Genomic DNA, 67500 nt, shown 5'->3' on the forward strand with positions numbered 1-67500 from the left:
GTTATGAAGAACTCACTTGGAATGAGGAATACGTTAATGAGAAGACAGTAAAGGTTAGAGTAAGCTAGTTGGTCCCGCGAGAATTCCCGACAATTTGTCTTAATTATTAACGTGTAATAAAATAAATACCTAAACAAAACAAATGAACAAGACACAAGGAGATGGGTTTATAACGGGTTTGGGGTCGTTAACGTATTAGTTATATGTCATTGAATATTGATAAAGGTGTAATTAAATTTTATTAATTTTAATTATTAGAAAAAAAAATAAAAGGTTATATTTGTTTATTAAGGAAAAACATTTAAAATATAAATACCGACTTATCTATGAAAACGTTTTAGGTGATAGTTTTAACGAGATTCCATTTAGAAAGATAAGTAACACCTTTATTATTGTTGTTGTTGTTGTTATTATTATTATTATTGTTATTATTATTAAGGTATAAATTGTATTATTAATGTATAAATTGTAAATAAAAATGATTATATTATTATTATTAAGGTATAAATTGTATATAAAAAATGATTATATATATTTATATATACTTAAAATTTATTTTAGAAATATATCGGGGTTCGGTTTGTTTTAACGAATGCAACAAATTATGGATTCATTGTAAATATCATTCTTATATTAATTAAACAAAAACAAACAAAAACATATACCAAAACCGGACCAGGGGAGGGTCGAACCTGCGCCTTGGCCGGGTCAAGTGTTTATCATGATATGCACTGGCCATCTGTGCCAGTGTCTAACTCGTTAATATACACTGAAACAATTAAATTTAACCAATTAATCAAACAAACTGATGTGGCTGTCGTGGTTTACTCAAACAATCAAATTTTAAATACTTAAATACCTATAACAAGTACGGGTAATTAAGGTCGTCTCCATAGGAACTCAAGGAAAATGCTAATTTAATATTACTAAAATAATTATTTAACTAAAGATGGACAAACGATGTCAAGCGGTTTTGAAAAGGTTTAATTATTTAAACTAAAACAATTACTTAAAAGATTTGTAAACAAATTAATGAAAGATATTCATCCTAGGTTCAGGTAATGTATTCTTCAACTTAATCACAGATTCAGCTGACTTGATTGCGCAGTAATTACTAGACCTATTAGTTTGATTATGATGACAAACGATAGTTTAACCGAATTGTTGACATAACTAAACTTAGTCTACCCAATTACCAATTTATGTTATGAAAACCAATTAAATAGCAGTAATCGATGATTACTAGTTCAATGACACAAGAGCCTAACCCTAAGTGTTGAACACAACCAAATAAGTGATGAGACAATTAATAATCAGTAACACAAATTGTTTATACAATCAAAGTAACAATCAAGGAAGATCAAATCATAAACTCAATCAAATCTTAATCCTCAAGTATAATGAATCTGATTAGAAGTTAAAGTACACACACCCTAGCCTAGAATGAACATGGGAACTTAGCCGAGCATCGACATATCGCTTAAAATAATTATCTTGATGAACATACGATCAATGATGGAACCGGAAGCTTCGGGATGATCGAAAGGTGTCCTTGGGAACCTCTTCTGCCTCTAGAAGTCATGATATGACAAATGATGGGGTTAATGAGTTTATAAAGTGATTACCCTAGACTTTTTCGGTTTTAAGGCGATTCGCTTCGCGTGAAGCCTTCATGGGCCTCATCTTCGCATCGCGCGAAAGACAAAATAGTCGGGCAGATTTTCCTCAACTTCGCGTTGCACGAAGTTACCTCTCCAATCCTTCGCGTCACGCGAAGGACAAAATTCACAGCAAAAATCCTTTTCTTTTCTTTAACTGCCTCGTGATGCGTGCATGATATAATGCTATATATATATATATATATATATATATATAAATCCCTTGTATATTAATTTAATGTTTTATTAGTTTTTGTTTGGTTTTTATTAGAATTTGTATATTACTAACATATTTATAAATTATAGGTCCCGGGACTTGTTCATGGTTGAAAAGGGTGAAAAATGAGCTAAAATAAGCCAACCAGGATAACCGGAGGATCTTTTACGAATGTTAAGTTTATGGGCTCGGATTTCCAGAATCTTCTACTAATTTTAAGTTTTGGCCTTGAAAGTCTATATAAACACCTCTAAACTTAACCTTAATCATAACCTGAAAGCCATAGCCGAATTTGGAGTTTCCCGGAGCTTAGGATTGCATATTTTGGTAGGTTTGAAGGCAAGGAATCAGCCGGTGACGTGCTTATTATTCAAGGACGAAGACCACGGGTTTTATCACCTTTAATCTTCCGTTCTTATTTATTTTTGCCATGATTTTCTTTATTATCATTTTGTTTGATTTTATTATGCTAGGCTAAACATTATAGACTGCCTAGGCTTATGATGAGCCTCTATTAATGTTTGATTTTGACTTAGGTTTTATTTATCGTTATGATTTTATGAACTAGTAAAAGGTTTAATTATATTGAGTTGATGCGTATGTGTGCTTGGGTTGTTTAATTAAGTTTTATAATTCCATAGTTGTCTTGATTATTGTTTGTCATTATGATGGTTGCTACTAGGCCATCTACTTTGCGTTTTTGACTATTTTATGATTGATTTCGAATAAGATCATAGGAATAATATTATTTAATCAAATAAACCTAAGTGTGTTGCTAACCTAAATATCTGTAAGGTGATAGGTTATTGATATGATAGATCTTTATTATTTAATCTTCTAGATTTAGTTCTTCGTAAAGAGTCCATCTAGGTTTGATTATTTATTATTGTCTATTGAATCAATTGAATATATTAGACTGTCTTTGATTTCCGCGCTGTAAGATAGGATTTTGTATAAAGGAATTAGTCCATAATTAATTATGATTAGCAATCGTTTTGGATCGGCAATCAATAACCCTAAGTTAATTTAAACGAACAACAAACAAATCATCGAATTCAAGTTCTAGGGTTTATAATTGATTTGGGGAAGAACATACTATGTGTTTATGAATAATTGGTTCCATGTTTTTAATAAACAAACAGACTGGCCTGGTGGTTTGTGCTCTTGTGTGTATGCCGGAACCGGCCTGGGGCGCGGGTTCGAGCCTCCCCAGGCCGGTTTTTTAAGTTTGTTTTATTAAATGCCATTTTAAATGTTGTTCCATTATATATATATATATATATATATATATATATATATATATATATATATATATATATAGGGTTAGTTTCATTTGAGTACTCAAAAAAAGTAAAGAACTTTTAAGAACTCTTAAAAACCAAATATTTTTTTAACTTTTTTTTATATATTAACATTATTTGAGACTTGTTTTATCATATTTATAAAAAAAAAATGATTACATATATAAATCATAAGTTATACATGTGTAAAATTTATGTGATAAAAATTTACATATTTGTATAAAAAACATAGATATGCGTAAAAAACTAATTTTCATAATTGTAATCGTAAATATAGATGTCAAAACTGATAAAACTACACTTAAATAACATCAACATACAAAATTTTTTATAAAAGTCGTTAATTATTAAGAGTTCCTTCAAGTTCTTAAATAATTTAAGAGTTCTCAAATGATACTAATCCTATATATATATATAACAATAGTTAAATGCTATTTTAATAAACCGAACCTACGTTTTGTCTTTTTTCTTGGAACTTTTATTCGTCTATGAATCTTTATATATATATATATATATATATATATATATATATATAATAAGCATATAATAAAACATTAAGGAACTAATGTTTTTAACACACGTTTAATAAACCGAAATCTTTCCCTTCTTTCAATAAGAACCTCTCGTTTAACTTTTCATTAACATATACATATATATATATACATATTATAATATCTATTTATTATTATAAAAACCTAATGAAAATAATAATAATAATAATAATACTAACAATCTTATCTTACTATACTAATAAATAAAAACCATCTAATGCCACATGTCCTTCTCTAGCTCCTTTTAATCTTATGTGACAACTTTCTAATCCCTCAAATTGCCATGTGTCATTTAATTCTAAATTAAAAAATTAAACCTTTGGGTTCTCCATATTTAATTAAGATTAACATTAACATCTATATATAAACTCTCATTTCAAAACCTTATTTATGTGTGCTTCTAAATCCAAAATCTAATATGATTTGAAAACATTGATCAGACACAGAACAATAGTAAATTTGACATTATTAAATAATCACGTTTACTTCATTTACCTCTTAATAAGGATTGACACTTATATCTTAATATATTTTTCATGAGAATTTTGGCTTATTCAATTTTCTGTGGATGACTTAAACAAAATATTAGATCATTTTGTTAAATTAAATCAGTTAAGCAAAGAATTACAAATTTATGTATGACAAGAATCTCTACATATTATAAACTGTTACTATACTAATAAACAAAAACCATCTAATGCCACATGCTCTTCTCTAGCTTCTTTCAATCTTATGACAACTTTCTAATCCCTCAAATTGTCATGCGTCATTTAATTCCAAATTGAAAAATTAAACCTTTGGGTTCTCCATATTTAATTAATATTAACATTAAAATTAACATCTGTATATAAACTCTCATTTAAACATTGATCAGAATGAGATTGATCAGGTGCAGAACAATAGTAAATTTGACATTATTAAAGAATCACGTTTACTTCCTTTACCTTTTAATAAGGATTGACACTTATTTCTTAATAGATTTTTCATGGGAATTTTTGGCTTATTCAATCTTCTGCGGATGACTTAAACAAAATGTTAGATCATTTTGTTAAATTAAATAAGTTAAGCAAAGAATTATAAATTTATGTATGACAAGAATCTCTACATATTATAAAAGATCTTATTATTTATATGCCTTTGTAATGCAGATTTTGAATAATATAAAGAATTAAGCTTTTAATGTACATTTTGCATAACATAAAAAACTAAATCTCTTTTTACATGTGCATTCTACTAAAATCGAGTCACTCACATAATAGTCTTACTTATATATGTTATGCATTGGCTTAGTACTGCAAAATCTAAAGCTACTTTAAAAGAATACAAACATCCATTTTTCTACAAATTGATAATATGGGAAGTGGCATTTTTTGCCGTTCACTCACGTGATAGCCTTACTTATATATGTTAAGCAGTAGTTTAGTAAAACAAAATCTAGGCTACTTTAGGAGAATGTTAACATCCATGTTTCTATAAATTGATAATATGGGAAGTGGCATTTTTTATCGTAACTTTGCACCTTGAATTGAAGCATTACCAAAAATATGTTATTTGTAATTTTATGTATTAATTATAAACATTTATAATTATTTATGATATATTTTGTATTTATTTTTTTGTTAGTTTTGTTCTATTATCACTCCGTGTAATACACGTGATCTAACCTAGTAATAAATATAATGCTTTAAAACCCTAAAGGACTCCAAATCTTCCAAACCGATTAAATCACAATAATGACGTCGAAACTAATAATATCCCATCAAATCTTGAATCGTTATTAATCATTTTCCTCATTTATTAATACCATCGTTAACAATTAGGGCATTTTTGTTGACGTATCACGAAGGCTTGCAACGTGTCCATCCTCACATTTTAATATTATCTCATCCTCATTAATCCATTCGATAAAGTTAGTAATTCACATCCCCCTTTTTACCGTTTTATATTTTGAGGGCATTATGCGTTCATAAGTTAATCATTTTTCACTACAATTCCACTATTTGCGTTAATGATATTGCTCAATTAGTTATACGTGCAAATGTGACTATGTGTTTATTTTATGTTTTGGTGGTTGGTATCTCATCCTCATCCTCATTAGTATGATCATACGCTGTCGGAGTAGCTTGTTATCCGTGGGATTCGAGTAAAAAGACTTTTATGTTATTGTTATGTTATTGTTGTGCTAGTTGTAGTATTTCATATTTACGCAAGTAATTGTCATTTTTAATATTATATGTATTCAAAAACCGTGATTACTTGCTCAACTTTATGTTGACAAACTATGTATTTTCACTGTTGGTGCATGTTTTGTAACAGATGATCTTTTGTGTTTGTTAGAATTGAGAGCAACGGTCAAAGGGGAGTCTGTTGGTGCATTTTGTGACCGTCGCTATGCAATTATGATCAGCGGAAACGAAAAACGAAGTTAGAACAACTTCTGCCATAGGCGAAGTTAGGACAACTTCGCCTACAGGCCCAAGCCCAAGCCCGCGAAGTTGTTTCGATATATATATACGTGTCTTGTTTAGGTTTGTGGATCCAGAAAAGTTAGAGTGTGTTTTGTGTAGTTCAATTGTCTAGAGAGAAACCGAGAGGGAGAGTCGTGTGGTACGGCCCGAGGAAGAGCTCACCTCGGGTCGGCCGTGTTTCTGTTTATGTTCGGTATGTAACGTGGTTTTGATTATTATAAAAGATCTGCAGATGTGTTTATCCCATTCGTGTGTTTGTTCGTGTGTTTGTATGTGTGTAATCGTGTTCTTCGTCTTCTACACCATTAAACGAGTCTAGGAGGATTCCGCACTCCTAGACCTCGTGCGGATCTCGTATCGATCGGCGACGCCCCGGGGGGACCTACATGTATCATAACAAACCTGAAAGAAACTGACCGAGTTCTCAAAGACTCGCGGCCTTATTCAAAGCCCATGACCGAAAACTCTCGGGTTTTACCAATGCGTAAGTTTACCGACCGACACCCCCTCCCCCAAAATGGTCACTGGTCCACCTCAATTTTTGTATTTTTTTTCTTTTCGTTTTTTAGTTCTGGTATTGTAACGCAAGTAATCAAAACCTTAATTCGTGTTAAGTTACCGCCTCAATACTCGGGACCGACAACGTTTGGGTTTTACCACCGTTCGGGTTTGCCAACCAAATAAACATCGTCTTTAATATTTTGTTTCTTATATGTTAATGTTTTCATATATTAATTTGACAAATTAATTTTTTAGGTTTTAACGCTCAAATTTTACCAATGATGTCTATATCATGACGAACGCAGCCGATGCTGACCGAATTTGTGTCGACTCATCGTTATACCGCTCGAGTTTACCAACTTCCGTGTTTCATTTATAGGGATATTGCCAATTGTTCCAGCGCAACACGCCGGCTAGAAAAACTAGTTTGTATATAATAAACCTATTATTGAACACTTCGTAATTATATATTTTATACTAAGATAGAACCCGTGTGATACACGGTGGCTAAAAAGTAAAATAAAAATGTTAAATTTATTAGAGCATCTCCACCGGTGTGGGTGTGGAGGTTTTTGTTGACATGAAATGGTGCAAACAAAAGTTTACGGGTGGAGACAAATGTTTGTGGAGGTTTTTGTTTGCATTCTCAAACGGTTGAGAAGTTGGTTTGTACTGGCCCCACCACAACCACTACACACAAATCATATATATATATAGGAGTGAGATCTAGTAAAAACTCCTCTTAAAGAGAAAACTTAAAAACTCCTAAAAACAATTTTTAACTTTTTTTAAAAATTTTTTTGAGGTTTCTTTTTTTTCCATTATTCTTATATGTTGTTATTGGTTCAAAAAAAAACTTGTCAGTAATCTCGTCGTTGTAGTGCACATGTGAAATAGTGTGCATTGCATATATGCAAAAGTGTTTGTATTGCATAGAATACAACACTATTGCACATATTTGATACACACAATTGTATATATGCAATATAAGATTAATAAGCTCATCGAATACACATTAGTACGTATAACATTAACGCACATGTGCACTACATTGACTTTTATTTTATTATTAATTTTTTTCCATATAATACAACACTACCACACATATACAATACACAAATATTGAATATATGCAATTAAACACTATTAAACTTAAAAATACATAGTAATACACATGTGTAATACAACGGTATCGCACAGTAATACGTATGTGCATTACAGATGATTATTTTTTTAATTTTTTTCGAGCAAAGGGTAAGAAAATATAAGAATAATGGCTAAAACAGAAATTTGAAATTTTTTTTTATTTTTAATTAAAAATAATTCTTTAGGAGTTTTTAAGTTTTCTCTCTAAAGATAGGTTTTCTCTTAATCCTCTCCCTATATATATATAGGGAGAGGATCAAGAGAAAACTCACATTTAGAGAAAAAACTTAAAAACTCTTAAAAACTCCTAAATAATTATTTTTAATTAAAAATAAAAAAATATTTTCAAAATTCTGTTTAAGCCATTATTCTTATATTTTCTTACCCTTTGCTCGAAAAAAATAAAAAAAAATCCGCTGTAATGCACATACGTATTACTGTGCGATACCGTTGTATTACACATGTGTATTACTATGTATTTTTGAGTTTAATAGTGTTTTATTGCATATATTCAATATTTGTGTATTGTATATGTGTAGTGGTGTTGTATTAGATGGAAAAAAATAATAATAAAATAAAAGTCGATGTGGTGCACATGTGCGTTAATGTTGTATTACACATACGTACTAATGTGTATTCGATGTGTGTATTAGTCTTATATTGCATATATACAATAGTGTGTATCAAATATGTGCAATAGTGTTGTATTCTATGCAATGCAAACACTTTTGCATATATGCAATGCACACTATTACACATGCGCATTATACCGACGAGGTTACCGACATGTTTTTTTTTTCTGAACCAATAACAACATATAAGAATAATGGAAAAAAAAAAGAAACTTCAAAAATTTTTTTTTTAAAGTTAAAAATAGTTTTATAGGAGTTTTTAGGAATTTTTAAGTTTTCTCTTTAAAAGGAGTTTTCACTAGATCCCACCTCTCTCTCTCTCTCTCTCTCTATATATATATATATATATATATATATATATATATAGGGTAAGGTTAAAATGAAAACCCATTTGAGTTGTGAAAACCAGCGAAAACCCTATGTAACATCGTTTTTTTTTTGTTACATGTAATATATGTTGTAACATTTAATACAAAACATCGAAACATCAAAAAAAAATGTTTTGCTATTTTTTTACTAATTTTTATATATGTTTTTAAGAGAGAGAAAAAGTTATATTTATATTTACATTTTTTATTCACTTTAATTATAGACCACAAGATTTAAACATTAATTAAAAACATGTGATTGAGAATGGGTTTCTAGAGTTTTCACAACTCAAGTGGGTTTTCATTTTATACTTAGCCTATATATATAATATATACACACACACATATATATATATATATATATATTATATTTTAATGGGGTTTAGATTGGTTTAGGGTGGAGGAAAAGTGGAGTTTTTTTGTGAAAAGTTTAGAATATGATTTGGTGATGAGGTGGAGGATTGAATTGGTTTATGGGTGTGCATGCTCTTAATATACATATTAACATATAGGGAGAGGATCAAAAGAAAACTTATCTTTAGAGAGAAAACTTAAAAACTCCTAAAGAATTATTTTTAATTAAAAATAAAAAAATATTTTTAAATTTCTGTTTTTGCCATTATTCTTATATTTTCTTACCCTTTGCTCAAAAAAAACAAAAAAAACAAAAAAAAACCCGCTGTAATGCACATACGTATTACTGTGCGATACCGTTGTATTACACATGTGTATTACTATGTATTTTTGAGTTTAATATTGTTTAATTGCATATATTCAATATTTGTGAATTGTATATGTGTAGTAGTGTTGTATTATATAGAAACAACTGACCTGAGGCATACGTACAATTGTGTACTATGCTCAAGAACTGACAATATACAATTCTAATATATCGGATTTCATCTATATGGTTTAAAACAAAAGGCCAAGGCTAACACGACTTGTAATGTGAGTTTAACAATTGAAAGGGAAAAGACACAAATTTGGCACCTAAGGGATAATGTAGGGTAGGGAGTATTGTTTTATTTTATTTTATTTTTTTATGAAAAGGCTATTATTACATGTGGGTTTCTACAGTCCTATTTCTTCATACAGGTGGTGATATTAAGATCTTGACATGCATATGACAAACAAGTTCTAGATATCATGAACATACTGGTTATACTCTTTATAGCACTCATATGACATGCGTGTGTGTATATATATATATTATATGTGTATTATATATAAGGCAAATCTCACACACGCACGGAAGAAAATAGGCTGCCGATGTGAAACATGTGTACCCGTTCCCATGACTCGACATCCCCATCCAAACGGTCTATTTTTATTTTCCCTTTTGAAAAATATTTGATGAGAATGCTTTCGAGAAGCTTAAAAACTGACCATGACCAAAGACCTTTAACTTGGCATTAATAACAGTAATTAACAATTTACAATTTCGGCTTTTGCGTACATTCAAGCTACTATAAGGCAATAAAAAATTTTAATTTTCCCCCCATCCCCACATTGGAGGTTAACATTGTCCTCAGTGCTAAAATTTTAGCTTTTTAAAAGGACATTAGCGAGGACAGGGTTAAAATTTACTGATTATTAATTTTAAAACCGGGTCTTATGTGATGGTCAAAACAAACTATACAATAATACAATTACACTTTTAGCACATAAACTAGAATGACAAAACAAAGCATGAAACAATATCACCTGATATTTAGCAGCGCAGTTCCATAGTTGGCTTGGGATGATCTGTCTTCTCCAAAGACTTGAATTAATCTACAAATATTAAAAATGTATAGAAGCAAGGTTCTCACAAATATTATACTTTAGCTCTTTTAAGAATTTTGCAAATTTCTTTTGTTCAATTGAAAATAATAATAATAAAAATCAATTACCAAGCCAAAAATTTGGTTTCATATTTGAGTTTTGTTAGACAAGTACACATATTAAAAAACCTAACTCACTTTCGTAGGAATCACGATTGCATTTAGCATATGCAACAACCCCCGGTAGCCCGGGTGGACGAGTATGGTCTCATGGAGGTTTATAGTAAACTACACCTACAAAGTTTTAAATACAACATAATATACACGTACCTGAATACAAGGCCGGGTTGCCTCCCGGTTAGAGCTAAATTTTTGTTAAGGTCTTCAGCCAGACCATACCTGATGTGCCGTTCATGGTGGTCTCGTGGGGTGCTTGCCTCCTTCCGCTCCTAAACTTGTTCCTTTCTCGTTATTAGTTTTTCCCCAGACCAGATCATAAAATTTACAAGTTTCTCTGTAATAATCGTACTCCAACAATTTCTTGGCCTTTTTTCTTCTACTCCTTCTTGACTTCTTCTTTACTTTCTTTTCCTTTAACCTGTCAATCATAAAACATTCTTTCTTTTCTGTTTGATTCTCCTTCTCAGGAGATCCACAATTGTCAATTTTAAGATTAGATAAATTAGAAAACACATTTAAACTCATTTTTCTTTCCCCAAACCTCATTCTAACCGTTCCCTCAACACAATTAATAATAGCCTTTGTTGTAGCTAAGAACGGTCTACCTAGAATAACAGTCGGTTGTGTATTTTTTACGCAATCAAGCACGAGGAAATCCACAGGATAATAGAATTCACCAACTTTTACAATCACATCCTTTACAATCCCCCTAGGATACGTAGGAGTTTGATCAGCCAACACCACTGTGGTTTTAACTTTTTGTAGTGGCCAAAACTCATACTGATCATACAAACTCCCTGGTAAAATACTCACACAAGCTCCAAGATCCAACAAAGCTCTTTCTAATTTAATATCACCTATTTGTATTGAAATAATAGGTGTTCCTGGATCTTGAAGTTTCGGGGGAAGGGTACCCATCAAAACGGTGTTCACACTAGCAGTTAAATCAAGTTGTTTAGGAAACTTGTGACGTCTTTTGTGGGTACTTAACTCTTCTAAACACTCAACATGATCAAGATTCTCTTTAATTTGTTCAAGCAACGGTTTATTTATTTTCACTTTTTCAAAACTCTCCCACCTTTCACCCTTAGGTGGTTCCTGTTTACTTAAATTTTTCGGTGTAAGTAAAGCTAATGGAAATGAAACTTTCACATTCAAATTACTACTTTCAGCAAACTTGTTATTTGAATTGTTTTTAGATTTTGTAAGGCTTTTAATTTCCTGATCATGTTCACCCTCACACTGAGACTCAGTTATATCATTCACCACACCCTCAACACATTGTGATGAATAAGTTTCAACAAATGAAATTTCAAAAAGAGGATGAGTTTACCTCATTTATGCAGACACTAGTCGTGTTAGAGGATTTGTGAGCTGGACATATGTGAGTATCACTACAAAGCTTACCTTGATCTCTTCTGATGATTGCCACTTCTTCAGTTAATTGTGTAACCTGTTGTGACAATGCCTTGATTTCCTAATCTCTCATCTCGTTACCTTTCTGAATATCCATCATTAACTCAATAATTGTATCCAATTTTTCATTGATGGGGTTATCATCCAACCCATGCTGACACTCTTGCCAATTTCGTGGAATTGCTGGACAATCTTGATAGTGATACGGGCCTTTACAATAACAAAAATCACCATCATTGCTCATGGTGACAATAGCGTGCTCGGGTTTCTAGATTTTCTGTTAAAAATAACCTGCAAAAAGAACTAAAATACCCGAGGTAAAATGGAACAAAAATAAACAAAACACAACAAGAAAAATCTTTTTGTATTTTTGATTTTTTTAATTATTATTTTTCATTTTTTTAGAAAGCTCAAACAAACGATATGACACTAAGCGCACCAGCTCCCCGGCAGCAGCGCCATTTTGATGACCGTCGTTTTAGTCATGCAAAAACCTAATTAAACTATATAGATAGAGTAAGTAGGGTATCGTATCCACGAGGAGCATGTGGTCAGTATTACAAAGTGTATTTGATTTTTAATATAAATATTTAACTAACTAAGGTGGACAAACGATGTCAAGCGAAAATTAGAAGATTGGTTTTAAAAACAATTTAAAGAGAATGCAACCTCCTTTGGGTTTCAGGTTCTAGGTTTCACACAAAACTTGTTTGATTAACTAGACACATGGTGTTGGAAAGTAGTTAAAGTAGCTATTGAGATAGGCTTTTGTCATCAACCTAATACAATTCAATTACACAGTCTACTAGTATCAAGTCAACCCCCTTTAGTCACCCAACCCGCTTCTAGGTTTTGTCATCAACCGAACGTGGTTGTAAAGAAAGAACTCAAAACACCAACAAACTGTTTAATTAACTAATACTTCAATTTGTTAAATGTTTGTCATCACATAAACAAATCCAATCCATAAATAAAACTAAGTTAAATGTTTGACCTAAACGAACCATTCACCCAGAGTAGATCACGAGTGAACTAGCCTTGCATCTAACGAACCTTTTCTTCTTGATTCCTGTGCGTGGCAGCCAAGGGCTGCTGCCTTTCTCCCCTCTGCCCTACTGCCGTTCACCAAAAAAAAAATCTCCTAAATATGATGACAATCCCTCTTTTATTTGCCCTTTAACCGACTTTTCATGGCCCACGCACGTAATGTGATGAAAGGCCCGTTTTAATTGTTTGGTTCCTTTTGTTCTTTTGCGTGAGTCGGCGTGACATTAACAACCTGGCCATCATCAGATAAGTATCATTTGTTGTAGTCCACTTGATTTTTCTTTATCCCAATTCAAAGCCAATTACGTTGCATGACTTATAATTCATCACTTGTGATCCTCTTCCAATACCAAATTGATGTTTTATCCAACTTTTATCTCAAGAATTAATTCTTGAGTCCACTAGTAAAAACAATATCACAAAGTAATCATTTTTTATTTTCTTAATGTCTAGCATCCACACATTTAGCAATTAAATCACACGTTAATTGTTTTAGCTCTTTAATATGTTTTAACCAACAATTTATAAAAAATAATAAAAGTAAGTTGTTGCACACATAAATTGGGTAAAAAACATTTAATTAGATATAATAAGCATGCGCAAATCAATCACTCATCAACAATATTTGTAATTTTATTTATATCTTTAAACTCCATTTCAAAATTAGTAATTTCACTTTGTTTTACTTTCAACTTTGATCATGAAACACATAACTTACCATGCTTTAAAACAATTTGTGTCGAAAACAAACCAACTATCAACAGTGATTGGTCTTAACTTTTACTAATCTTCATTGCAAAACAAACATAAGGTGAAAATTTTCCTTTTTGAATTTTAAAATTAATTATTTTATCTAAATTAACATGATGAATCGTTACTTATAAAAACGTAAAAATAGCTAATGCGATATATTTATATAAAAACTAAACAATATATTTATGTTGATATTAAATTTTTTAAATCAAAAAAAATATTATTAAAAACAAAAGTTAAATAAAAAACTGTTAATAAGAAAGAAAGATGCATTTAATAAGAGTTTTTAAACCAGGAAATAATTATTAAAAAGAGAAAATAATATATTAAAAAGAAAAATGAATAAAATATAAACTATTAGTAAGAAACAGAAATATATTTAATATGAGAGAGAGATGGGAAAATTTTGTAAGGATCACTCATGTGTAATGGCATATGGCATTAAGAAACCCGTGTAAAACACAGGTTATAATAAATAAATTTATTTAAATATTAGCACAATGTGAAATACAAAAAATATGTTTAAAAGATATAAAGATACAATATATTATAATATAAATTACACATTACACAACATGGAAATAAAAGGTTGCTGAAAATTAGTAAATCTTTAAATATTTTTGTATACAATATTTGTAATTTTATTTAAATCTTTAAACTCCATTTCAAAATTAGTAGTTTCACTTTGTTTTGCTTTCAACTTTGATCATGAAACACATAACTTACCATGCGTTAAAACAATTTGTGTCGAAAACAAACCAACTATCAACAGTGATTGGTCTTAACTTTTATTAATCTTCATTGCAAAACAAAGATAAGGTGAAAATTTTCCTTTTTAAATTTTGAAATTAATTATTTTATCTAAATTAACATGATGAATCGTTACTTATAAAAATGTAAAAATAGCTAATGCGATATATTTATATAAAACTAAACAATATATTTATGTTGATATTAAATTTTTTAAATCAAAAAATAATTATTAAAAAGAAAAGTTAAATATAAAACTATTAATAAAAAAGAAAGATGCATTTAATAAGAGAGAGGTAGAAAAATTTGTAAGAAAGCATTTTATGTGATGCCATGTGGAATTGATAAACCTTTATTTATTATATAATAATATAGATATAGATTATAAGGTCTTGATTCTCCCTATACATGAGTATTAAATAGTTTTTGTCATGTATGTATTACTCCCTTTTGACATTATTTATAGCTAATAATTTCAAAATTAATATAATCAAAATATAATAAATGCGTACAATGTATTGAAAATTAAATTGGTTATCGAGTGAATCTAGTAGGTAAGACAAATTGCTTTTTCATTGTTTCATTAGTTTGCTCAAATTCACTTGCTCATAAGCTCCATATCATTTTCAAAACACTATAAAGAAAGCAAGTCATTTTGTGTCGTATGAAAATCATGTCACGACACATTTAACACGAATGCTCAAATGAAACACATCTTTAACCACAAGAATATGTTCAATAAGTTGGTCACATGCAACAACACAAAACATTTTCCGTGACTCACTTAACACGGTTAATAAATAGCAAAACATACTCAACACAATGAAATAAAAGTTAAAACTTATAATCCATAAAATCCTTAACAAACCATGTTAACTGGTTAGGAGAGAGAATTTCAATTAATATATTTAAGTAACTATATAATTATAAATCTACATCACTTTGATAAACATGTCTTAAACAAGTTTGTCAACTTATTAGCGTACTTAATATGATCATTAAACACATTATTTGTGTCATGTGTCTGACAGCTTAAACCCGTTTATACACGCTTTTAATCATGTCATTAAAGCATCGCTTTTGTCCCAACGGTTTGCTCAGTTTTGCCATTTTCATCTTAAAAGTTTTTTTAGCACTTTACTCATAGGTTCATTTCCTTGCCATTTTGGTCCAATCACTAACTCCGTTAGTGTAGTTATGCTAAGTGAGCATAAAATCACATGTATACCTTCAAAAATATAGTTTTTAATTATTAATACTATCAATAATATATTAATATCATTCGAATCGATCAATGTAGACATTGGGTCTCAATCGGATTAGGGATTTAATAGCAGTTGACAGATTAGTGGCTAAAAGTTAGCGGAGCTTGATTTGGTATGATTCGGGTTGTACGATGAACCTGTTCAAAAGGCCCAAATCTGGAATGGCACTGGTGACGCGTCGTAGAGGTGCAAGAATCTGATGATGATGGCTGGCCGTGGTTTGATGCTTGAGAATGGGTTGAAGCTTAGTGGTGTAATGCCTGAAAAATGGAGTGGGGTGTCGGAAAGCTTGAGAGAGAGAGAGAGAGAGATTTGTTTTATTTATATTTCTTTTACTCGTTTATATTTTGTTTAGATATATGATTGTATGACATGCGTTAAGAAGTCGCACAAAAGTTTAGAAAACACTAAAATGTCTTTCAAGTTAACAGAAGTAACTAACGAAGTTAGTAAAATTGGACCAAATGAACCAGAAATGAAACCACGAGAACAAAAACTTAAGAAACAAAAACCTTTTTAATAGAGAAAATTGCTATTTGCGTCCTTGTGGTTTTAGGGCGGAGACACAATGAGTCCCCGAAAATTTTTTTGAACTAGTTGAGTCCCTATGGTTTCAGAAACGAACAATTTGAGTCCCTATGGTTTCAGAAATAAACAATTTGAGTCTCTATGGTTTCAGTAAAATAAAAATATACCCTGAAAGTTAAGTAACGGCAGAGACTCAAATGGTTCACTTTTGAAACCACAGGGACTCAACCTGTTCAAAAAATTTGCAGAGACTCATTGTGTCACCGCTTTTTTAAGTCACAAAATAATTCTTCTCCTTTTAATAAAAATGACACAACCACGACGCCATGTAAACATAAAATGACGTTTAATTAAAATTTATAATCCTAACCTATTTAATGATCTAAAAGTTAACTTTTATACATACATACTTGTGTTGTGTTCCGTTGGTTCCCATCCGTTATTACCCAATGAACGGTTGAGTACGTGACTTCCCAACTGTAATCGAATTTTTCCCCAAATTCTCAAATAATAAAGATTCAGCTTTTTATTGGTTAATAAACATTAAAGCAGAATCTACACTACTACTAAAGTTTCGATCTTTATTATTATTATTATCATTAGGGTTTTATCCAATTCACGTCTGTATTGAGATCCAATTCGATTCATTAACACATTAGGGTTCTTTCAGCTTTCCCCCAATTACATTTATCCTGGTTCAATTTCTTCTTTGCATGAGTTTCCTTTTTAGGGTTTGGTGTAAATTTTGCTAAATTAGGGTTTGAAGAAGACAAATTGAGCTGGGTTAGAGTTTTGTTATCGGTCTTGTTGTTGTAATTTAGACTTTAGGGGTTGTGAAAGCTGTTTGATCTTGCTGGGTATTGGGGATTTAGCTTTATTTGATCGGAAGTGGGGAATGGATTACGCCCGGGAAAGCTGTGGTGCTGGCGCCGGTAAAGGTTTAACTCCCGCCAGGTTCGTGTGGCCGTACGGTGGGAGAAGTGTCTATTTAAGTGGCTCTTTTACAGGGTAAGATTTTAATTTAGGAGCTGGTTATGTCTGTTTCGAAAGTTGCACGCCAGTTGTTCGATGAATTGTCTGAACGAATACGTTTAATTGATGGTGTGTGTATTTTGTGAAGGTGGTCTGAGCATTGGCCGATGACACCCGTTGAGGGATGCCCGACTGTGTTTCAGACTATTTGCAGCTTGCCACCTGGTTACCATCAGGTTGTTTTTTTTTTAATTTTATTTTAATATCGTGTTGTTCCTTAATAAACTTTATGTTCATTTAATTGATGTTAACTTATTGTTTTCGTTTTGCAGTATAAGTTTATAGTTGATGGTGAATGGCGACACGATGAGCACCAGCCTTTTGTAACTGGTAATTATGGTATTGTGAATACTGTCCTTTTAAACCGGGAGCCAGATAATAATCCTGCGGTCTTGAGTTCGCATACGACTTCTGGTTCGAGTATGGATGTTGACAACGAGACATTTCAACGAGTGGTAGAACGCCTATCATGTTATTTTTTCTAATTAGCCGCCGCAGTTGACAATTTCTACCTTTTAATTGTAGGTAAGGGTTTCAGATAATACATTACACGACCCGTTGCCTAAGATATCAGAAGCTGACCTGGAGGCATCCCGTCACAGGATTTCTGCTTTTTTGTCTACACATTTGGCATATGAGCTGCTTCCTGAGTCTGGCAAGGTCTGATGTGATTATTAATCTTTTGATAAATTAATTAACTTGAATTTATGTTTTTTTTATATATATTTTTTGACTGTCTTGTTCTCAGGTTATTGCCTTAGATGTTGATTTACCTGTAAAGCAAGCATTTCATATCCTTTATGAGCAGGTATTTCTAATATAACTAATTCCTTTATGGGAAATACATTCGATTAATGTTGTTATAGTTATCAAAACAAACCACTAACCTAAGTATGCTGTTATACTATGATATTAGCCCTAATAGTTATCTTATGTTAATTTTCTTGTGTGTTTTATAATATTATTCTCTTATACATATGGTTTCTAAAGCTGTGTACTTTTTAGGGAATTTCTACGGCTCCTCTTTGGGACTTTAGCAAGGTTCAGTTTGTTGGTGTTTTAAGTGCATTGGATTTTATTTTAATCATGCGGGAGGTAAGTTCTATGCAAATCCAGTTTAACAGCGTTAAGATTACTGTAGTTGGATATTTTCCAATTAAAAATATTTAAAAAGGAAAAAGGTCAAGAAAATTAACCAAAGATCACAAATTATGACAAATTTTGCACATTTAGGAATGAAAGTTCAGATTTTTATAAATTTATAGGGAAAATTACCAAGAAAGCAACCAACTTGGGTCTCCTATATTTGTACAATTTGAACATTTTGCTTCTAATTTTGTCAAAGTTGAACTTCACTTCTATTGGTGATAGAAAATTTAGTTGGACCTTTTTTGGTTAGAAATATTTAGAAGGCATATTGTTCAGAAAGGTAACGAAAAACCCCAAATTTGTCAATGCGGGACCCTCTATTTTCTCTCTCATAATCAGGTGTGCAAATTCTTTTTTATTTTTTTTTGCAAATATAGGAGTGAAAGTTCAGTTTTTGATAATTGAAGGCAAAATTGCCAATAAAGGCTTCCTACATTTGTGAAAGTTGAACATTGAACTCCTAAGTTTTTCAAAAACTGAACTTTCACTCTAAATTTGTCAAAATTGATACTTCACTGCTATTGATGAGAGAGAATTTCTTGTTTCTCACATCATCAAATTTAGGATCTTTGGTTACCTTTTTTTTGGCATTTTTTTGTATCTAGAATAACTGTGGTGCATGAATTGTAAAGGGTGATTAAAGAGTTAATAATGCACGGTGTAAAAATACATTATTTATAGCATTTCTTGCTTTAAAATGACTGATTGTTACTTAACTCCTTTGCAGCTTGGTAAGCATGGGTCAAATTTAACAGAAGAAGAACTTGAGGGTCATACTATATCTGCTTGGAAACAAACAAAGCTATATTTGACTAGTCAAAGCATTGATCATGGTAAAATGCTTTCTAAACGTCTAGTGCAGGTGAGTAACTAATTTCAATATCTAAAAAGTGCTCTAAATGACTATTTAGTATTTTGTAACAAGTGTCTGTATCAACTATCAATTGTGTTTGTTCAGGCTGGACCAGATGAAAATTTGAAAGATGTCACGTTAAAGATTCTGCAGAATCGAATAGCCACGGTTCCAGTCACTCATTCTACCTCAGATGATGGTTCATATCCACAACTATTATATCTTGCTTCGCTTTCCGAAGTTCTAAAACGTAAGGTTTTGGTTATTATTATTGTTATTTAAAAAAATTATATTTTTCATTACTCTACTATACTAATTGCGTCTTTTTGTTATTAAACCAGTTGTTTGCAGATACTTTAGACATTCTGCAAGTTCGTTGCCCATATTGCAACTGCCAATTTGTTCCCTTCCATTAGGTACATGGGTTCCAAAAATTGGCGAACCAAATAGGCAACCGCTGGCAATGTTAAGACCGAACTCTTCTCTTAGTGCAGCCTTAAATTTATTTGTGCAAGGTTTGTCTTATGGCAAAAGTTCTACAATCTTTATAGAAGTGTAACCGTGCACGGTTCTTCATATTCATCACTTTCATTTGCAGCTGAAGTTAGCTCAATTCCCATTGTTGATGACAATGACTCGTTATTGGATGTATACTCTCGAAGGTATATATATATCTTTATGTGTTTTTTATATTTACTTGCATCGTCCTATTATGTTTAACATAGTTTCTTTCTTATTATATTTTGGTTTATCTTTGACAGTGATATAACTGCATTGGCAAAAGACAAAATTTATACTCACATTAACCTTGAAGAAATGACTATTCATCAGGTAATTGTTCAAAAGGGGGTTGCGGCGCAGCTTGTTGCCCGTTTGCCTGCCACTTTATTGTAATCGTTTTATAGTAAATTATATAAAACTTCGATTATTTATATTGTTATTTGATCAGTTAACCGTTTAATCTTAGGTTAAGTAGTATTTAGGGTATGATATGTAAACTATAGGTGGTAATTTCAACAGTTTATTTACTATGAATTGGCTATTTGGGTTATTTTTATCTTAACGGGTCAGACTGGTAATATTAAATAAAGAGTAGTTACACAAATGGTCACTGTGGTATGCCCTTATTGCAGTTTTGGGCCCTAACTTTCAGCAATTACTGGTAAAAATACTAAAAAGTAAAACCAATGGTCCCTGGATTGGACGGGCGTTAACTTTTCTGTCAATTTTTATAGGAATGACAAAAGTACCCTTATATTAATAACAAAAAACAGAAATATTTAATGTTATTAGGCCCACCTATATATAAAAACAAAATAAAGTATACTTAAAAAGAGTGTGACCTGCCATCCACCCACTTTTAATGTTTTAATTATTTTACTATTAAAGGGTATTTTGGAAATTTCACACACACTTAATAGAACAACTTAAAGCCCATTCACTCTAAGGATCATTGGTGTTACGTTTTGGTAAACTATTGGTTTAAACCTGTAATTCTTAAAGTCAGGGACTAAAACTGCAATATAGGCATACCACAAGGACCAACCGTGCAATTAGTTCTTAAATAAGCTATTAAAGATAGGTAACGGGCCAAATGGTTTTAACAGGTCAATGCTTATAACTTCACAAACCACCTGAAGTTGTATTTTCATATATAGTTGAAATAACATAACTTTTGTAGTAATAGTTTTTGACATGCTATGCAACATAAAAAAGTAAAAACATTGGACAGTAGGTTTTGGATTGTCCCAAACCGTAGCAAAATTATCACCTCTTACGACTCCACTTGTTTCAGTATTAATTTGTTTTTTTATTTTTATTAACAAACTCTCTATGTGATGTTTCTTGTAAAATCAGGCTTTGCAGCTGGGACAAGAACCGCTTTCTTACGGGTCAGCAGGTCAAAGATGCCACATGTGTCTACGCTCTGATTCTCTGCATAAAGTCATGGAAAGATTGGCAAAACCAGGTACTTGCTCACCTTTTACACGCGTGACCCATTTCAAGATTATAATAACCAAAATTGACCGTTTGTAAGTTAATGGGTCAACTCCAATACTATATAAAGGCGTTAACTATTTGACTTGATATGTGTTTTGGGTCAGGGGTAAGACGGGCTGTGATTGTGGAGGCTGGAAGCAAGCAGGTTGAAGGCATAATTTCTGTAGGTGACATATTCAGGTTCCTGCTTAGCTAATCGATTTATAATTTTTTATAATTCTTTCAAGCTTACAACTGCAATTTGGCCTTATGTTTTGATAAAGTCTCGCAAGAGCAAAAGGCATGTAAATCCCAATTGTATTTTCTTTGTTTATGATTGTGACTCAACTGGACTTGCCTTTGTACTCCGCCACTTTGTAGAATGCAGTTTTACTGGCGACTATGGTTTTTATAGACAATTAGCAAAAGTAACTTATGGAATGGTGGGCTGTGTTGAGATTGCTGGTTTTGGTTCCTTTGTAAAATACATTAGCAAATAGCAAGTGTTTTATGAGTGATTTGAGGGATCAAAGTCAATTACATGTTCTTCAATGTATCACGTGACATCCAAAAGTTTTAGTGTAGTATTGAAAATGTTTCATCATTTAGTAAAGGGAAATAGTTTAACTAAGGGGGAATTTATTATAAAAGATAAATATATTGTAATTGTGAAATCTTGGATTGTGATGATTTAGGTTGAGTAAATAGAGATTTTCCAAACATATACAAATCTTCTTTTGGACCACATGCTTCAATGATATTAAGCACACAAACATGTCCAAAAACTGATCATTTTTAAATTCTTTAGTGGTAAATGAGATAATCACCAAACGCATGTACCTGGTATAGTCTCATTCATTCACAAACGATAAGTAATGACCTGATTGGCTAAGAATTCTCTACTAAAGCAACAAATTAAAACACTAATAATGGAAGTTGTAGAGTACTGATCTACCGCTAACACACAGTGATAAATTGATTAGTAGCTATAGATACAGTGGCAAAGAAAGAAAAGGAAGCACTAATCCTTGTGCTAGTGTGCCTATGCAATGGGCAAGAAAAAGAAGTACTAACCTTAACCCTTTCTTGGTTTGAAGTTTTCTTCGGTCGAAACCTAAAACCAAAACAAATTCAAAGGTGGCCAAATCGTACTAAGAACATAGTTCGAATATGTTTGGTGTGGTTTCCGACTGAAAACCTGATTTTAACACAAAAATCCAACACATCAACATGCAATTATGGGTGGCTAGGAGGGAAACACGCTTGTGTGGACCTCACGGGGTGTCCCCTCCTGTTAGGTTTAGGGACACTGGGTTCGTGACAAGTTAGGCTGCGTTGAGGCCGACATCATGTAAGGTTGCTAAACACGAGGAAGATTGTTTAGAGAATCAACACATGCACATCCCTTTTGCTTTTGACACATTTGTTTTCTTAGCCCCGGAGGCCATGAAAAACGTTCAACGGGTCGTGCATATTGGCTCGTAAGAACCAAAACCATGTACTGGATTTAAAAATTTCAAAGTATCCACACAATAACATGACAAAAAACTTAAACCACTAAAGAATTGGAAGCTGCAAAAGGTTTTCAATTCAATTTTGTGTTGACAATTTCAGATCAAAGGAAGGCGGGGTTTGAATTCATCACTCAACTCAAATGGATGTCCCAAAAGATCAAATGTCTACTCTGCTCGATTCTGGCCTCTATAACTCTGCCCAAATGCTCGTAACCATCTTCCCCTAATTCAATTCATTCATTTTACTCATTATTATTCAATTCAACTAGACCTAATTTATTTCATTCTGATTAGGGTTGTTTTCTTGCTTCTTCCTCTTCTGTCACCAATGACTCCAACCCCTATCTCAAGGCTGAAAATCTGGTAACCTTTTTTTTTTTTTTCTATATTAGTGATTATTTGTTATCTTTTTAGATACCCTTTAAGCTAAAATTTGATTTTGTTTTGAAATTGCTAGTTTTGGATTTACTTTTTTTCAAGAATGATGTAAAGGTTGGTTTTGTTTCAGGCACTCTATGGTGATTCTTTGCTTCAAAATAAGGAGTATAGAAGAGCTATTGTAAGTTTCTTTACATGACATATTGGATCTTCAAAGTTTATGTATGCAAATTTTGTGCTTCTTTCTTTTGAGTTTAATTAAACAAGTTATAATGAATTTTTATTTTTTGTTTCATTTAATTTTTCTAGCATGTGTACAAGCAAGCATTACAGTGTCACAAGATCGTTCCTAAAGTAAACGCAACACTTAGAAGCTCGTTATCCTCATCAAACAGGTCTTCTTCCCCAAATTCTTTCAATGCATCTGCAATAAATGAAAACGAGGTAGTATGTCATATTCAAAATTGCAACCTGTCATTTATTTATGCAATTATATTAACCAATTGTTTTATTACAACTCTTTTCTTGTTTACAAATCAGGTGAAGTTTAAAATTGCAACGTGTCACTGTGCCATAAACGAGAATAGAGCCGCTCTTGCTGAGGTTTGAATAATATTCTTTTTCTATAAAATTACTGTACGTTACTTATTTTTGTCATAAACCTTAAGTTATATAATCCTGCAGATGGAATCTATTCCAAGCAAATCAAGAAACTTGCAGATGAATCTATTAATGGGAAAGCTCTATCGATGGTCTAAACATAACCGCCCTGCTGTTGCTTGTTACAAAGAGTGCCTGAGGTATGCCGATAATAATAACTCATTTTTTCAGTGGTAAACTTGGTTAGTTTATCAGTTATTTTCACACAATTCTGTTATTACTTAATGTGTTGATTTTTTTTTCAGACATTGCCCATATATCATTGAGGCAATTACAGCGTTGGCTGAGTTAGGTATTCCAGCCAAAGATATCTTTTCATTGCTTCCACAGGTTTGTTGAAGTCATCTTCATGTAGTTTAACTGTAGCAGTCTTTGTTGGTTATTTAATATATTGTAACTAACTTTGTGCTCAAATTTGTTGTTTCAGACACCTAATAGAAGTGGCAGGCCTCCTTTTGATCAATTTGATTCCAGTCGTTGCTTGCACGTGAGTTACTGATATATTATTATATTTGATTTATTGGTACTTTTATAACTTTTACTAATTGTTATTATGTTTTAATTATTTTATTGCAGCGGTATGTCGAGGCTCAATGCTGCATTGCATCAAATGATTATAAAGGTTAGTCATTTTACTCACTAATACATTTTGATTTTGTTTTGGAATGTTAATGCATTGATCCTTTTACTTATATTCAATAATATATTAACATCATTAGTATCAATATGTCCTCAGGTGGCCTAGAACTCTTCTCAGAGCTTCTTCAGCGTTTTCCTAATAATGTTCACATACTGCTCGAAATGGCAAAGGTCAGAAATATTCTTTCTAAACTGTTATCCAATATTTAAAAATATTTTGTGAGTAGCCAAGTTAATATGTGATAAAAACATTAAAGGTGGAAGCCATTATTGGGAAAAAAGATGAAGCCATTATGAACTTTGAGAAGGTAAAACTAATAAACAACTACTGCTAGTTAATATATATTTAAATATGTGACATCTTGAAACTCTGACTCATTTTGTGTTTTATAATTATAGGTTCGGTCGCTTGATCCTTATGTGGTCACATATATGGATGAATATGCTATGCTTTTAAAGCTAAAATCTGATCCCCTAAAGTTAAACAAATTAGTGCATGATTTGTTGACCATTGATCCCGCCAGACCCGAAGTGTTTGTGGCTTTGGCTATTATGTGTGAAAGGAAAGATGAGCGTGCCGCCCTATCTAATGCTGAAAGAGTATGATTATTATTTATTACTGAAATAATATAATTTTTGTAATCATATCTAACATTCTCTATTACCAGAGTATTCGAATTGATGAGAGACATATAACTGGACACATAGTGAAGGTACTGCTTAAAACAAAATTACAACTTTAAGTTGATAGTTTTATTATAATCAGTTCAACATATATGTCAAATCTGATGCTTTTAAACTTGTAGGGTAACTTGTTTCTATCAATGAATCAACCAGAAGCAGCTGTGGGTGCCTTCAGGTGTGCTCAGGAATTGAAACCTGATCTTCGTTCTTACCAAGGTTAGTTTACTATTGAAACTGACAATACGTATATATGTGCTGTGTGTATGCATTAGAATTAGGGTTTGGAGCAATTTCATACATACCCTTACAAACATTGAAAATATCATATATACCCAATCAAAACTAAAAAAATATCATATATACCCAACTTTAACCCTTATGAAGGGGATATGCGATATTGCTTGGATATTTTCAATGTTTGTACTTTGTAGGGTCATAGTTATCAAAGGTGCTAGGCACACTCAAGGCGCTTAGGCCTCTCCTATGGCCTAGGTGCCGTGGGCAAAAAAGCAAGGGCCTGAGAAAATAAAGCTCACTTAATAAAAAAGATGAAAATATATAATGTATTCCAAAACTTGAACAACTTAGTTCAAATACCAAACATTATCCAATACCACAAGTTCAAAACTTGAAAACCAAAAGTTCAAAAAGTAATAACTATTAAAGGTCCAAACTCCAAAAGTTCAATAAGTAACAAATAGTAAGGGTTCAATCTGGATGAGATTAATTATTTGGATGAACTGCTTTAATCGGCGGTATCGTGGAAGGTTATATAGAGTAGAAGATGCATACTTATGCATTAAATAAACTAAAAAATGATTTAATCTGTATTTAGTGCACCTGCGCCCGAGAAGCTGAGCCATCGCCTAGTAGAAGGAGCGCATTTATTGCGCGTTGCATGAATGTTGCGCCTAGGCGCATGAAACACTCGCTTTTTAATAACTATCTTTTATTTGTGTTTGGCGCATGGACCCGAGTTAGGTTTATCTAGGATTTGTTTCTGTTTTATTTCCTGTATATATTGAGGGTTCCCCATCCACTAAAAATAGGTTTGTAGAGTGTAGACTGTAGTAAGTGAACCAAATGTCAGTTAACCGTTCAGCGGGAAGTTCATTTATTTAATCAATGAACGGAGACGAACAAACTTTTTGTTTATTTAGTTAAACGAACGGACATGAACACAAGTCTTGTCCGTTCATTTATGTTTGTGAACGTTCATATTAGCGATATCTTGTATATATCTTATTATTTTGTCAATATTTGGTATTAAATGTCAATATTAACCAAATATAGAATAGGCTCTCTTGTAAGCTATTTATATCGTTGAGATTATTGAATAAACGTATGTATTCCAAGACCACAACGATTGTATGCAGAATTATACCCTTGCTGAAACTGTAGAAAGGAAGAGGAGTAGAGGTAGACCGAAACTGACTTGGGATGATTTGATAGAATTAAACCTCTCTGAGGACATGGTCCAGGATAGGAGTTTGTGGAGACGTAGAATTAAGGTTAAGGACTTTTAGGAGGGTATTTTGTGGTCTTAGCTTTGTCTAGGGGCCTAGATCTTACTATAGCGTAGGTTACTGCATGTGTTATTGCTCATCTCTTTTTTATGTATATATGTTACATACGTTTTATTTTACCCTTTTTACTTTCCTTTGATTATTGGCAGCTTCATATATATATATATAGGGTTTGGATCAAATACAAATTAAATTAAAGTGCTAACTGTGAGAATCAAGTAGTGTAATTATATATACAACATAGTGTAATTATAGTGTAGTGTAATTACAGCATAGTGTAATTACACTACGATGTACTTACATAATTACACTACTTGTATATATAATTACACTACTTGATTCTTGCAGTTAGCACGTTAATTTAATCTGTATGTAAATCCCCCCCCCATATATATATATAGATAGATAGATAGATAGATAGATAGATAGATAGATAGATAGATATAGATATAGTTTTGTTTGTTTGCTTTGTTTGGCGTGGAGCCGAGGGTCTCTCTGGAAGCAGCGTCTCTATCCATTGATAGAGGTAAGGCTTGTTTACATCCCACCCTTGACCCTCCTCAGACCCTACGAGTAGCTTTGCTATGGGTGGGATTTACTCGGTATGGTGGTTGTTGCTACAGTTCATTTATGTTCGTTAATTTATGTTTTGTTAAGTTTGTGCGTTTGTGTATTCATTTAAATTGTTAGGCCCATTGCATTTTAGTCTAGTTGTATTAACTTTTTAGGCCCAACAGATTGATATTACACTTGTAACTTGTTTTTGCTCAGTTAAGTTCGTTTATGTTCATTTATTATGTTCGTGCGTTTATGCTTGCGAGCCATTTGCTTAGATTATTAACCTGACTGACATGAACACATTACTTTTCTTAATTAACGAACCCAAACAAAAAAACCGTGTTTGTTTAACTGTTCGTGTTTGTTCGGTTAAAGTTAAAGAACAAGCACGAACATGCCCGTTTGTGTTCATTTGGTTCGTTTACAGGCCTAACTGTAATTACACGACTCAGTTAAATTTAGTCCATTACATTTACAGAAACAAGACTAGAATTTTATGATTATGACTCGTTTAATTCAGGATTGGTTCGGTCTTATTTGGCACTTTCAAAGACAAAAGAAGCATTATATGCTGCACGTGAGGCAATGAAGGCCATGCCTCAATCTGCAAAGGCTTTAACACTCGTGGGAGACGTTTACGCTAGTAATTCTAGTGGCAGAGAAAAGGTATTACATTACTTCAAATGAAAATTTTGAGAAAGTTTAACAAGTTAACCATTGACCTAATGTTGACCTAAACAGGCGAAGAAGTTTTATGAGTCTGCCCTTCGTCTAGAACCCGGTTACCTTGGGGCTGCATTAGCATTGGCTGAGTTACATGTGATGGAAGGTAGAAGCTATGAAGCAGTTGCCCTGCTTGAACGATACCTTAAAGATTGGGCCAACGACTCGCTTCATGTGAAACTGGCTCAGGTTTTTGCTGCCACAAATATGATGCAGGATTCACTCTCACATTATCAGGCCGCTTTAAGGTTGTTAAATGTTAATCATCATATGTTTAGTTTTGTACTATTTTATATAATGCTTATCATGTTGTTGTATGCGTTTATGGTTCAGGATTAATCCTCTAAATGAAGCTGCAAAGAAAGGGCTTGAAAGATTGGAGAAGCAAATGAAGGTTTGTTTGTTTTAAAACATATTATTTAAGTTTATGTATCGACCCGGCCCGAACCGACTAACTTGCCTATTAATTGGTTTAGGGAGTTGACCCGGATGCTCCAGAAGAAGAGGAGGAAAACGATGGCGATGATGGTGACGGCGACCCTGAAGACGCAGAGCTTTTATAATTGGTGAAAGGTAATGCTTATTATCTTTAGATGAATGTTTGGCACAGAAGTTGGTCAAAACAGGTCAACCGTTGAATATTAGCCTGCTCGTGTAGGTCTTGTAAAAACTTATCTTGATATGAAGTTTGACAGTTGTTTAACAATAGTTTGAATATCGGGTGCTTGTGAGGTTGAACAGTTGTAAGCTTGTAAAGTAAGTTCCATATTCAAACAGTACTCGAAATTTCATTGAATTTTAATTAAGTTTTTGGATTTCTGAACTGGGTTAGCATTTGAACCAACTTTTGAATTTGGTTTTCGAATTCAATGTCTATAGAATTTTTTATCTATCTATAAAAGCACACATTTATTTAATACTTTTTTTTTCTCTCTTCATTTCAAATGTGAATAACCTGAAAACTGACCCGACGAATCCCTGTTTACTAGCTTATGAACAAGTCTTCGGAACCAGTTTATTTCCACTTATATATTTTTCTCTATAATACAAGCCAAAAGCAGAATACAATAATTCAATACCATAAATCTAAAGAAAAAAAGTTTACAACAATAATAATTTATTAATATGATGCAAATGGTGGATAGAAGCTCAAGCCTGTGTTTTATGAGGAATGAGCTTAACTGGAAGCCCATGAACTGGCCTTGGAAGTGGGTCAATGACCACTTTCTCATCAGGAATCAGCCTCTCCCAGCTGTATCTAGTGATTATGTTGTGCATAAACACTAGTATTTCGGCCCGTGCATACTCGTTTCCAGGGCACATACGCGCTCCGCCACCAAACGGCACAAACGTGTACGGTGCGGGTCCCGCTCCTTCAAATCTCGAGGGGTCAAACTTCTCGGGATGTGGGAAGAATTCGTGGTTTCGTTGAGTGTAATGTGGAAGGTAATGTAGCTTCCATCCTTTTGGGATTGTGAATCCACCATATGTGAAATCGGTTTTTGCGACACGGAACGTGCCAACGGTTGGCGGACGCATCCTTAGCACTTCACACGCGACGTTCCATGTGTACTTCATCTTGCGTAGGTCGTCCCAGTTCAATAGTTCACCAGATGGTTTCGCCTTTGCTATCTCGGTTTGCTCTTTTTGTTTTGACACAATAACAATGATACACTTAGTTGGTTGACGGAGATGATTTGTAACATAATGATGTTATGTTGGTTTTACCTTTTAGGACCTCTTGGTAGACATCTGGGTAGTCGACAAGCATCATCATAATGAAGACAACCGTTGTGTTAATGGTGTCGTAACCACCGATTAGCAAGCCTAGTAAGTCACTCGACATGTCACCATCGGTTGTCGGGGCATTCTTCGTCTCCTGATTTCGTTTATCAACCTCGATGATCATGTGAGAGAGCAAATTCTGCGACGGGTCAGCAGTTCCATCAGCAAGATCTTTCCTCCTTTGCGCGATAATGCCACTAATAACTTCGCGAATTCTTTTCGACGCTTTGACTCCACGGTTAAACCTTGTACCTGGGATGTTGATTGGGACCGATATGATTCCACCGGCTGCCTCCACGAACGGGACCGCAAGCTTCTCCAACTCTGTCGCATCACGCACTCCCAGTAGCAACTTTACTGCCAACGCGAACGTGTATTTTGCGACGAATGGGCAAACCTCAACCTGGGTCACTAAAACCTTATACTGACTGAAGTAGTTAAAATACCAAAATATTTAATGTGTTTCATGGGATAATGACTAGATGTGGGTAAAGATGGAATTTACCATCGGCGTTTACTGACAGATAGGATTTGACCGTCGATGATACTCGTTTGTTTGAAGTGTAACTGTAATGCAAAGAAGTGACTGAAACACAAGACGACTAACCTGATGGCGTCCGGTCCAGTAATCCTCCAAATGCTGTCGCAACTCGGAATCCATATCGGCAATATAATTCTTAACAGCATGAGCTCTCAAGAACGGCGGTAACAGCTGGCGGACCTTGGCGGATTCCTCAGTAACCGACTTGTTGCTGGACTTCTTGATAATACTCTCGACGGAACTCGGCCACCATACTTGAACAAGCTTTGTTTTCATTAGAGAACAAGAACTTATTGCCTTCTGGACCACACAAGAAGGCCATTTTCTCACCAAGAATTGATGTTTTAAACACATCCCCGAAGAGTGTTCTTCTTTGCATTGCGAACCTCTCGTTGGTGCCGCTACGGAGCCTTTTGAAGTAATCGATGCTTTCACCGATGATCGGCCAGCCGTAGCTTCCAGGGATGGTTGATTTTTGGGTGAAAACATGGTGCAAAATGAAGATGGTGATGATGGGCAAAAGTGTTGAAGAAATTAGCAGGAGGGTGTCCATTGTTGATGAATATTATTATGTGTTTGTGAGTGTATATATATGTGTGAAGAAGGTTGACGTTATGGGGAAGAAGACAGGTTCTAGTATTAAGAAAAGAAAGGACAATAATAAGAATAATAATACTAAGCCAATCAAGCACAGGCATTTGGACTAATTCTGTGTTCTCTCCGCATGTTATAATTCGATCCCGATTTGTGTTATTTTGGGTGGATATCGACAATGAAGAATTTGAATTAGGCCTTGTGAGGTTGTTGGTTCGGATCCTGAGCTCACCTGAGTTTTCGTCCCACTGTGTGTTACGCTAGAGAGTTCTGCTCTTGTGGTGTCACAACGACTGTTAAGTGGCAGCCGGTGGTATGGTTTCCTGGGGAAACGCCCAAGCCAAACTTTGAAGTCAGTGCGGGGTTCGGTTAAGACAACGGGGCACAATGAGGCAACAGGGTTCCAATTGAAGAGTACGGTGGTATAAATACAAAAAGAAAGTCACCCCCGTTCTAAAAATGCACCACCTTTATAATCATCCTGGTTTGCTTTAAACTTCTTTACGAGTAATAGAATAACAACGATATCATTATTTATTTATAGATTATTCTAGAGTTATGAGACAATCCTTACCAAAAGTATTATGTAATTATTTATACACATTGATTGTAATGAAAGGAGGGATTGTTACATTCTTACATGGTATCACAAGTCCAGGCTCAACCCTAGCAGCCGTCCTTCTTCCAGCTGCCTCTTCCACCCATCAATCCTCCATAATCTCCATCACTGTTCTTCATATTATTTCTTGTTCCCTCTCATGGATAACTCCGCTTGTTCAATGGGAAACGGCATTCTCGGTCCACGGCCCAACCAAGCTCAATCATGTTGCATACGCGCCGACAGATATTGAACAAGTATTATACACTATGTCTCTACACCCGCCCGAGACCCCGTGGTATATGGATAGCGGCGCAACCACTCATATGACCAATAACTCGGGTAACTTCCAATCTTTCTTTAATAATAGCATTTTACAAAATATTATCGTTGGCAATGACACGACTGTCCCGGTAACCGGGTATGGCCATCAAACTCTACCCTCACCAAAAAAATATTAAATAATGTACTTTATGCACCAAAAGTGATCAAAAACCTTATATCTGCCCATCAGCTTGTAACTGACAATTGGATTTCTATAGAATTTGACCAATTTGGTTTTCTTGTAAAAATTACAAGACTCGGATCCCAATCCTCCGGTGCAATAGCAGCCGTGATCTTTACCCAATTATGCCATCCCTCATCTCCGGGCTGAAATTACCATCCACTTTTGCTGCTATCTCTCAAGAACTTTGGCACCACTGTCTTAGTCACTCGGGCCAAAATTTATTACGTTCACTTAAACGTTCTAGTTCTATTAATTATGGCACTTTGAACAAAGCTATTTGTTCTTCTTATGTGTTTGGAAAAAGTACTCGTTTACTATTTGTTGAATCTAATACTTATACATCTTTTCCATTTGATATTATTCATAGCGATGCGTTGCACGTTTTGAGTAGCGGCGGTCATCGATACTATATATTATTCTTGGATGATCACACAAATTTTCTATGGACGTACCCATTGGCTAGGAAATCTCAAGTTTACTTAGTTTTTTTATTTTGCACATTTTACAAACTGATTGAAACACAATTCGAGCGTAAAATTAAAACCTTACAATGTGATAACAATACGGAATACGTTAATAACTCATTTCAACAATTTTGCGCTCCTACTGGCATGCTATTTCGCCTCTCATGTCTACATACGTCATCCCAAAAAGGCAAAGCAGAACAAAAAATTCGTTCGATAAATAATATCATCCGGTACACTTCTTGCCCACGCTTCTTTTCCTCCCCACTTATGGCATTACGCACTTGACATGGCCACCTATATTCTCAACATTCTACCAAGCAAAATCCTAAACTTCTCCAACCCCACTTCTCTATAACCGTTTCCCACTTTATGACCATCTTTGAGTATTAGGATGTCTATGCTACCCATTATTACCCTCCACCGCTGTTAATAAACTAGCCCAACGCTTCATCCCATGTGTCTTTCTTGGCTACCCCTCCAATCACCGAGGGTATAAATGTCTAAATATCAAAACAAATCAGATCATTATCTCACGGCACGTCGTCTTCGACGAACCGTATTCCCGTTCGCTCAAAACACCACACCCCGCCATCTTATGATTTTTTTATCAAGCCCCTCTCACCCTCTCTTGTGGTCATTGCCGATCCATCCCCTCGCCTCGGTATTCCCGCACCGTTAGCCCAACCCATCTCGTCCTCCCCACACTTACCCCCTCATCACCGTCCAACAACTCTAACTCACCCTCACATGCAATACTTGATTCTCCTACATCTCCCATATTAAACACACAACAAACACACACCCATGCCCACTGTTACCCCGACCAACCTGCCATCTCCCTCCTCACCACATTAGAAACATCACCCACCTCGGCTCCCCCCTCGCCACCACACCCGCACGCATCTGCGTACCCATGGTATGGATGGCATCTCCAAACCAAAGCGTTTCTTCAACCTCCACTCTTCCACCATCATACCTATTCCTAAAAACCCAATCCATGTTTTATCCGTACCGGAATGGTCAAACGCCCTGGCTAATGAATTTAATGCTCTTATTAAAAATGAGACTTGGGAATTGGTGCCTCGCCAACCGAATATGAATATTATACGTAGCATTTGGTTATTTAAACATAAAGTACATTCGGATGGCACTTTGGAACGATATAAGGCACGATTGGTGTGTGATGGTCAGTTACCACAAATGGGTGTGGACTGTGGGGAAACGTTTAGTCCAGTGGTAAAACCCGACACGATCCAAACCGTGTTGTCTATTGCACATTCTAAATCATGGGCGATACACAAACTAGACGTCAGAAATGCCTTTTTACATGGAAAACTTCATGAAACCGTTTATATGTATCAACCGGTGGGTTTTCGTGATAAGCGGTTTCCCAATCATGTATGCTCGTTAAAGAAGTCTCTATACGGTCTTAAGCAGGCTCCACGTGCGTGGTACCAACGGTTTACCAATTATGTTCTCTCCTTGGGTTTTATGCAAGTCGGTGCAATACCTCGTTGTTCATTTTTCAAAGAGATAATCAAACTGTTTACTTGCTACTTTATGTCGATGGCATACTTCTTATCACATCTAGTGATGTAATTCGACAACGCCTAATGGGTTGCCTTGCTACCGAGTTCGCCATGAAAGACCTCGGACCGTTAAGTTATTTTTTAGGAATATCGGTCAAACGAACGGATGATACAATGTTTTTGTCTCAGAAGATATATGTGAAAGACATAATCAAATGGGCCGGTATGGAATCTTGCAAACCGGTAGTCACTCCGGCTTGCGATTTGATGAATCATCCCTTTAGAATCAAGAAACTGTTTCATAGATGTGTTAATGAATTCTTCTCCATTATCATATTGTGGGTTTGAATATTAGTCTTAAATTGGGTTTGGATCATGGTGTAAAGCATAGTGAACTTATGAAAGACTTAGTGTTTGGTATGCAGGAATGACAATAGGAATGGAATGATTCATTACGTGGGAATGAAAAAAGCGGTGTTTGGTTGCTCAATGGAATGGAATCATCCATTACACATGGAATCCTATTCCATCAAAATCATTCCTTCCCACCCCCCTCTTTTTTTTCATTCCATTCCTCCTTCACCCTACTTTCTCAACAACACTACCACCTAACAACCACCACCACCACCACCATTGGCGCCACCACCGACTCCGCTGACACCACCACCACCGCCGCCACCATCGCCACCACCATTTTCGTCGCCGAAGCTACCACCGTCGCCATTGAAGGGTTTTTTTTGGGTTAAAAAGTATTTTGAGATATGAGTGTTTTTATTATTTCTATTTCATTTCTACAATTTTTTTTGGATAACAAACAATAAAATTAATAATTGATTTCATTCCTATAGGTTAATCAAACAAGACAAAGGAATGGTAATGATCAATTTCATTCCCTTATCCATTCCATTCCTTCTCCTATTCCATTCCCCCTTCATTCCATTACCTTCAACCAAACATACCCTTATGATTTGTGTTTCAACAGGTATACCCATGTCATACGAGTACAATCCTCCACAAATAATAAGAAAAATCGAAAGTCTCACCCCCCCTCTTTAACTTTAGTCGGACCATAAATGCTATGCTTTTCGAGTAAACCTAAAAACTACCAAGAATAAGAAGAAGACCAGACAAGTTTTTGGAACAATTTTCTCATTAAATTTCTCAATGCAAATACAAGCTTAAATAGAAAAAGGGAAAAGTTACAACCTATCCTACAAGCACTTTATTTTAGAAACAATAAAGGAAAACGTGACCTACTCTACATGCATGCATGCATAAAGTAAAAAAAAAAAGCGATTAACTATCCACTACTTCATGTTTGACTACTTGCAGCTTTATCCACTACTTCATGTTTGACTACTTGCAGCTTTCCCACGTTCAAGTTTGTTTGGGTTTTTGGTTTGGGCCGGATCTTACGCTACTGTATTCTGCTGGGCTTGTTGTGCTTGTTGGGTCGGGTCCAAGACTGTATCAATACCCTCCCCGTGGGAAATGACCTTGTCCTCAAGATCGGCAATAGTAATACCGGATGGAGCGGCAGGGAGTGTTGGTTTGTTTGTTTGCAAAGTAACAGTGCGATCCTTGTGACAGAAGGTGAGCGATGGGATCGAAAAATTAGCGGTGATGGGGCCTAAGGAACGAAGCCAATCAAAACCCAAAATTAGTTCATCTCCCTTAAAGGCCAAAGGAAATAGTAGAATGTGAACGAAAATCTTGTCTAGTGTAACTGGGACATTGAGACATAAACCTTGACATTGGATAGGCTTACAATTTCCGATGAGAACCGGAATGGTGGTGTGGGCTGAACGCCTAGTTGCAATAACGAGGCGACATAGGGCTGAATGAGGTTGTGAGTGCTACCTGAATCAACGAGAATGCTAACAAGGTGATTGTTGATGAACCTGGTGAGGCGTAACAACGTTGTAGCCAAACCTAAAAAATGTGATGCGGTTAAGCTGAGGAAGCGGGGGAATGTCGTGTTACCTTCGAGCAAGGGAAGCCGAATAAAGGGTGGTATATCAACGAAATTATCGACGATAAGTAGAAACTGAGGCGGGTTGCATCGGTTACTAGTTGCGTACTTTTCGGGACAACGGAAACACAAGCCCACTGTGTGACACTATTGTAGTTGTTTTGGCGTCAAACGAGTAGTGGATAAGGTGGTTGTAGTAGCGGCTGGTGTAGTTAATAGTAGTGGATTATTTGACAACGAGGGTGTAGGGGTGGTAATCATAGTAGGTGGAGATGGCTTAGAAGTTTTGGATAGGTAAAAGGTGTTGGGTTTAGAGGGTTGCAGGTGTACTTCATCCTCCAAAAGTCTGTCAAGTCGTCATGCATCGTGCAGTGTGGTGGGCTTAAGGATTGCCAATTCAGATCGGATGTCCGATTTAAGGCCCGAAATAAAGCAATTAAGGAGTTTGCTGGGATAAACCAGTGGTTCAGTTACTGATTTTCTCAAATTGAGTTTGGTATTTGGCAACCGAAGATGTTTGCTAAAGCTTAAAAAGGGTAGCTTCGTGGTTCTCATAAGCCGAAGGACAAAAACGGAGTTCAACTTGTCGTTTAAAATATGTCCAAGTACCTACAATATCGTTATTAGCTCGATTTTGGTACCATGAAATTGCATCACAGATAAAGTGGAAGGCCGTGAGGGACACACGTTCGCCCGGTGGAATGTTCTAATACGTGAAGTAACTGTCAGCTTGAAAGATCTAACCGAGAGGGTTGGGTCATCCAAAGAGAGGTAGGTTGATTTTAGGTTGGCGTGGGTGTTGGTTTGTGTGATTTGCCGGCGGTGATCGAGGACCTGTGGGTGGTGTGTTGTTGACCAACAGTGGAGTCTTGTCGTGAAAATGACCGGAGAGTTGGGTGATGTGGTTAACTAAGCGGCCGATGTTTTCTACTTGAGAATCAAGTTTGGTGTTAAGGTTTTCGGTGGAGTTGATGAGGGCAGCTGTTGGGTTTTATATTTTAACCGAGCATCTTATCATTACTCGTTTATAATAAACATTAATGCAAGACAAAAAGATAACAATTAACAAGTAATTGAAGATGTGTTCGGGTAAATTATTCTGTTTTATATTATTTGTTTGATCTTATTCAAGAAGAGGACGGAGTAAAAACCAAGACACAAGACTAGTATAAATAGATTATTTATGTCATTTGTTTAAGTTATTTCTATGTATTGAGAGTTTGCCCCCAGGGATGAGCTCTCATTGGGTGGCCGAGCGTTTATGATTATGTATGTATGTATGAGTGTTATTCATGAAAATCATTCGGTTAATGAAATCATACTACTACATCCATCTATTTATGTTTCGATTATAATTATTCGTCCTATTATTGATTATTAATCGAATCGCACTCTCCACACCCGTCCATAGATCTTTCAAGAGTGAATACATGTAGATTGATCCTAGATCCGAGCTCGTTTATCACCCATTTCGACACGCAACCGTACTAAGGCTCGGACCTTATAATTGGTATCAAAGCCTATAGACCTTTTCTAGGCTTGGTTTTATATCAAATTCAAGAAATCATGTTTTTGAAGATGGGTTAGTGTGCTGCATTTGCTGGTCATTGAAAATCTTGATGAACACCTTCTTCGTGTTCATCGGGTTGAAACTAGAAAGGATTGGGATAGAGATCAGGAATTTTGATTTATCTCCAAGTATTAGTTCTCGGTCTTTTCGGGTTCTCTGTGACAAATAGTTCTCGGCCATCATCAGTTCTCAGTCAATAAATTTCTCGGCAACTACAGGTTCTTGGTAACTACAAGTTCTCGGTTGTAACACCTCGGCTAAAGTGGAAATGCCCGAGTGTGACGTACAGATTGTTCAAAACACATGTGGCACTATTCAGTGACAATATTATTATTAAGTCATTAATACATCAAGTACGCAAGTTTATACAAGAAATACACGAAAAATAAATACAACAAAGCAATTTGTCCATTTGTTGGATAACCTAAGTCTAGTGTCTTCTCCAAGTATTATCCTCTAATAATTGTACCTGTATCATGTATATAAAATAAACGGTCAACTACAAGTAGTTGGTGAGAATCACACAGTTTTGAAATACATACATAAAAATCATACAATTCTATGAACCGTGTAATCAACGCAAGTAAAGTCCTTTCCAATTGGTAACAACCAACGTACTCGGGATATCGCATAACGCACGCAAGGTCCTTTCCAGTTGAGGCTGATCAACGTACTCGGATAGCACAACGCACATAAGGTCCTTTCCAGTTGGGGAAAACCATCGTACTCGGATAGCACAACGCACATAAGCAAATAAACACACAAGTCCATAATGCGAATTGTAGTTTGAATAAAGCATAATAAGTAAAACGTTTGAATAGGATATAGATGCTACCCCCAAAATGTAAAAACGTTAAAAAAAGAGGGCGTGAGAAACTCACCTTGAAATTGAAGATGAACACTGCAATGAAAACCAAAAGCATGATAACAAAACCGAAGCGGTCAAACGTGTGTTAAAGAAATCCGAAATGATTGAACTTCTCGAACTATAATTAAAACAAAAGCAAAGTAACTATCGGGATTGAAAAAGTAAAAAATATTATGTTAACGGAGTTAAGCATTATTTAATGTAACTTTTATTATTTTATGGCATTTTTATATTATAATAATATTTTTTAAGCTTTAACGGGTTTTAACGATTTAAATTATTTTAATAATATTTTATTAAAAACTTAACGCTAATGAGAATTATGATATTTGCGAATCATGGATTTTAACGATAGTTTTATCTCGAAAAAAATGATTATGTTAACAATTTATAAAAAGGTAACGAGCTATAGTTAACGAAATGGAAAAATAAAATAATTTTATCGGGTTTAATGAAGGTGAACGCTAGTTTTTAGGTGAAAAATGTTAAACTTAAATTTATAAATAATTTATTTATGTTAAAATGATTTTATTTGATTTAAAATAATTTATTTGGCTTATTTAATAATAAAGACGACTTAAAAGAATTCGGTTCATTTTCGGTCGGACCCGAACTCAACTTTAGATTGGGTTCGTTTACGACATGGTAAAAAGTATTATATTTTAGAGAGTGAGATGAAAAGAATTAGTTTTAGATGTTGGATAAATAAAATAACTAAACCGAACCGAATAAATACATAAGCGAGTCAAGATCGTTTTTGATGAACTAACACTAATGTTAAATAAATAATATAACGTTAAGTTCTAAACGACCCGAACAAGCAGAAACTACAAACATACCCGAAACAAGAACTTAGATAATAAAAGAAGAAATCTTGATCTTTACGGTTTGACTTCATAAATCAAAGTAGGTGAGAATCACCAAAATGAGAGAATAACAAGAATCTTTTGTAAATTGAGTTGTGAGGAAATGAGAAGGAATGGAGCTCTATTTATAAGTGAAGTGAGCTATAGTTGTTTCAATTGTATTAAATTGGTCAAAATACTTAATAGGTCATGAATGGCATTCAAAGCTTGTAATTGGTCATAAAATTAAATTGTAATCTACAAATTATATTCAAATACATTTATTATCACCATAAAGAATTTTTGACCAAACTTTTAATGTAGTAGGAATACATTTTTCTTCATCTTTTAAAACTAACTAAATAAAAAAATGTGACATAATTAAATAAAAAAAATGTACTTTAGTTATGCATAAGTAATGTTATCTATGCGACATTGGAATAAAGAAAAATAATGAGTATTAAAAAATTTTGTTTATACACACACACACACACACACACACATATAGGGGTGGGATCAAGAGAAAACTTATTTTTTAGAGAGAAAACTTAAAATCTCCTAAAGAATTATTTTTAATTAAAAATAAACAAATATTTCAAAATCCTGTTTTTGCCATTATTCTTATATTTTCTTGCCTTTCACTCGAATAGTAAAAACAATAAAAAAATTAAAAAAAAAATCAGCTGTAATGCACATACGTATTATTGTACGATACCATTGTATTACACATGTGCATTACTATGTATTTTTAAGTTTAATAGTGTTTAATTGCATATATTCAATATTTGTGTATTGTATATGTGTAGTAGTGTTGTTATTATATGGAAAAAAATAATAATAAAATAAAAGTCGATGTAGTGTACATGTGCGTTAATGTTGTATTACATATACGTACTAAGGTGTATTCGGTGTGCGTATTAGTTTTATATTGCATATACAATAGTGTGTATCAAATATGTGCAATAGTGTTGTATTCTATGCAATATAACACTTTTGCATATATGCAATGCACACTATTACATATGTGCACTACACCGACGAGATTACCGACAAGTTTTTTTTTTTTTTTGAATCAATAATAACATATAAGAATAATGGAAAAAAGAAACTTCAAAAAAAATTTAAGAAAAAGTTAAAAATAGTTTTCAAGAGTTTTTAAGTTTTCTCTTTAAAAGGAGTTTTCACTTGATCCCACCCCTATATATATATATATATATATATATATATATATATATATAAGGATTAAGCTCATTTCAGAAGTGTTTCTTATTATGAGAAGTGCGAGAAATGAATTCGACCAATCACATATTTTCCTTTTACTTTATCATTTATTTGGCAAGGGTGTTATAGTAAAAGATCATGTGTTTTTTCATATTTGGTAGGTCATAATTTATGGAGAAGTTACAATTTTTTTAATATTTTTTAATATATAGTTAAATCAACCAATGTTGAATTCTTGATTTTTTTAGTCAAATTCAATGTTGTCGATTAATCCATATTATTTTTTTTATTCTCCTAATTTAAATTTCAGATATTTGTCCAGATAATAGCTCCAAAATTCAATAGCGTTGATAATTACAAAGAGTACTTAAATGAACCCACATAGTACATAAATGAACCTACACCTGAATATTAATGCACACACACAATTAGAAATACCACCGACCAAGTATATATACGAACGTACGCAGTACATAAATGAACCTATATATGATAAAAAAAATTACACATACACAGTACATAAATGAACCTACATGTGATAAAAATTTATACATACACAATTTGAAATACCATACACAGTACATATACGAACCTAGACCGTACATATACGAACTTACACAGTACATAGTACATAAATGACTTTACACATGATAAAAATTAGACATACACAATTAAAATACCACCTACACAGTACATATATGAAACTACATATTACAAAATAAACTTTTTTTTATTACATTAAACAACAATATATGGATCTTACATAAATTTTTATATCACAAACACTATATGTGTATGTATCATACACACACTATATATATATATGGATCCTACACAAATTTTTACATCACAAACACTGTACGTGTATGCAATATGCAAGCTAGTCTGAAAAAAAAACACTAAAAAAACAAGAAAAAAGACTATCATAATAATAGATGAAATAAAAGAAAATTAAATAAATCACAAATGAATTGAATTCAATTAATTATCAATCAATGAAAATTAAAGGTTAAAGCTTTTAACAAGGAACATTGAGAGTTATACTCTTCTTTTATTTTAATTGTGTTAAACAAGTTACAAAATTACCCTTTTAAATTAAAATAATCATTATAATAAATTCTTATTAATTGAACAAATGCCACTTTCGTTAATGGCCATTGATTAGTAACATCAATGGTTGAAATCGACTTCTTGCACTTCTCGCTATAATATCACTTCTCGCAAGATCCACAAATCCATTTATATATATATATATATTAGTAATGGTTAATACATTTAAATTACTTTAAGAAAAGCTATTACATACGGAATAAGTAAAATATGATTTTATTTATAACTAAATGAATCACATCGGTTAATAAAACGGATCAGTTTTCAAAATATATTTACTCTTCAGTCCTTTAACTTTGAGGTGCGGTCCATATGAAATAGAATTTATATAACTTGGATATTTTTATATTTTACCCGCATAGTTTGCAAATTGTTTTAACTTTAAAATGTCAACTTTCGTTAATTGCACAAAATGAATTGAAAGCGACAAATGATAACCGTAAATCCTCAGAATTCAATACGAATAGAAAATGAGCGTATGATAAACGACGAACAAGAATACATTAAAATGACAAACCGGGTCGGTTTAACGAATGCAAATGCAAATTTAAATTATAGTAAAATAAAAATTAACGAACGTTACATCAAACGAAACTTGAGGATGTTATATATATATATATAGGATCAGGATCATGTGAGAACTTTTTGGGAATTGAGAACTATGAGAACCATTTTGGACCACAAAAAACCCAAAAATAAAAAAAATCATAAAACAAAAAAAAACACAAAAATAAAAAAAGTAAAAAAACCGAAGTTCTTATTTATCATCCCGGTTTCTTAAAAAAACGTAAAAAAAAAATTCTCGGTTTATCTAAATTATACATATATGTATAATATGTACATATATGTACACACATGTTTTTTTCCTATACGCATATATATAATTTAAGGTAAATGATAATGTACATATGTGTACATTACGTAAGTAGAGATTAAATGAAAGTATACATATGTGTATAGGTATAATACGAATTAAAAAGAAAAAAAATGTTTTTTAATATACATATATGTATAATATGTACACACATGTTTTTTCCTATACACATATGTATAATTTAAGGTAAATGATAATGTACATATGTGTACATTACATAACTAGAGATTAAATAAAAATATACATATGTATATAGGTATAATACGAATTAAAAAGAAAAAAAATTTAGGTTTTTTTTATGAAACCGGAATGAAATATAAGAATTTTGGATTTTTTACTTTTAAAAAATTTTTGTTTTAGAATTTTTTAAATATTTTTTTAGAGGTTTTTTTAGTGGTCTAAAATGATTCTCAAAGTTCTCAATTTGCCAATGGTTCTCTTAGGATCCTTACCCTCTCTTTCTCTCTCTCTATATATATATATATTGTAACATCCTAAAATTTTAATGTTGAATAAAGAAAGTTATGTTTAGTGATTTCGCGTTATTGATTAATTAATATCGTGTAAGGAGCGGATCATGGACTTAGATTAATTGAGATGGGTTAAATGAGAATGGGCCTTAGGTCCATGGGCTTAAGGGATATAAATATCCCCTAAACCCTAAAACATCACTCATTCCATCTTATTCTCTAACACTCCAAAACACACCCACACCACACACACCGCCGGCGGCCGAGGGAGAGGAACGAGCGTGATCCGAGAGAGAGTGAGCGATTAGTTGTGATTAAACAAGTTAAACGAGATCCAAACAAGCACAAAAAGGTATGATTCTTGATCTTTGAAGTTTAAAGATACAAGCTTTATAGTGTTTATACGACCGAAAACGGTTGGGGAGCGTAGTGGGTGATGTCGAACCATAACAAGGGTGTTAAAATCGCCAAAAATGCTTGATAGAAACCAAACAGCGGCTGAACTGGGCAACTTCGCCTTCAAAGCGATATCTTCGCCTTCAAAGCGATAACTTCGCCTAAGGCCAAGTTCGCCTAATTGATAACTTCTCTTACGGCCAAGTTCGCCTAACTGGTAACTTCGCCTGAGGCCAAGTTCGCCTAATTGATAACTTCTCTTACGACCAAGTTCGCCTAACTGGTAACTTCGCCTGAGGCCAAGTTCGCCTAATTGATACTTCGCTCACGGCCAAGTTCGCCTAACTGATAACTTCGCCTAAAGCTAAGTTCGCTTAATGTTTAACTTCGCTTAAAGCTAAGTTCGCCTGAGGTTTAACTTCGCCTAAAGCCAAGTTCGTTTAGAAAATAAATTAAAAATCTAATGAAAAATGTGTTAAGACGGTTAATGGAAATAAAATTTTTCCAAGCTGACCTGGCAGCTCGACCCCAGCCAGGGGCTCTGCCCCTTGGACCCTGCTAGGGGCTGCCGCCCCTAGACCCCGCTGCCAGGGGCGCTGCCCCCGGACCCCCGTTCGTTGTGGGTCATATAAAGATAGAAATACAATATGAGAAGTGATAGTTAATTGATACGTATACTTGTTATACAGTCAGCCGTGCACAACTAAAGAAAGGGATTACGATTAACGGTGAACGTAACCGTGTTCAGGTGAGTTCTAGCCCCATTTATGTGTCATGCTTTCGGGGCTGTGTGCATACTCGATATGTTTGTTAATACGCTTATCCTAAGAGATAAGTGTATGCCTTATGTGAATGATGTGATATGTATGAATGATTGCTTGATGGTACGTGAACGATCTTCGGATATTGCACGTACTGTCAGGTTGTAACGCTATGTATAAGGTAAGTATGATATGTATGCTTATGTGTATGAACGTAATAAAGTTAATAAAAGAAGGAAATGATGGTTGTATGGTTGTATGGTTACGAAAAGGGTACCGATCCCTAATAATACTCGAGGTATGATGTATGGTTGTATGGTAACGAAGAGGGAATCGAACCCTACTAATATTCGAGAACTAGGGAACCGAACCCTACTAATATTCGAGGAAAGAGGGACCAGACCCTTATAATATCTGTGATGTTAGGGACCAGACCCTTATAATATCTGTGATGTTAGGGACCAGACCCTTATAATATCTGTGATGTTAGGGACCAGACCCTTATAATATCTGTGATGTAAGGGACCAGACCCTTATAATATCTGTGATGTTAGGGACCAGACCCTTATAATATCTGTGATGTTAGGGACCAGACCCTTATAATATCTGTGATGTTAGGGACCAGACCCTTATAATATCTGTGAGGTTATAGGGCGAAAGGCTCTTTAAAACGTAGGATTATGTATGTAAAGAAAATATGAATGAAAGTATGAAAGTATGAATGAAAGAATTTAAGTTTATGTGTATTGTATAGTGTATGATTAACTAGAACTCACTCAGCGTAGCTGACTTTTAGTATGCACGCAGGTGAGTAGGATGAGGCAGCTCGCTTGAGGAGACACGTGGCACTGAATAAGAGGCTGGCATAGAAAGACTCAAGACGTTTAAGTTTAATGTTTCGTTTATTTTGAAAGACAAAATGATGTTTTAAGACAAGACGTGCTTTGTTATGAAATGTTTTATGAAAGTTTTTAAATTCCGCGAATGTTTAATTAACTCTGATATTTAGAACTGCGTTTATGAGTAAATCCAACACGAAAGTAGGGTTACCGGTGACGGGGCCTTACATATATATATATATATATATATATATATATATATATATATATATATATATATATATATATATATATATATATATATATATATATATATAAACAAAACCGAAAATTCGAAATGGGTTGGGTTTTCGGGTTTGAAAAGTAACGAATGTTACATTGGTCACTGGAGTTATCGGTAACAGCAGGTTCTCAGTACAAGGTTTTTAATGACACACAGTTTTCGGTGAAAGTGATGGTGTTCGAATCATTAAAGGAGTTCTTGGTGAAACTCTGGTTCTCGGTTTTAGTCCTCTTCTGCTACAATGGAGTCAAAGGACAACAGTGTCTCCACCAATGTTCATCAAGAGTTTGACTCTATAATGGGAACCACGACTTGAATTCCTTGTTTGTTAAGTACTGAGGGTTATGATGAGTGGAAGTTTATATTTTAAAAATACATGAGAATGAAGGACTCCAAGGTTTGGAGGAGCATTCTAAGAGGTCCAACCATCATCACCTATGAGTTGGACGAAAAAGAGAAAATTATGGCTCCTAAACCAGTTGAAAAGTTCACTGATGCTAATTTTGAGAAGGTTGACGATGATGATGATGAGAGAGCCTTATCTACTCTTACTCTAGCCATGGATGTTGACATGGCTCTAGGTTTTAGGGAAATTAAATCAGCTAAGGCTCTGTGGGAGGCTCTCATTGACGTGTTTGAAGGAAATGCAGACATGTAGCTGATGTGCTAAAAGTAGTCAAATAAAAACACGCTAATCTAGACATTAAGTAATAAATTCTAGACTCTTAAGTTAACTAAAACTACTAACCGGCAAGTGAACCGATCGACTCTAGTACAGCTAAGTAAGTCCGGATATCGAACCCACAGGACTCTTTAAAATACGTCAACTAGCTAATTAGACTCAACTAATACTGACATGACTATTTGTTTGTTTAAAGGGGGGGTTTTTATTTAAAATACTAATTTAAGACTAATTAAAGAAAAAAAGTAAAATAAACGAAAATACGAGTTTGAGTAAATAAGATGATGATTAGATAACTACCTAGGCTAGAATCCCCTAAATTTCAATTATGAATTAACCCGGAAAATATTAAGTTATGGACTGGGATCGTAAACTAGACACTTAAGAGAAAACCCGAACAGGACCCCGACCCTTCTCAAGAGACACCTATGAGTTTATAATAAGTTTTAACGCACACCAGTATTAAAAATCAGGTTTCCTTACAGTCACCTAATTATTTATGACTTAGTTCCTTTATACGAAATCCTACCTTACAGCGCGGAAATCAAAGGCAGTTTAATATATTTAATTGATTCAATAGACAATAATTAAATAATCAAACCTAGACGGACTCCTTACGAAAAACTAAATCTAGCAAGATCAAATAATAAAGATCTATCAATAACCTAGCACCCTACAGCTATTTAGGTTAGCAGTATATTTAGGTTTATTTAATTAAATAATATTATTCCTATGATCTTATTCGAAATCAATCATAAAATAGTCAAAAACACAAAGTAGATGACCTAATAGCAACCTATCATAGTGACAAACAATAATAAAGACAACTATGGAATAATAAAACTCAACAAACAACTCTAAACACACATATGCATCAATTTAATATAATTAAATCTTTTAACTAGTTCATAAAACCATAACGATAAATAAAACCCAAATCAAAACACAACGTTAAAATAGGTTCAAGCCTAGGCAGTGTATAATGTTTAGCCTAACATCATAAAATAAAACAAAACAATAATAAAGGAATTCATGGCGGAAAACAAAACAAATGAAAGATTAAAGGTGATAAAACCCGGGGTCTTCGTTCTTGATCGATAAGCACGCCACCATATGACTCCAAGCCTTCAAACCCTCTAAAATATCACATATTGAGCTCCCAAATTTGTCCAAGTTGGCTAGGGTATTCAGGTTATGATTAGGGTTAAGTTTATGGGTGTTTATATAGATGTTCAAGGCCCATAAACTTAAAATTAGTAGAAGATTCTGAAAATCTAAGCAGCCCATAGGCTACGCTAATCTAGATACTAAGTAATAAATTCTAGACTCTTAACTTAACTAAAACTACTAACCGGCAAGTGAACCGATCGACTCTAGAAAATCTAAGTATGTCCGGATATCGAACCCACATGACTATTTAAAAGACGTCAACTAGCTAATTAGACTCAACTAATACTGACACAACTATTTGTTTGTTTAAAGGGGGGTTTTTATTTAAAATACTAATTTAAGACTAATTAAAGAAAACACGTAAAATAAACGAAAATACGAGTTTGAGTAAATAAGATGATGATGAAATAACTACCTAGGCTAGCATCCCTTAAATTTCAATTATGAATTAACCCGAAAAATATTAAGTTATGGACTGGGATCGTAAACTAGACACTTAAGAGAAAACCCGAACTGGACCCCTCACCATTCTCAAGAGACATCTATGAGTTTCTAATAAGTTTTAACGCACACCGGTATTAAAAATCAAGTTTACTTATGGTCACCTAATTTTTAATGAGTTAGTTCCTTTATACGAAATCCTACCTTACAGCGCGGAAATCAAAGGCAGTTTAATATATTTAATTGATTCAATATACAATAATTAAATAATCAAACCTAGACGGACTCCTTACGAAGAACTAAATCTAGCAAGATCAAATAATAAAGATCTATCAATAACCTAGCACCTTACAGCTATTTAGGTTAGCAGTACATTTAGGTTTATTTAATTAAATAATATTATTCCTATGATCTTATTCGAAATCAATCATAAAATAGTCAAAAACACAAAGTAGATGACCTAATAGCAACCTATCATAGTGACAAACAATAATCATGGAAACTATGAAATAATAAAACGCAACAAACAACCCTAAACATACATATGCATCAATTTAATATAATTAAACCTTTTAACTAGTTCATAAAACCATAACGATAAATAAAACCCAAACCAAAACATAACGTTAAAATAGGTTCATCATAAGCCTAGGAAGTCTATAGTGTTTAGCCTAACATAATAAAACAAAACAAAACAATAATAAAGGAATTCATGCGGAAAACAAAACAAATGAAAGATTAAAGGTGATAAAACCCGGGGTCTTCGTTCTTGATCGATAAGCACGCCACCATATGACTCCAAGCCTTCAAAGCCTCTAAAATATCACATATTGAGCTCCCAAATTTGTCCAAGTTGGCTAGGGTATTCAGGTTATGATTAGGGTTAAGTTTATGGGTGTTTATATAGACTTTCAAGGCCCATAAACTTAAAATTAGTAGAAGATTCTGGAAATCTAAGCAGCCCATAGGCTACGCTAATCTAGACACTAAGTAATAAATTCTAGACTTTTAACTTAACTAAAACCACTAACCGGCAAGTGAAACGATCGACTCTAGTACAACTAAGTAAGTCCGGATATCGAACCCACAAGACTCTTTAAAATACGTCAACTAGCTAATTAGACTCAACTAATACTGACATGACTATTTGTTTGTTTAAAGGGGGGTTTTTATTTAAAATACTAATTTAAGACTAATTAAAGAAAACAAGTAAAATAAACGAAAATACGAGTTTGAGTAAATAAGATGATGATAAGATAACTACCTAGGCTAGAATCTCCTAAATTTCAATTATGAATTAACCTAGAAAATATTAAGTTATGGACTGGGATCTTAAACTAGACACTTAAGAGAAAACCAGAGCAGGACCCCTAACCCTTCTCAAGAGACACCTATGAGTTTATAATAAGTTTTAACGCACACCAGTATTAAAAATCAAGTTTTCTTACAGTCACCTAATTATTTATGACTTAGTTCCTTTATACGAAATCTTACCTTATAGGGCGGAAATCAAAGGCAGTTTAATATATTTAATTGATTCAATAGACAATAATTAAATAATCAAACCTAGACGGACTCCTTACGAAGAACTAAATCTAGCAAGATCAAATAATAAAGATCTATCAATAACCTAGCACCTTACAGCTATTTAGGTTAGCATTATATTTAGGTTTATTTAATTAAATAATATTATTCCTATGATCTTATTCGAAATCAATCATAAAATAGTCAAAAACACAAAGTAGATAACCTAATAGCAACCTATCATAGTGACAAACAATATTAAAGGCAACTATTGAATAATGAAACTCAACAAACAACCCTAAACACACATATGCATCAATTTAATATAATTAAATCTTTTAACTAGTTCGTAAAACCATAACGATAAATAAAACCCGAATCAAAACACAACGTCAAAATAGGTTCATCATAACCCTAGGCAGTCTATAATGTTTAGCCTAACATCATAAAATAAAACAAAACAATAATAAAGGAATTCATGGCAGAAAACAAAACAAATGAAAGATTAAATGTGATAAAACCCGGAGTCTTCGTTCTTAATCTATAAGCATGCCACCATATGATTCCAAGCCTTCAAACTCTCCAAAATTTCACCTCTTAAGCTCCCAAATTCGTCCAAGTTGGCTAGGGTATTCAGGTTATGATTAGGGTTAAGTTTATGGGTGTTTATATAGACGTTCAAGGCCCATAAACTTAAAGTTAGTAGAAGATTCTGGAAATCTAAGCAGCCCATAGGATTAATGTTTTCACTTGTTTTTTGCCCTCTTTAACCACGAACTTGTCTTGGGACCTAGATTATTCAAATATGTTAGTAATATACAAATACTTACAAAAACCAAACATCAACTAATAAAATATTATAAAAAATATACAAGGGATTTATGTATATTAAGCATTATATCAGTAGCCAAGGAAGAAGGATTTGCCGCGTCAGGAGTTCAATATGTTTAATCACATTCCGGGTGAATCTCTTCATCACAACTCCAAAGGTTCACCAAGCTTGTAACACGAATGAGATCGGCCAAAATTGAGTTAACTCTCTTGGAAGTTAACAAGAAGCTCCTGAATTCACTTCCTCAAAGCTGGGATATGCATGTTGCTGTAATTAAGAAGATTAAGGATCTGGATAGGATGACCATAAATGAGAAGAAAATTGTGATTAATGCCTGCGAAATGAATAACAAGCAGCGTGCAATTAATCATGCTAGCTCCTACAATATTTCGGGGTTGAATTCTTCAAACAAATATGCCTTTTCAGCTCAAGATGGGTTTACTATGTTCAGATCCACATTGAACCAATCTACTGCCCCAGTTTATCACTCAAGTACACCTTCCAAAGCCTCTCCAAGGAGCACGGTTGCTACCTTATCAAGCTCCAATGTCAAGTCTGCTCCTTAGATTCCTACCATTTATAAGGAAGCCGAGGAAAACATTGCCTTAATAACAGATTTTATGAACTACTATAACGCCTTTCTTGTCGGTGATATTGTTCCACCGGTTATGTTTGCTGAACTGGATTAGATCCATCTTTAAGACGTCTAATAAATGGACATCTCATGGAAAATGGCTATGTTGGTCTTTAGGGCTAAGAACTTCACAAAGAAGACGAGCAGAAACAACTGGGCATTCACAAATGACAAGAAAGTGGGGTTTGATAAGGGAAAACTTAGGTGCTATAATTGCCATGAGCCAGGCCACTTTGCTCGTGAATGCACCAACCCAGCTAAGGAACCTAATAATGAGAGGGCACTGATTCCAGTTCGATAGACAGGAGCAGCTGGGTATAGCACTGAGAAAGCTATGGTGGCTCGACAGTTTGGATGGGAGGAGCATATAAAAGCATTGAAATCAGGAGAAGAGCTGGCTAACTTGGCTCAATCCAACTATCTATTACCTCTCAGTCTCTAGATAGGTAGAGTATAAAGCTCAAACAAATCACCAATAAATGCTCCTATCGATTACAACGTCTAGAAAAACCATAAAATAATCATGAACTCATAGTAAACGACCTAAACATGCATCTATAACTGAAAGATATTCAACATAGCGCATGTGAAACAAAGATTAATAATAAATTAAAACTAAATGTGCATACACATCAAATCAATTGTAAAAAGATTCTTTACTTTAGTATTAACCCAACAATAAAATCCAAAAACCAATAAATAACCATTGATTCAGTAAGCATTCATCAAAAACCCGGTAGCTAATGGATTTAGCCAACAATCATACTAAAAAACAAATCAAAACAAATAAGTTCATTAATTGAATTCATAAAGATAATATTAAATTCAAACCGAAACAATGATGTTTGGTTGAGTAGATGTTGGGCATGTACACTCTCAAGTGGAATTAACACGTGCTTCCTCTTCTTTTTCTCCTTACGGCTGCCCTCTCTTGGTGTCAAAACCCCTTGTTGATATTTTCTTTTCTTGTGCGTAGGGTATTTCTCCAAATTAGCCGCAAAGGTTGGCGACTCCTCCCAACAATCCTCCTATTCCATCTGACTTGTGGCTCAAGTACTTTTTCTTTTTTTTTTAATAATAGTGTCATGCGCCTTGACTAATTCAACTTCGATGCCAGTAAGTTAAAAAGTTTGGCCCATGGGCTTTGTTGATTCCAATTAATATCCTTTAAGTTCTTGTAGGCTTTTTGATGTTTTCTTTTTCTATTTAATTAATCGTGACCATGCTCACAATCTGATTTAATACAAAATATCAATACATTAATAAATTCTCCTTACATCAAACTAGCTCACATCAAAGTTGAAATATTTTAATATAAAACATCATCATACGTCTAAACTAGATGTTAAACTTTTATTATCAATTTTAAGTTAAAATAATAAACTGTAGGAAGTAGTTATAATATTTATATTTAGTTTAGCCCATATCATAAGGTTGCATTTATCCTGATGCTAAAACTAAAATAGCCAAATTAACCACTGAACTAGACGCGTCAAAACTGGAAACTGCCAAAATAAATGCTAAATTTCAGAAAACTGACTTTAATTTTAAGAAATTTGAAGTATCTAGTGCAGTGGTTGAGAACATAATTAAGCATAAACTTAAATACAAAGACAATAAGGGCATGGGTCTTGGGTTTAATCAGGTTCCTCCTCCATTCAATATTAATTACTCTTCTTTTCCCATAACTAAAAATGATGTGAAGAGGGAACAACATTTACAGTATGGTAAGGGAGCAAAAAATGAGGCTGTGGGAAAAGGCTCACTCAAACCCATTAAGCCTATTTTTGGTCAAAAGGGTGATACTAATGCTTCTACTTCACGTGCAAATGAAGTAACAGTCGAAGATTTGTCAGAGGATGAGGAAGATTTATGTGTTTTTAATAATTCTAAACTTAAGACTGATTCATTTTCTGGTCGTGTTAAAACTGATGTTTGTGTGGGCTCTGTTTTTTAAGAGTGAAAACTGTGTACTTGAATCTTCTAGTTTTTCTATTGATAACTTGGTAAATTTTGATGCTGCTAAACCAACTAAAATTGGTAAATATAAGGTACCAAAGATTGAGAAAGAAGGTACTTGTTGTACTTGCTCTTGTCGTAATGATACTAAAACTGAAAAGGTTAACGGGAAATCCACAAGTCCCCACAAATTATCAAGACCAGGAGTTGACCATAATTTCTTTCGTGTTAAGAGACAAACGTGTTATAATTGTGGAATTCCTGATCACATAGCCAGAAATTGTCCCTATCGTCCATATGTTCCCTATTATGGGCGTGAATAAAGGAATATGCCTAGGTACGGGTTTAAAAAACAATTTAATAGAACACATGCCAAGGAAAATTCCTCAAGAGGTGACTGAAATGCCCGAAAATTTGCAAGTCAGGAGCTTAATCGAAATAAGTAAGTTGTGGCAAATAAACCTGACAAAAGGCAAGATTCGGTCCAAAAACAGAATACTCGTTTGAAATTGGCCAAGAGACCGAAATTTAAATCTATATCAGCTCCCAAGGCCGAAGTCAACCAACCTACTAGTGCTAGTCACAAAGTTATTAAATCCGACTACAGATGGTTGCCCAAATATGCCAAGGAGTAGCTATCTAAAGTTCCTTATGAAATATTTGATAACAGGGAAGGTATGACATGACAAAAAGTGTCATGTGTAGATAAGTCAGGTTTACCTAGTGTCATAATGGGCTAGGTACCTTAAACTAACTAATCCTACATATTATGCAGGTACAACTATGGAGGAATATCATTAGACTTTGGTATGTTGATAGTGGTTGTTCCAGGCACATGACATGAGACATCTCTTAATTACATGACATTCAAACAATTAATGGAGGGTATGTGTCCTTTGCGGAGGAGAAAGAGGAAAATCACTCAGAAGGGTACTGTAAGTAATGGCGTTTTACAGTTTGATAACGTTAATTATGTTCCTGAGTTGAAACACAGTTTATTAAATGTTTCTCAGATTTGTGATAAAGGCTGTTCAACACACTTCACTAATAAAGAATGCCTTATCTTAAAGCCGGGCATTGTCATACCCGACGAATGGATTCTTGTTCGATCACAAAGAAAAGATAATGCATACGCGATTTTATAACTGTTAAGAAATGTGTTGCTTGTGCACAAGGAAAACATCACCGTAAATCTCATATGAAACTGATTAACACTATTGATTATTTGCTTTAACTATTTCACATGGACTTATTTGCTTTAATTACTGATGATTACTCACGTTACACTTGGGTTTTCTTTTTTTCCAATAAGAGTGAGACTGCAGAGCTTATTAAAAGGTTCATAGTGTTGATGGAAAACCAGACAAATTTGAGAGTACAGGGTTATTTTTGTAATTTTGCAATTGATTTCAAGGGTATTTTGGTACATTTCGCTGCCGATTTGTACTGAGTTTAAACAGGTGTAACTGCTGATATGAATGTTGCAGGGGTAAAATGGTCTAGTTGTAATTGCTACACTATTTAGCAAAATAGTTACTGATATATGATAAATTCAGGGGGTATTTTGGTAAAAGCTAAAGATGTACAAGTGTTTCAAAACAACTGCATCAAATATTCAAAAATGAACGGTTATTGTAGAGGCATATTGGTAATTATTTGCTGAAAAGAGGTTATGATTCCGAAATTATGTTTTGATGCAGCAAAGTTACGTTTTTAAGCCTCGAGTACATGCTTATCCCAAGTAGTTATTTGTTCACGAGCACTTAGAAACAAATAGAAATATTTCTAAGTGTAAGTGTTCATGAAGGTTCTTTCATGTTTACTCACGAGTACTTGCAACATTGGTCACGAGTAGTTAAAATGTTGAAAATTTTGGCTAAGTACCCAACTACTCGTGAAGAAATTAAAGAAAAATGGTAACGAGTACCTGTATTGGGCTCAAGTACTTAAGATATTTTTTAAGATTTTTAAGTATTCATGATGGATTTGGTCGCGGGTAGATGTTCTTTGTTGAATATTTGGCTAAGTAGTCTACTCGTGAAGGGACTGCAAGGTTTATTTAACAAGTACTTAAAGTTGGTGGAAATTTGTCAAGTATCTTCAGTGTTCGTGAACGAAGTAAGTGTTAGTGATCAAAACACAAGTGTTCATGAACAAATTATAAGTTTTGGAAGAAATTTTTGAATATTTGATGTAGTTGACTTTCTAAAGTCAAATGAGCCAATAAAAAGAAAAGAGTGTTGTATACTTTCTTATCTGTTGAGTTTTTGACCGTGTATTCTAAATGAAAGATGCTTAACCAAGTATGAGTGACGATTGGAAGTGATTTTTCTGGTCAACTCGGCTGTTGACTTTTTCGGATCAACGTAGGCCATTTTGGTCATTTTTAAAGATTTTTGAGCAAAAATTGAGCAAAATTCATAAAAATTTCACGACTTCAACATGATGCTTACAAGATCAAGTGGTTAATTTATCTGGTTTATTTCAAGAGTTTACCAAGTCAAATTTCAACTTTCAACAACAAAAGTATTATTTTTATTCGTTTATTTCTAATTTTATAAACAATTCTTGATAGGGATGATCAAGATTGTTGGAATTGAAGAGTTTCATGTTTTCACCTGCACTTGATTTGAAGACACGTTCGTTGAAGATATTGCAATGAGATTGGGGGAGTAATATTACTTGATTTTTCATTGCAATTTTTGGTCGAATCAAGTGGAAGACTCATTTAAATGTAAAATTTGAGTTTACTTCCTTTTGCTGTTTCTGATTAACTCGAAGTTGATTATTAGAACTTGAAGCCTCGTCTTATGCCTATACAATTGTATCTGAATTTAGAGATAATATGCTTTGATCGTCTATAAATAGGAGATGCTTATTATGAGGGGGAGAATTTCAATGAAAAGCGTCGGGTTATAGGTGACCGTGAAAGTGATTCGATGGCATTATTCTAAGGGGGAGATTGTTGGGTTTTATATTTTAGACCGAGCATTGAATAATTACTCGTTTATAATAGATATTAATGCAAGACAAAGATGCTATAACGAGTAATTGAAGACGTTTTCGGGTAAATTATTATGTTTTATATTATTTGTTTGATCTTATCCAAGAGGTGGATGGAGTGAAGACCAAGGCATAAGACTAGTATAAATAGATTATTTAGGTCATTTGTTAGGTCATGTGTGATATTTTTATGTATTGAGAGTTTTCCCCCAGGGATGAGCTCTCCCCGGATGGCCGAGCGTTTATGATGATGTATGTATGTATGAGTGTTCTTCATGTAAATCATTCGGTTAATGAAATCATACTACTACATCCATCTATTTGTGCTTCGATTACAATTTTTCATCCTATTATTGATTGTTAATCGAATAGAACTCTCCACATCCGTCCGTAGATCTTTCAAGAATGAATACATGTAGATTGATCCTAGATCCGAGCTCGTTTATCACCCATTTCGGCACACTTTCGCGCTAAGGCTCAGACCTGCCAGCAACAAGTTGGGTATTCATTTGTTTTGGTTATTGGTGGTGATGGGAATGAGTTGTGACAATTGATTGTTGATGGACGGGGAAGGTCATCGGCAGAACTGGGGTCGCGTCGAGGTGGCATGGCGGAAAGTTGGAACGTGAATGAAAGCACCAAATTGTTAGGCTTTTCGAGTAAACCTTAAAAATCCCAAGAAGTAGAAGACCAGACAAGTTCGTTGGAACAATTTTCTCATTAACTTTCTCAATGCAAATACAAGCTTAAATAGAAAAAGGGAAAAGTAACTACCTATCCTACGCACACTTTATTTAGAAACAATAAAGGGAAACATGGAGTACTCTACATGCATGCATAAAATAAAACAAAATCTTATAAACTGTCCACCACTTCATGTTTGACTACTTGCAGCTTTCCCACGTTCAAGTTTGTTTGGGTCTTGGGTTTGGGCCGGATCTTGGGCTACTGTGGACTGCTAGGCTTGTTGTGCTTGTTGGGTTGGGTCCAAGACTGTATCACCAAACATCAGAATGTATTAGAGAAAAAGGTAAACCTACCTTGGTGTCAATAGGTTTAAATTTTTGTCTATGGCTTTGGCTAGGACATAAGTTTCACAATCTAACATACTGTTGGAAGGAGAAAGTTTAGGGAATAGTTTGCAAATATATGATGGAAGGATGCCCTAATCTCCTATGCCAAATTCCAAAACCATGCTTCCCTGTTTAATTTTCCCATGAGTAAGCATCGCATTACCATGTTGGGTCACCTCATCCACATAATACAATCTTTGGTTTTCGGTGCCATGCCCAATGATTGTTCCGGTGCTGATGTATTGTAAGATTCAGAGTGTGGGGTTCACTAAAATAGTGCAATTGAGTTCTTTTATCACATGACTAATAGACAAGAGCTTATGTGATGAAGAAGGTGCATAAAGACAGTTTGATAGTTTTAGGGTGGGAGATATTTCAATTGGACATCCCCTTTTTACCGGAATGATCTCTCCATTGGCGGTTTAGATGTAGGATCTTTTTGATTTACCCATACAAACAATTTTGGAAGAGTCAAAGGTCATTTTGTCCGTGGCCTCACAATCAAGAATCCAAGACATACTTTGTTTAGAATTATTTTGAACAATACTGGCTTTTCCCAAAGTTAGAGGGCCTTTTTGTAGCAATTCAAATACTGAGGGACTAAAGTGTTTAGGTTTTGTAATGGAAGGACTAAAGAATAACTTCTCAAACCCTTTAGCGGTGTTAATATCTTCTCCAGCCGTCACGCCCTGATTAGGGTTTTGGTTATGAAATTTAAGGTTGGCCAATTGAGTAGTTAAGTCATGTTTGTTTGTGTTTATTTCTGGTTTGAATCCTATGTCTATTTCTGGTTCAGATTTTTTGTTTGGATTTGGCTAATTGTAACAGGGAAATTGTTGTGAGGTCGATAATGTGCAATTTGTGTTTGTTTCTGGTTGAATATGCGTCCGATAATATTCATGGGTTGGGGTGAAAGGTCTTCGTTATTGACGCCTGATGCATCGTGTGATCTACTGTAGATATGGCGACTCACGAAGAGTGATGGGTATATGATGAGTAGAAACGATCCTAAGATCATAAACACTACTCTAATATCATGTCAGTAATTAGAGATTTGAATAATGAGAATTCAAATAATATTTTTGTGTGTCTTACAAGAGAAACTATAACACCCCAAAATATTATACGCTATCAAACGTAAGCATTTACTCGTGTTGTGTGTAATATGACAAAAAATGGTGATAACTAAGAAATTTAACTTAGTTAAGTAGATTAAAGTGTAAGGTTGTAAAAAGGGGTTAAATGTGGTCTTTTAAATTACTAACTAAGGTATAAGGGCTGGGCATGTACAAAAGCAAAATAGGCATGATAAAACATAAAAATTTAGAGAACACTCACGTGTGTGTGTGGTGTTCGACATCAGGAAGAGATAAAGAGAGGAAAACCTCTTTCTCATCCAATTTCCCAAAAATTGAAAGACTAGCTAGTGATAAAACCATTGCATGTGGGTGAATTAGTGGCCATCTCAACTTGGTGATCATAAGGTATGTCTTGAAATCATATTTGATGATAGTAGTGAAAGTTGACAAGTAGAATACTTGCAATTAGTAAATGGATTATGATCATATGGTGAAATTGATAGTACATGAATGCTTAAATTCATCATAAATGTTGAAATTTTGAAGTACTTGGCACACATTACTTGTTTGTTAGTGTTCAAGTCTACTATGAAATGGGTTTTAACTTGAAGGTGAAGAACCCCAATTTCATGAACAATAGGTATTGTATTTGCCTTGATTGAATTGACTTTTACATATAAATTGATTCTTTGTGAGATTTGAATGAAACTAGGATTATATGAAATGGTAGAAAGTTATGAAATTTAGCTAAATGTATAGCTAGAAATCATGCCAACAAGGTGTTTGATGAAATGCTTGAATGAGAAATATGATATCTAACATGCCATAAGGAGGTTGATATGATCTCTTTGGATAATGTTAGTATGTGCTAATGAATAGAGTATGAAAGAAAACGAATCCTGCTAAGTAGCCGGGTTATGAATTGTAGGTAATCTGGAAGATCGAACTTGACGGGGCGCGAAACAAAAAGGGAAGCTTTAAGGTACGTGACTAGATGTTTCGCTTTATTATGTTACGAAATTATATGGATTTAGTAATATTGACATAATGATTTGGAAAAGGGTTGATTATTGGTTCGAATAATTAAAAAATTTAATAAATTTTTTCACGATTTAAATAAAGGACTTGTCAAAACCGACGTGTAAATGACTTATGAAGTCATAGATATGAAGATGATGTCCTAAGTATATGAAACATGGCTATGATGTTGTATTTATTCACAAGTGATAGATAACAAAAGAATGAATCGAATGGGTCATTTATGGTCTATTGGCCCTGAACCGACATTGATAATGAAACCAAGGTATAAACGACCATGGCGTCGTAGAGGCAGAGGCGTGATTATATACCAACCATAAAGTAGTTTATGCTTGGATGAAAATAAGAGTTTATACTTGAAGTAAAAAGAACACATTAATGACAGAAATACCCTTAACGGGCAAAATAATTCGGGTTAGAAACTAGATTAAAGAATGGAAAGAAAACAAGAACTTGCTAATACTAGAGGACTGCAAATCTGGACACTTGCTGACTTTAGCACAATGCAACAATAGGCACCTGCAGTGAGAGGGAGATGGTCAACTGACCCGAGTCAACTCATTAGCCGTCATGCTATGCAACGATTTGGTTCCAAAATCTGTCGCGCTACGCGACGGACAAATTTTAATGATTTTACTATTTCACACTTCGGAGTCGATGACTCATTTATATAATAAGTTATTGAATGTCTTATGGTGGTAACTACCAGGTAACTAAAAGCTTATAGTAACGAAAGAAGATCAAGTCGTGATGCGAACCGAACGCAAGACTCGTCCTCATTGCTTCCGCATTTTGTTAAGCTTAATACTAAATTTATAGATATTAAATGTTGTTAACTTGCTTCCACTTATGTTGGTCAAGTATAATAATAATAATAATAAAAATAAATGTATATTTATGTCTGTTTAAGGTTATTTTTCAAAGGTGTTACAAGAACAAGATGTATAATTATTATATATATTATTTTACAAGTATGTGTTCAGTCACTATTCCTTTGAATTTATGCTTCATAGTGTTGTAAAGTTAGCTATGATTGTTGTAGAATCTCAAATCACTTGGTTGTGTTACACGTGTGTCTGGCTGAATTACACGTGCTTCATCTCTGTTTATGTTCTTCACACATGTTCTTTACCTGCCATTCTATGCAGGTTAAAAAAGCTCTCTTCTCTATCTCCATATATCTCTATCATTCACTGGTTTCTCTCAATTGTTTGCCTCCGATATTGTATATTGCCTCACTCCAATTCGTGTTTGCTGGGTTCCATTTTGGAAACCCTAGGTGAGGCGACGCTGTGGCTATAGCCGGGTTCGGTTTGTAACCCTAGGCAGTGGCGGAGATAGGCGACTTTTGGTTGTCTATAGCAGCAGCGATGGTGGACGACTACTGTAGAAATATTCTCACTCCTTCATCCGATTGTACATTATGATGTTGTATGTGACTGCGATGTTGATGATAAAGGTTATGATGATGAGCTTGGTCTCATCTGAACCTCTACATTGTTATCTTTTTATGTTGATGATGATGAAAGTTAAGGCTATGATGATATCTGAGCCTCCTTTTTATTTCCATGTAACAAACTCACTACTTTTATTTCTCATTGCCTAATTCTTTAGTGCCTTTGTTTTTGTTTATTACTTTTCATCTTTGTCACTAAAACCGAGCACTAAATATCCAATTTGTTGGTAGTTAATTATTTATTGCCTGCAAGGTGCTAGATCAAATTCCACAAAGAATTCGATGTTAAAGAAACACTTGCAACTAAAAGTTCTATTGAATCACACCGTGTTTATTGGTTGGAAAGTATGTAATTACATTGCTGGAGGTGCTACTCAGTCCATCTGAGTTGTGTTTGTTGAAGTTGGATCTTTTAAGTACTTTTATAGGTTAATCAAAGATGATAGCTTTCTTTGGTTTTACCTATTAAAACAGCTAGTTTATATTAAATTACAAAGCATTCATAAGAAAACACCATACAAATTATTGGTTGTAATCGAGCTGGCATTGGTTGTGATTGCTCCTTGATTGTGGGAAATGATGGTTGACTGATGCCCAAATATATTTTCCTTTTTATTTATTAACAGTTCAGGGCACCTTGAGGCAAAGTGCTCGAATTTATCGCATACGTAGCATTTCATTTAAACAGTCTTGTTATTTTCCTCTCTCCTTTTTTTCCCCATTGTTTTTATTTTCTTCTTGGTGACCATGGTCTTGTGAGTTTCACGACCGCATCCACGTCCTCGTGAGCCATAGGATCCTAGACCTTGACCCTTGCTAGATTCACGATTTTGATCAGAAGACTAGTTTCAGGATCAAATACAAATCATTCTTAACACGAAAGCAGTGAGAGCCAATTTGTTGTTATTATTGAGTTTGATTTTTTAAGTGTTTGGTGTTAGTTTATGTTCATATTTACTGATTTCCGATTATGAGATGTTATAAGTTTTTGTTGATTTATATTTTGTTGTTATTATTAGGTTTTTTTCTTATGCTGTTATAAGTATTTGTTGCTATTATTTTGTTGCTAATTTTGATTCTTTTGTTGTTATTATTAGGGTTTTTTCTTTGTTGTTGTAAAACATTGTTTATGTAGATTGATATTGTAGTTGGTGTTGTTTCCTACGTTTTCATTTTTGATAGATTCATATTGTTTCCTATGCTCTCGTTTTAAGATCATTTTGTATATAAACCTCATTTTTAAGGGTACCTTTATCCATTCCTCGTTCGCCTTTAACCTATCAACAACGTCATCGAACCTGACTTGTTTCAGGTTCAACACTTGTTCCCGTGACGCCACGATGTGAATGAAGCGTCTCGGGAGACTTGTAAGGACGTTCTTTATAATCTTTTCGCCCGCTATAACCTCACCTAGTGAAGCATCTTTTGATGAGAGACCCAATAACATGACTGCATACTTATAATCAATTGTACTTGTACTTGTTTCCTTCATCTTCAAACCTTCCAATTCAGACATCAAGGTTTTTGAAGTCTTGCCTACTTTATCCGTTCGACGATGTCCAGTCTTCAACGCTTTCCACATCTCTCATTACCGACTTGTAGAATCTATGCTTCGGGGATTGATTGGAAAATGAAAGCGATTGCAAAATATTGTTTCATATTGTGTCCCACACCCATGCACATTCATCAGCACCCGCATGTTGGCCCAGACCGTGTAATTCGCTGTTAGTTTTGGACTTTGAAACGACGACCGTCTCAGTCGGTGCTTCCCTCTTGTTTCTTCAGGTGCTGATGACGGAGTATGATCCCGGTGTAACTGGTTCAGTTTCCTTCAGACTACACATCCTATCATAACACCATTAGGACACCATTAAGCTATATATTGAACACTAGATAAATGTCTCATTTCTACAAATGTTCATTCATGGCTCAAAACCTAGTTTGTAAAATTTAAAACCTGAAATTTGATCATAAGAAACTCGGTGCAAATGATACTTCCAAGTAATCATATCAGACTCATTGAATTTAGAAGCTTTCTTGATTGGTTTGATTATATTAGTCATGATTCAATTATTCGATCTTTACTCGCATCTACTCAACATGTAGCACACATTAGACACACAATTAAGTACTTGATATATCAATACCATCTTACAACTAATTACAGTTGTATCATGTATCATCAATAAACTTAAACCTAGTCATCATCAAGATCAACAGAAAAATCAGGTTCTTCTGGTTTCTGCAGCTTGATCAGTTCAACTTCTTTCGTTTTCAAGATTCCCCGCCATGTATTTTTAGCAAATCTTGATGCTAATATCGTGACGTTAAGTGAATTTGGATCCGATGAAGATGCATTGTCATTATGTTCACTTGATGATTCACTCATGCTAAGGTTCCATTGCATTCTTCTCTTTTTAGCCTGTCTCCAAGCCACCTGAATAAAACACGCGGCCCATGTTCTCCAATGATGAGAATAAAACCGAAATGTGTGTTGAAGCTTTTTACTATGCAACCGCCTGAACTGATTAGCAACGAATTTTAGATCCTCTGCATGTAAAGCAAACGCTTCAACTTCACTTAATGCTCTAACTGTTCTTGTTGAACATGGTAGGTTTAGAGTCGATTTTCGGAGTAGGGCCCATGTGAGTAACTCTTCACTGCAGAAGTCACCGGGCTTCAAAGTAATCGAGTTGAAAAATCCGGTTCGATCTCCATTAGTCGTGGAGCTATCAAGTCTTCCTCTTATTATAAAAAGCATCTCTGAAACTGGATCACCTTCTCGTACTATGCACGTGCCTTGAGTACTTAGTGATGACACTAAACGCGCACATATTGCATCCAGTAGTTGATTATCCATTTGAGAGAAAAAAGGGACCTGAAAAATAACAGGTTCTTTATAATTTATTGATTTGGCCCATTACAGATCTAACATCATGCAAATCAACCCATTGGTAAGTAAACAAGCCAAAGTTGCCACCTTTAGAAAGTAAAAAGAAATATTAGCTAAAAAGAAATGGGTCAAACTGGTCAAAACGCGTACAGTCTAATAATTTGTTTAAACCAAAAAAGATTCTTTACAAAAATTAAAAAGTTGGATATGACCCTGCCCAGCCCGACCCGTTTTGTAACAACTAAAAACATAAAATTGTTAGTAATGGTTCATATCTTACACGTCGAATGAGATCAAGACACAAGTGATGTTGGATGTCTCGCCGGAGGTCTTTAGGCAAATTACACAAAATAGATTCTTCATCAACACCGCGTGTTGCAAGCCACTTGTAATGCAGAAACTTACAAACACATTCTTGCAATTCACGAGGCAGTTGTCTATGTCTCATCCATGACTCTCTGTCTCGACGTCTAAGCCTCCATTCCTCCAGCCTAGCAGTGATGAATTGTAGGTAAGTCTACAAAAACGTAAAACACGGTTAAATAAATTATAAAAATTTGTTAATTTGGATTTGACTAATTAGCAGGGTACTGGTGGGCAATGAGTTTTCCACAAGAAGTTTTCATGTTTAATAAAGAGTATTAATAAAAAAGTTGCGTTCATGCTGCATAGTACCTGCATATTTCCTAGTAAATGGGAAAATAAAACAAGTCCCACGAGAGCGATGAGTATGGCAAACGATGTTTCTCCAATAAACGTGCTTGTTGACAAAGTCTGTCCATATGAACTGCGTGCAGTAAGAAAGGATGATAAATAACTAGTGAAATATAATTACCAATCTTTTATAAATAACTAGTGAAATATTAAAATTACTACAAAATAATCTTTATTATTGAATAAAGCCAATCTAATAAGAGGTTGTATGCATTAAAAATAGACTTTGGTTTAGATAGCTGTCAACCCACTTACTCTTTAGCTAAAGTTTTCTATTTTCCCGTTTGACACGATAAAGATAAAACATAATCCAAACCAACCCAACAAGGTAGTGATACCTTAAGTTTCGTAGGCCCCACGATAAGCTATAGCAGCATTTATGAAAGAAACCGAAAGAAAAAACCCCGTTTGCCACAGCATCTCCAAATATCCCATATTTGAAACCTGTAGTGTTGTTTGGATCACAAATTTTAAAAACTTGTGTTCTGTTAGCCCATGTTCTCTGCTTATGATCGTATAGATTCTGACACCTCAAATAACGAGATAAACACTTCATTGTATTATTATCGTGTGCGCAAGTAGATTCCCAACATGTTGCAAGCCTTTCAATTGACAACAAGTACCATGATGCTCCTATAACCTACACACCATGAGTTAGCTAAATAAAGATTGCTAAAAATCAGTACTTTTATTGGCTTAATTTAGTATTCAAAGACTAAAAAAGAGAACTTACATGACTAGCTAACATGTATAATGCAAGATTATATGAAACTCCAGCCCAAACGGTTTTGGTGACGACTCCAGTAGCTTTGATAATTTGAGAGCTCAAAGGAAAAATAAGATAAAGTCTCGGAATATATTGGAAGAGGACAATGAATACTAAAACATTGCTGGTGCAATTAGCTGGAACAACGAACCATATGGCAATCTGAGTAAAATTTAAAAAGAACACAATGTGAGTTTAAATTTCCATAACTTTATATCCATAATAACGAGAAAACCAGACGTAATCAGCCGTTTACTTCCCTTTTCAAGTTTCTTGGACCTTGTTTTGTACTACTAACAATATGATTCTAATTACTCAATATCGAAACGCACATCCAAACACAACTATTGTGTAAAAACAAAATAGGATGAACTAAAAGAGGATAAGACAAAGTCATGCCTGAGGTAAGGGCAATGTTGCAACAAGATCAACAAAGAAACTCGATTTCAGATACTGACGCACAATCTTCTTTTGATCCATAACAAGCTCACCTCTACCAAACACTCTTGAACTTGGTGAAACATAAGCAGTCCTGAACTTTATAGCTATATGCAACATATATAACATGTCCGCAATAGTGCGCAAACATGTAACCGAAATCCCTACACTCAAATTAGACCCCATGCACCGAGAACCATCTGGCCTACTTTCTATATAAGGAACATAAAAGAACAATGGATCCACAAAAAGTGACACTAAACAAGAAACAAGAAAGATTCTATTCCATTTTAGGATAACTTCACTTCCAGGGTCCAGAATATTTTTTTCTTTTGATCCATTATTTTCATCAAGGCGAATTCTTGAATTCCTTAATATATTACCCACATGACTTGAACTTGAATTCCCAGCTTCGCCGGTGTGAAACCTATGGAAGTCATTTGAAGTTACAATAATGTTTGCTAGAGTTATAAGATTACGAGGAAAATGGCGGAATTTAACCTGGTTTTCTTCTCTTGCTTGAAGTTCATGATGGAGAATTGGAGCAAGGATTTAGCATTGGAGGGAGAACAACGTACTCCTAGATGGAAATCATGCATTTTTTACACAGAATTTGTGGTTTTTCTTGCGCTAGAAGAATATGAAACTTGTTGTATGATGGATTTGAATATGAATTGATTAATGACAACGTATAAAAGAAGTTGAAAGAGCTGAAACTGTTCTGTGAAAGAAAGATATGCATGCCTTTTTTATTCTATATAATAATATTGGTGGTCCAAAATAAAGTCTACTGAATTTTGTAACATGTCATGTGGTGACTTGGGGACATAACATATAGTACATGATGTGCTTTTATCTAATTTATAGTATGCACGGTAGCAAATTCATAAGTTGGAATGAAAAAGCGAGAACGCAAAATCTTTAGAAGACTTTGTTAACACGTTAGGGAGGCTTTTTTTCAACAAACAATACTGATTTTTTTTTTCCTTTTAATGGTTAATTTCATTAATTCATAAGAAATCGATAACTTATATTTCCTAAATAAGCTTATGAGCCACCATCTCTTTATTGGCATCTAATCGAGTTAGATACGCTAGGATGGAAAGCACCTGAAGGTGTGGTTACTTTGGCCAAAAGGTGTGGTACTAGAACCGCAACTTTTAGCCTCGCATCATATGGCCATATGTTATAGGGGCGGTGGATTTTGATGTTAAAGGTGCGGGTCAACGAACTTGTATATTAGCCTATTAGGTAAAAAAATATATGCTTAATTGTATTTTTTTTTCTTTTAGCAAAAGCCCAAAATGCAAATAAAAGTTCCAATCTCTTTCTAGAATTTCAAATACAATTTATTTTTAAAATAATGACTAATTAACTAACTTTTTCTTTTTCAATTTCAAACATGTTTCATTTTTCTTAAAATAAAGATCATTTCCGTAACTTGAACAGATACAATAGTTCCCAATTGCGATCAAAGCTTGCTTCGAGTTTAGAAGATTAAAATTCGAAATTATATTATTTACCCTTCAATATAACAAACTTAAATGACTTGCAAATAGAACTTTCAACAACCATCAACAACCAAACTTAAATATGATTGCAGACCATGCAAATAGAACTTATACAGTTCTCGGAGGGGGGATTGCACCTATCTCAATAAAGTTTATGATTGGTTTGAAGAGCGTCTCGAGATTCAGGCGATTGCGGATGATATAACTAGTAAATATGTTCCTCCTCATGTAAACATATTTTATTGTCTAGGGGGGATTACGCTTACTTGTTTTTTAGTACAAGTGGCTACAGGATTTGCTATGACCTTTTACTACCGTCCGACCGTTACTGATGCTTTTGCTTCTGTTCAATACATAATGACTGAAGCTAATTTTGGTTGGTTAATCCGATCAGTTCGTCGATGGTCGGCAAGTATGATGGTCCTAATGATGATCCTACATGTATTTCGTGTATATCTCACCGGTGGATTTAAAAAACCGCGCGAATTAACTTGGGTTACAGGTGTGGTTCTGGCTGTATTGACTGCATCTTTTGGTGTAACTGGTTATTCTTTACCTTGGGACCAAATTGGTTATTGGGCCGTGAAAATTGTAACGGGTGTACCTGACGCTATCCCTGTAATAGGATCACCTTTGGTAGAATTATTGCGCGGAAGTGCTAGTGTGGGACAGTCCACTTTGACTCGTTTTTATAGTTTACATACTTTTGCATTGCCACTTCTTACTGCCGTATTTATGTTAATGCACTTCCCAATGATACGTAAACAAGGTATTTCTGGTCCTTTATAGATACATAGAAGATATAGCCTAGATATT

General features: G+C 34.1%; 3 protein-coding genes and 1 pseudogene across 4 annotated transcripts; 2 read left to right on the forward strand and 2 right to left on the reverse strand.

Moving 5' to 3' along the window:
• Positions 1–17143: 17143 nt before the first annotated feature.
• LOC143617663 (sucrose nonfermenting 4-like protein) lies at positions 17144–21957 on the forward strand. Its single transcript, XM_077090148.1, has 13 exons — positions 17144–17552; positions 17665–17752; positions 17849–18031; positions 18102–18236; positions 18325–18384; positions 18582–18671; positions 19453–19587; positions 19684–19828; positions 19920–20093; positions 20177–20240; positions 20340–20409; positions 21436–21547; positions 21684–21957. Exons 1-13 carry the CDS (start codon positions 17440–17442, stop codon positions 21773–21775), a joined length of 1461 nt encoding a protein of 486 aa, XP_076946263.1. The 5' UTR covers positions 17144–17439; the 3' UTR covers positions 21776–21957.
• A 1255-nt stretch (positions 21958–23212) lies between these two features.
• On the forward strand, positions 23213–29019 carry LOC143617659 (anaphase-promoting complex subunit 7-like). Its single transcript, XM_077090146.1, has 18 exons — positions 23213–23281; positions 23367–23435; positions 23581–23631; positions 23760–23894; positions 23991–24053; positions 24135–24250; positions 24356–24440; positions 24538–24597; positions 24687–24732; positions 24847–24920; positions 25007–25057; positions 25149–25349; positions 25418–25462; positions 25556–25649; positions 28038–28183; positions 28259–28488; positions 28574–28634; positions 28717–29019. The coding sequence occupies exons 1-18, from the start codon at positions 23213–23215 to the stop codon at positions 28801–28803; spliced, it is 1683 nt and encodes a 560-aa protein (XP_076946261.1). The 3' UTR covers positions 28804–29019.
• A 177-nt stretch (positions 29020–29196) lies between these two features.
• On the reverse strand, positions 29197–31140 carry LOC143617664 (beta-amyrin 16-beta-monooxygenase-like; annotated as a pseudogene). The gene is made up of 3 exons (XR_013150868.1): positions 30633–31140; positions 29969–30428; positions 29197–29883 (listed from the first exon to the last, which is right to left on the reverse strand). The product of XR_013150868.1 is annotated as a beta-amyrin 16-beta-monooxygenase-like (transcript).
• Positions 31141–62559: 31419 nt separating this feature from the next.
• Positions 62560–65498, reverse strand: LOC143617665 (cyclic nucleotide-gated ion channel 17-like). Its single transcript, XM_077090149.1, has 6 exons — positions 65135–65498; positions 64703–64897; positions 64308–64609; positions 63931–64042; positions 63536–63772; positions 62560–63240 (listed from the first exon to the last, which is right to left on the reverse strand). The coding sequence occupies exons 1-6, from the start codon at positions 65357–65359 to the stop codon at positions 62560–62562; spliced, it is 1752 nt and encodes a 583-aa protein (XP_076946264.1). The 5' UTR covers positions 65360–65498.
• Between the last annotated feature and the right edge of the window lie 2002 nt (positions 65499–67500).

The sequence above is a fragment of the Bidens hawaiensis genome, unplaced genomic scaffold, assembly GCF_021521415.1.
Source record: "Bidens hawaiensis isolate Kalapana, Puna unplaced genomic scaffold, B.hawaiensis_p1.1 tig00056805_1, whole genome shotgun sequence".
NCBI classification, from domain to species: Eukaryota; Viridiplantae; Streptophyta; class Magnoliopsida; order Asterales; family Asteraceae; genus Bidens; species Bidens hawaiensis.

Coding starts and splice junctions, on each gene's coding strand:
- LOC143617663 (XM_077090148.1), top strand. CDS start 17,440: ATGGATTACGCCCGGGAAAGCTGTGGTGCTGGCGCCGGTAAAGGTTTA. Junction 20,241..20,339: donor TTGGATGTATACTCTCGAAG/GTATATATATAT, acceptor TATCTTTGACAG/TGATATAACTGCATTGGCAA. Junction 21,548..21,683: donor GGAAAGATTGGCAAAACCAG/GTACTTGCTCAC, acceptor GTTTTGGGTCAG/GGGTAAGACGGGCTGTGATT.
- LOC143617659 (XM_077090146.1), top strand. CDS start 23,213: ATGGATGTCCCAAAAGATCAAATGTCTACTCTGCTCGATTCTGGCCTC. Junction 24,251..24,355: donor TGTTACAAAGAGTGCCTGAG/GTATGCCGATAA, acceptor TTTTTTTTTCAG/ACATTGCCCATATATCATTG. Junction 24,598..24,686: donor ATTCCAGTCGTTGCTTGCAC/GTGAGTTACTGA, acceptor ATTTTATTGCAG/CGGTATGTCGAGGCTCAATG.
- LOC143617665 (XM_077090149.1), bottom strand. CDS start 65,359: ATGGGGTCTAATTTGAGTGTAGGGATTTCGGTTACATGTTTGCGCACT. Junction 64,610..64,702: donor TATACATGTTAGCTAGTCAT/GTAAGTTCTCTT, acceptor CATGGTGTGTAG/GTTATAGGAGCATCATGGTA. Junction 63,773..63,930: donor ATTTACTAGGAAATATGCAG/GTACTATGCAGC, acceptor ACGTTTTTGTAG/ACTTACCTACAATTCATCAC.